At 36.7% G+C, this 72,089-nt stretch overlaps 1 protein-coding gene across 2 annotated transcripts; it reads right to left on the bottom strand.

Annotated features, from left to right (window-relative positions):
* Nucleotides 1-53,253: 53,253 nt before the first annotated feature.
* Nucleotides 53,254-54,757, bottom strand: LOC149203650 (phytosulfokines 4-like). 2 transcript variants are annotated; one of them, XM_089400219.1, is made up of 3 exons: nucleotides 54,571-54,757; nucleotides 53,648-53,712; nucleotides 53,254-53,564 (listed from the first exon to the last, which is right to left on the bottom strand). In XM_089400219.1, exons 1-3 carry the CDS (start codon nucleotides 54,665-54,667, stop codon nucleotides 53,400-53,402), a joined length of 327 nt encoding a protein of 108 aa, XP_089256345.1. In that variant the 5' UTR covers nucleotides 54,668-54,757; the 3' UTR covers nucleotides 53,254-53,399. The 2 variants fall into 2 exon arrangements, with proteins under 2 accessions (XP_089256345.1, XP_089256346.1); XM_089400220.1 differs by having other exon boundaries at nucleotides 53,654-53,712.
* Between the last annotated feature and the right edge of the window lie 17,332 nt (nucleotides 54,758-72,089).

Genomic DNA, 72,089 nt, shown 5'->3' with positions numbered 1-72,089 from the left:
TACTGCTTCGGGTGAGACTTCAGTCCGTGCTCCGCACGCTGATGCCGAAAGGGACAGGAGTGTAGAGATTTGTTTGGCTAACTAACGTTAAACCTGGGTCAGGCTCCCTCAAGCCAACAATCATGAAGTAGATTCTTCCTACCATTGTTTTTGAGATTATGAGTTTCATTGGGGCAACATAGTACCTAAGGAAATTCATAGCCTTTTGTTTAGTAATAGAAACACCACTCCACACCATAACAAAGAGTGGAAAGGTGTTCGACTTTGAAAGGGTTAGTATAGGACCTTTGAGATGTTAAAAATGAAAATCAATCAAGCGTTGATTCTAACATTACCAAGCTTGCAACAATGCTTTGAAGTGGAGAAAAATGTGAGTGGGTATCCAATGGGAGCAGTTTTGATGTAACTAATCAACTAATATATATTAAAAATAAAAAGAAGTTAATCAATTCTAGTAAAAAATATGATTTATGGTTTTTAAGATAAAATTAGGTTGTAGATGATTTAGTGAGAGAAAATTCATCCATGGAGGGGTTTACTAAGGAAAATGATTCCAAAGAGAGGTGCAATAAGGGTGCCAGAGATTAATATTATTAGTCTAAAATCTAGACAATATTATTGAGTGGTTAGTTATGTCATTTGGCCTATGCAATGCACCAACTATGTTCATGGTATTAATGAAATATATACTATGCCCTTTTTTGTAGATTCATTTGTTATTGTTTGTTTGGAGTGCATATTGGTATATAGTGTTACCTTCCAGGAGAACATATCACATTTGATTTAGATTCTAAATACATTGATGAAGCACTAGTTGCTGGAAAATATCAAGAAGTTTGATTTTGCATATTAATCTTTTGTGTATTTAGGATATATGATAGGTGAAGGAGAGATAAACATAGATCCTACCAAGATGGAGAACATCATGAAGTGGATGTTTCCTACCAATGTTTCTGAGATTAGGGGTTTCATTGGGGAAACATAGTACCTAAGGAATTTCGTAGCCTTATTTTTAGAAATAGAAACATCACTATGTACCATAACAAAGAGTGGAAAGATGTTCTAATGAGAAAGGGTGAGCAGCAGACCTTTTAGATGTTAAAAATGAATATCAATAGAGTGTCGATTATAACATTACCAAAATTGCAACAATGCTTTGAAGTGGAGAAAAGTGCGAGTGGGTATCCAAAGGGAGTAGTCTTAATGTAGGGAGGAACACTTGTATGCTCCCATTCAAAAGTATTTTATGGGTGGTTCTTAAGTACCCTACCTATGATAAGGATCTCTATGCTCTAGTTCAAGTGTGAAAATGTGGAAACATTCTCTGATAGGAAATGAGATAGTAATCCTCATCGATCACCATCCACTATAGTACTGAAAAGACAAGATTAAGTTACAAAAGACCAAGAATTAAAAGTGGATGGGTTTTCTGCAACAATTTCATTCAATGATCAAGCAGAGAAGGGTAACACAAACAAGTTGGAAGACATGATTTTGATGCCACACACATCAAATATCAAATCTTTGGGAACTATGATGAACATGGAGCCTTTTAGCCATAATGCTTGCAAAGAGGCATACACAGAAGATGACGACTTCAAGAATGTGTTTTAGTAATTGTAGAGATAAAGTTACGTACATGATGGTGAAAACACAATTGAATGTCATCTTACTCTGTAGTACAGTAAAGTTATGTGTTCTTAAGGGTGAGCAACTGGAGTTCATCAAAGATCTCACACCTCCAAGGTTGCAGGGAATGTTTGGGTACATAAGATAGTGGGAAACTTATAGAGGTATTTTTACTAGCCTAGGATTCAAGAACACATAACTAGGTTAATAAGAGCATGAATTATTTGTTGCACCAACAAGCTAAGTAATAAGAAATAGGGTCAATACCATACCCTTCCTATACTCACCCATCCTTGAGAAATAATTTCCTTAGACTTTGTGGTATTGTTACTAAAAAATAGAAGAGACATCACTACCTATTCATGTTAGGAGATAGGTTCAATAATATGTGTGTCCTCATGCCATATAAAAATACCATTAATAGGAAAGAACCAACAAATGTTTTCTTTGGACAGGTTTTGGCACACCTCGGAATCCTAAGGAGCATCATTTTAGCCAGGGGCACAAGATTTATTAGTGCATTTTGGACTAAATTGTGGGCGAATATCAACACAAAGTTGATGAGGTCTACAACATTCCATCCATAATTAGGTTAGTGAACAAAAGTAGTCAACAAGTCTTTGTTGTTGCTTTTGAGGGGTTATAATTAGAAGCAAACAAATACTTTGGATTAAAATATGGTATATATACAATAGACTTAGAATAGAGTATCCCACAATTCTACTGGCGAGTACCCATTTGAAACACATTTTGATTATTTTCGACCTTCAATTTTGGATATTACATTTGGATAGAAAGGAGGAGAAAGGGAGGATCTCATAGGGGATGCCTTAAGGGCCAAAAATGTTTGTTGAGAATATAAAGGAGATACGCTTAGAGTTACAATAAATGTCACAAAAGTCATAACAAAAATACAAGGCTTGACATGACTAACAAAAAACAAAGAATTCATTCAGAGTGGAAGACAGAGTATGGTTACAATTAAACAAGGAGAGGATACAAAGCCCTGATAATAAAATTAAGGTTATGTAATATGGTCACTTTGAGATAATTAGGAGATAATTCCTATAGACTTTTTATATCCCCATACATGCACATTTACTCAATGATGAATGTAGAAAATATGAAACTCTATGAGCCTCCATGTTGGAGCAAGAAAAGGAACAATCATACATTATGTAGATGATTTAGAACCAAATGTTCAGGAAGGCTTGATAAGGGATATATTTTTACAAAAGAAGTCCAAAACTACATGACAGGGTAATCACGACATTTGGAAAATTCGGTTGAAAGGATAGCTTCCAAGTAGGACTAAATGACATTCCAAGAAGAAGGTAGACAAAAAGATTCCTTACATCATTTGATAAAAGGTTTTAGGGACCAAAATCATCCTGAAATGGAGATATATGGTTTAAATTACATAATAAAACTAATTATCATCCATATTGATACTTTCACAATGGAAAAATTGGAGGAATCATCTCATAGGACCATTTTTACCCATAGGTCCTAGTTTAGAGAATTTGAGTCTAAAATATTCTACAAGAAGTTTTGGGAATTAAGAAATGTTTATTTTGGTATAAAACTTTGTTTCTTAAGAAAGGCACCCATAGATCTATTCTGCTCAAGAAAGGCCTAAAAAACGTTTGTATGCAAAATTTATGCCACCTGGATGTTGACCATCCTGATTTGATCACCATGATTCGAAATATTGCCACATCAACTTCTAGCATTCATGGAAAAGGGACTAGCTAGATGATCATGATGAAGAAGAATATAGAAGTGTCAATATTGTAACTCTAGTTAAGAGTTGAATGAGTCAAACTTAACCACTAGTTGGATATCAAGTTGCATTATAACTAGGCCTCAAGGAGTAAAAGGGGTTCCATTCTATTTGAATGCATTTTGTTTCATAGATAAGAAGAGTCGCTGAGAGTGTATAGATAGAGAGAAAATAAAGAGGTTTGGTTTTTTCTATAATCCTACAATCCATAGCTCTCACTCATTTATGATTGCATACATTTCTATTTAGATAAAGAGAAAGCAAAGTAGCCTCACCTTCTAGTTAGGTTTTCTCTTGTAAGATTTTCTTAGAGCATATCTTCCATCATTATGGTTTGTGAGTGTTAATTTTTTTATTGTTATCTATTTTCCATATTTCATATATTGCATGAGTAAGAAAACACAATATTTCAATAAATCCATGAATCTAAGGAACATTAACATGCATGATATACATTCCATATTTTTTATATGTTTTATTAGACATGTTTTCATGAACTATCTTGCGCAATATCCATGTGTTGAAGCCTCGGATTTATGCTGCTCCAACATGGGGGATAACCACCCGATCCAGACCTTAAGACAACTCCTTTTCCATATAAACTAGTAGTTCCGACTCGAGATGATGGGACCAGTTTTCCAGTGTGGGTTTTAAAATGAGAGTGGGTGGTTTTCAAAGGAATGTGAATAGGATAATGATAACTAAATGACCCATTCTATCATGAAAATATCTAGCTAACTTAATCTATTTAATATGTGATAATAAAGATCAATCACGCATAAAACAGAGGTGATAACATATAAAGATAATTTCTTTGACTAAGTAGTTAGTCAAAGAAATGTATAAACTATATCGCATATATCTAATGATTTATATATGAAAATAAACAATTTGAGCTAAGCATCATACAATAGTGCAATTAACGCTTAACAGAAAGAACATATCTCATACACAATTCATCAAAATAGAGTACCATTTATGATAGAAGTACCATATATGTGAAGTTTTGCTCATTTGACTAATGACATCGATTAACTTCTTTTTTTAGATCAAATTATCTTCCAAGTATACAACAGTGCATCAACAAAGGAAAGTAGTCTGATATTTAAAAGAAACGATCATGTTCCATAATTTCACCAAAGCATTCACAAACTTACAAAAGTGCATTATTTGCAAATGTTTTTGTTAAAATTTTGGACCTTTCTCTAAATGCCTGAGAAAGGTATAAATATTATTCTAACTAACGTTCAAAAATAGATTATACAAAAAATTGAAGAGGTTTCAAACAAACTTCCTCCTAACTAGTTAACTAACGCCAAAAATAAAAGTGACTTGATGAGAAGAGGATATCGTAATGATTTGATTGCTGCCAGCTTCTCTTTTAATCACATATATCAACCATTGGTTTGAATTGAGGAGGTACCCCAAACTGTGTTCTAACCTGTATTGCGAAAATTTCATCTGTGATAGGTGGCAGCATCTGCTGAGTTCAATGGAGTGAGTGGTTAAGGGTCATGATTTCGTTGTGCAGCGTGACAAGGTATTGCCAATACGCTTCCCAATCAGTCTTTGCTATCATTGCAATTCTTCCCTTTGGGTTCCCGCTCTTTCATTCCATCTTTTATGCAAGTCATTTAAATCGGGAAGTTCTTTCGGGTTGCCTTCCTTCACCAGGTTGGTGGAAAATAAAGTGTGGTTTACCACTTTTACTATGTTCTTTGACACCCCGACCACTCTTGTCACTGCTAATTCAGCTTGCTTGATCCTCACATCCCTTTAAAATATCTAAGGCCTCTTGACGACTTTTTGACCATATAAAATCTGAATCTTTGGTCAACAACCCAAATAAAGGAGAGGCCAAATTGTTGAAGTCCTTTAAGAGCCTTCAGTAGTATCCAACTAACCCCAAGAAACTCCTGACATCCATTTGCTTTTGTGGAGGTGGGACCCTTTGGATGATTTCTATTTTGTTTGGGTCCCCCTGTAGTCCTTGCTGAGATATTGAATGACCTAGCACAATCCCTTCCGTCATTAAGAATTCACATTTTTCGAGACTTAGTGACAAGTTCATTTCAATGCATTTGTGTAATACTTTGCCTAGGTTAGTCAGGGATTCTTGAAAATCATAGCCATAAGATGTAAAATCATCCATATAAATTTCCACTGCATCATGTACTAATTCAGAAAAATACTAAAGACTACTCTCTGGAAAGTGACAGGAGCATTGCATAGGCCAAAAGGAAGGACCCTATAGGCAAAACTACCCCAAGGACAGGTGAATGTGGTCTTATCCTGGTCTTCTGGGTAGATTTAGATTTGGTTGTACCCACTAAATCCATCTAGGGAAGAAAAAAAAAATTCTTTGCTTCCAGGCCATCTAGAACTTGGTCAATGAAGGGTAGCGGAAAATGATCCTTCTTTGTGGCTTGTTCAACTCCCTATAATCGACACAAATTGTCCAATTACCATTTTTCTTGGGAGCTAACACTAAAGGAGAGACCCACTCACTGCCAGAGATAGGGTAAATGAATCCTACATCTAGTAGTTTTTGCAGTTCTTCTTTGAATATATCTTTAAGAGCTGGATTCATCCTCCTTTGTTGTTGTCACACCGGCTTGCAACCTTCTTTGATGTATATGTGGTGAGTACACACTGAGGGGTATACTCCCTTCATTTCCTTGTAACTCCAAGCGAAGGCTTCTAGGTTTTCTCTCAAAATGTTGCATAACTTTTCCTCTTCAAGAGCAGAAAGAGATGGATTAATTTTCAAAGTTTTTTCTAGGCCGAATTCTATAGTTTTGACACGAAGTGGGTTGGAATCGACCAAGCATAAGTCAATTGGATGATTGTTCTGGGTTTCCCTTACTTATTCTTCTAATGGTAGTGAACTCGGAGTTGGACTATATAGCAAGTGTTCAATTAAGTCATCCTCATCTTGTTGTCCTCCTCCTATGGTTGTTTCCAAAGCATAAAGTTGGGTTGAATAAAACTCATCTTCTTCCTCCTCCTCCAACCATACAGGTAAATCATGCTCTAGAGAAGGTTGAGTAGGAGGGTGTAAGACTAATTGTTTGGACATATGCCCGTTCTTGATGGTCATATTCCCAGCTCTGCAGCTAATGTAAGCATTGGTTGTGGCCAACCATGGCCTCCCAAGGATGTGAGGGTAACCAATAAGCTTGGCCTTAAGCTGGAGAACTAGAAAATCTGCAGGGTACTCCCAGTAGTTAATGGAGACCATCACATCCTCCACAATTCCCTCAGGGGTGACTATGGAATGGTCTGCAAGTTGTAGAATTATTGTGATCTTCCTCAATGACCCTTGGAGGTTGAGCTTGAGCATGGTGTCCTTGGTCATCACATTAATGGAAGCTCCAAGATCGATCAAAGTGTGTGGAACGATGGTGCCATTGATGTGCACATCTACTACAGGGCTTCCAGGAAGCAAATATTTTGGACATATTACCTGCCCCAGCATTAAGTCGGACATCTGCCCAATGAAATTAATGGTAGGGGCATTCCTTTTTCTTCTTCCTAGATGCTTGAAGCATTTCTCCTTAATCAACTTATTATAAATGGGAACATCTTTTATTGCCTAGAGAAGGGGGACCTTTACACATAGATTTTTCAATTCTCCCAGAATTTCAGTTTCTTCTGGGGTAAGCTGGAGTGGTTGGGCTAATCTCTCAGGAAATGGTGGATTTAATTCAAAGTTGTTTTCTTCTCTTCCTTCCTCAACCTCCCTATGTGGAGAGGGAGGTTGGCTATCCAGAAAAATTCTCCTGGATCTTAGGTTGATCTCCTGGATTTCTACAACATAAGCTAGGTATGATGTCTCTCAAATGTATACTTGTTGAACATGCCTATTGTTCGGGTTCGGATTTGGCTGAGCATGCATCTCGGGTTGCTTGGGTGGAGAAGAGTGTAGGAGTTGTGGTTGGGAAGGTGGTGGAGGCAATAGAGAGGGAACATTGTTGTATTGGAGCCTCCACCCCTCAAGTGGGGTATTCCACTGAGGTTGTGGCGGAACATAAGGTTGAAATGACTAGCTGGCTGGTTGGGAATGATACTGAGATGCATGGGACCAAGGAGGGGGTGTAGAACATTAAGGATGAGTAGGAGTTCCCCAAGAAGGTATAGTTGTGGTTTGGTTGGGGTTGTAATATGCATGGAATGACCCTTGCATACCCTGCTGGTATGGTCTAGGCCCATGTGATCTCCTTTGGTTGATGTAGCAAAGCTACTCAGTGACACCTTCAGTGCCTTGATATACAACTTTGAGTCCGGGTAAAGAAAGGAACTTGTCTGTGGAGTGGTTTTCTTCACAGACCGAGCAAACCTCAATGCAGTAAAATGGACATTCGTTCCTGGGATGCTTCCTCGTGCATCTAGGACAAAATATGGCCAAAACTCTCTCTGTTTCCTCTTGCTTCCTTTTGATATTCATGGTGTACTATTGTAAGGTAAGGGTTTGCAGCATCTCACTTTTAAAATCTTCCAGCATATTTCCAATTTCACCCTTGATGGATGAGTTGGAAGATGATGCACTGGCCATAGGTTGACTACTCCTACCCTTTTTCCTCGCTGCCCTAGAATGGTTTCTAAAGACAGTCTTAATATCCTCATAGGGTAATTGGTAGATATCTCCTCCTGCTAACAAATATAAAGTATCCAGAAGATCTTCCCTTACTCCTCTGAGTGGGACCAACTTTAGTGACTTGGGGTCAAGTGTGCACCTGGCCCTTTTGTAACTAAGTTGGAATCTTTCTTCTTAGTCTTCTAAGGATTCATCCTGGCCCATGGTCATCCTAAAAATCTCTTATTTAGTATCCTTTGACCTATAGTAGTCCTGACATTTGTTGTTAAAACCCTGTTGCATCTGAGCCCAAGTTGTGATGTTATCTCTAGGTAAAGCCATGAACTGGCGTAATGTTGCATCCTTGAGGCTAGATGGAAACGATTTTAACTTTTGCTCATCATCTATATAGTCATAAGTTCGGCATATAATAGCAAACTCAAATAGGAAAGTGCCAGGGTCCTCTGTGGTCAAGCCATGGAAATGAGGTAGGGAAAAGGGGCTTATATTCTTCATCTTGGTGTCCCCATTGGTTTCCCTGATGGGGAAGGCACCCTCAACTATCTCTCTATTCCCTCTGTCATTTCGGTTTTCAGCCATTGGTTCAGTAGGAACAGGTTCTTCTTCTTCTTCTTCCCCTGTAGGTTCTTCAAATATGTCAGGTTGCTCACCTAAAGGTTCCTCCAGTTCACAGCCACCAAAGAAGAGAGAAGGTTCGCTGTTGGATGCAGTGGGGGTATTTGGCAAGAATTTCCCTAAATTTTCCCTATTCCTGCGAGGCATGAAAAGAAATATTTTTGGGTTGGTTTTTTGTAAGATTTTTTTAGCTGGAAAGTACTTTGCAAAAATGAAATTTTTGATTGAATGAAATCTACTGATAGAAAGAAAATTTACTTTCTAAATTGAAATTCTACTTGCAGAATGTAAAGGAACAAAAATAATGACAACTGAAAGAAAGGAAGCTACTAGATTACTTTTGCACAAAAACTAATGGCAGAAAATTGAAAACTAGAAATAGAAGAAAAGAAAGAAGTAATCACATTCTACTCAAACACCTCCCCCACAACGACGCCAAAAAGTGATGAGCGTCAGTATTGCAGCAAGAATGCTGCAACTCCTGGGCTACCAGCCTTACTTATCAACCCAGGGTTCGTACAAACTTGGAGGTGACAATGCTATATGCACAAGTAAAAGTGAAGGTCATGCCTGTTGTCACTGTTCATCTGGCGAGAGACCCCAAGGGTTCCAAGTCAGACTTCTATAGTCAGAAGAAGCTTAATTATTTGATGGAAGAAGAGCAAATATATTCTAATAGAGCTACTCTATTGCAGTAATAAAGAAAACAACATGTAATGCTAAATCACACCATATCCTAATTAACCATTTAAATAGCCATGCTAAGAAGAATTTCTAAATCAACGCTAACCTAATGCTGCTATCTAAGTTACATAAGTAAAGAGAATCAAACCATACTAATGTGTAAGCAAGAAAACTAAACTAAATCTGTTTTCACTTTTTTTGGTTTTTTTGGTGTTTGCGATGATCAGACGGTGTTGGAGTCTAATTGAATAACCAAATCAAAGCTTAGAAGTGGCAACGTTTAAATAATACATAGAACAAAGTTCAGGAAGGAGTCAAGTGGAAGAGAAATCGAAAATCAAAATCAGTGAAAATGAGACGTAATGAAGCAACAGTGCATAGGAACCGTTGGATCGGGTCAATCAACAAACAGGATTAACGGAATATGAGTGGCGGAGATCTTATCGCAGAGATTACGTGAATACATGGATGTATCGATCAATGAACATGATTAATGGAAGATGAGCGACGGAAATCTTATCGCAGAGATTAAGTGAATAGATGGATGGATCACATCAAGTCACATGTAACGTCAATTGGTCAGGTTTGTTGCGGATCAGACGGTAAGGAAATCTACATGTATAATCTGATTAAGGCGTGATTTATTGGCTTCCGCATATATTATGCATGAAGGAAGTGTTGAAGGAAATGAGAATATGAGTGAGATCTTATTACAAAAAGAGAGTGATGGGAAAAGATGACGATGAAATGAACCAAGTACTGAATTAAGATGACACACTCCAAAGCTCATGCAAGAACTAGAAATCTATGTTTTTGGGGTTGCTTAAGGGTCTCTTTCTCAAGTCATGGTCCCAAAGGGAGGAGGTGAGGTTGAGACACCTTTTGACAACCTTATGGTGATCTTTTTCTCCTTGCTAACCTGCTAATTGAAAAAAGGTACAAATGGAAGCAAACTAAAACACAACCAATTTACGCTACACTGTTGAAATGGAAATGCAGCAACTTAAGCAAATGAATGATTAAACCACAAATCTATGACAACATACATGTACAATAAAGAGAAGCCTTGGTTGCTAAGGTTGGTCCCTAACCCAATAGCTTTAGCCCCCTGAGTTAACTCAATGATGGCTCAAAACAAACCTCATTCTTATTATCAAAAAATGGATTACATCAAAAACTGTCACAAGTCTTGCAGCTTAAAAATAGAATAAAGTTTTACAATAAAAAATATGAATCCTCCTACAAGGTCCTAGGCCTCTCTACTTATACATCTGAAGTCTCCAACGACTTCCTTAAAATTAGGGAGGCTCGGCTCCCAAACTTGAGATAAACTAATGCTTTGATTTTCACTTGCTCGGTTGCCTTCTAGTCCTCATGATTTGGTTGTTTGCACTCTGAGCTAATGGAGGAATATTCGAATGGAGGGGTAGTAAATGAGGAGGATTTACCTCCTATAATTCCTCTCCCTTATCCCATTCGAGTTTTGACCAAGGTCTTTTGCCAAAATCCCTTGCTTTTATCCTTAAATACTCCATTAAATGCACATTAGACCACAAAGAAAAATATCCAACTCTAACTCATCTCATAAACAAAATATAATCAAAGTATGCAATAAGTTGTGAGAGTAGTTGGTTTGACTAAGCTAGGAGGTGAATTAAGGCCCATATAATTACCCAATGATGAGGCTCATCAACAAGATCCTAATCTATGAGTCTAGCAGATCCATGCGTAGCTGAAGAATATTTGCCTTAAGACGCAAAGTCTGAAGCAAGACGGGATGGTTCAGCCAGAGGTACGCGATGAAGCATGGTGCTTGAAATGCAAGAGTCGGAGTCATGACAAACACCATTGCCCAGTCTTCGCAAACTACTTTTTAGGAGGAGGACTAATGCCTTTAAGGCTGGAAGCTCAAGAAGTACCTAGCGCGGCGCCTGATTTATGGTGCGTTATCTATCAGGGCTTTAGAAAACATGCCACAGATAACTGTCACTTGGTACAGAAGTATGTACAAGCCCCGCAATAGTTGTTCTGCAATTTTTGTAGGTTGGTAAGACATGATGAGCGTACTTGCAGGAGCTATGAATTGATGATGGATAGAACTCCCGCCTATAGGGTTCAAGCCGAAACGCGGCCCCTTTACCAAAATGTAGGGATGGCGCGAACAGAATTTCAGGGGCGCAAACAAGGTCGAGGCCAAGGAGGACCTAGTAAAGGGCGAGGACAGTGGATTTTCTACAATTGTGGAGGACCAGGGCACTATAACCGCGATTGCACTAACCTGACGCGTCCTTCGTGCAAGTATTACACAATGTTTGATCATGAAACGGAAGATTTTCCTACGTTGATAGCTAGGATATGTGACAAAGGGATGTTGCCGCCTCCTCGAGTCAGAACCTGTAGACAATGATGTCTGAGCCACGAGAGGAAGATCCAAACATAAATATAATGCCCTGGAGTGGAACCACGATGGGAGATGACAAGGGGAAATAGCTAGATGATAGTACCTAGGTTCGCAAAGCCCTGATGAAAGAAGTTGAGTTCGATTTGGAGCGCGCTCGTGAAGCCTTCATGGAAGCTAAGAAGAGATTCACTGAGGCCTCCACTTCAAGAAGTAAGGATAAGCCTGAGCCGGAGATGGACCCGTCTATGCTCATAACTTTCCTAGAAACCTATATGATGTTACTGAGTGACAGTAAGGTTATAAAAGGGCTACACGAACTCATCAATAGATGTGTTGGGACCACGCCAGGTGAGCCATGCGTATTACGAAAAATTGGTAAGATTAAAACAAGGACGAGACGGGAGATGAGACAGACTGCACAAATAAGAGAGTATGAAATGGATAAGGTCATTTTGGACCTGGGGTCAAATGCGAATTTTCTGCCAATGCAGACTTGGGAGCGAATGGGGAAACCTATGTTGTAATGGTCTCTAATGTAGCTAAGGATGGCAAATCAGGAGAAAATCATACTTATGGGGCGACTGCCGGGGGTGACCGTTGATATTGAGGGAGTGAGCGCACTAGCAGATTTTGAAGTAATAGAGATAGCAGATGATATAAATCCCTACCGTGTGCTCCTGGGAATTCACTGGGCTACTGATATGAATGGGGGAATCAATCTGAAAAAGCGAAATATGATCTTTGAGAAAAAGTCACTACGCGTAATAATACCCATGGATCTTGTTGAAGGATCGCACTATACTGAACCAGTCCACGATTATGAAAGTGACAATGATCTGGACTACATCTATAAGATAACAACATGAGACCAAAACTGGGTGAATCCCACTACGGATGGATGGATTACATGGGAGTGCGAGAGTTCCTACACTTCAGGTTCCGACGAAGATATAGAATGCTGGCAAAATCAGTTACACGAGGTAACTACGCTGAATGGCAACATGATGACCCGGTCACTGCACTGTCTATCGTAAGAGAAAAGTAATATGCCTATTTATGATGGTCTAAATGAGGTAGATATCTTTTTGGATGCATTTGAAAGGGAGGTGCCAGAAAAACAACGCTTCAAGGCCTTGGACTGGGCACTACGCGCTGTGCCCGCAAGATGGTGGGGTACACACAAGGGAATCTTTAATGATTGACGCGAATGTAGGAGGATGATGCGAGCACAATTTGGGAAGCCTAAGATGCGACTGATAGACAAATACGATGGGAAAAATGATCCGCGTGTGCAGTTTTCCAAAGCAGAGAAGAACTATTTTACCACTGAATGCGAGGGACTAGCTATGGTGTATACGCTCCAAAAGTACCGACACTACTTTCTAGGAGGCCACTTCAAGATGTATATGGATCACTCCGTGCTAAAATACCTAGTTAATAAGCCTGTGTTGGGGGCGTGAATCTGCATATGGCTCTTATTGTTCCAAAATTATGATTTTGAAGTTGTTGTGAAGCATGAACGATTGAACGTGGGACCAGACCATCTATCGTGCATCGAAACAAGGGAGGAACCTACTAAAATGGAAGAAGGATTACCTGACGCGCAACTATTTTCAGTGTGTGTCACGGATTGTCATTTCAAGGATATAATACACTTCCTAACAACAGGAACTGCACTAGAAGGATACTCTATCCAACAAAATAGGGAACTAGTGGTGCGCGTGACAGATTTCTTTGTCATTGCTAGGAATGTATACAAGATGGGGACTGGCGAGATCCTGCAAAGGTATGTACCTGATTTAGAATGAAGCAGCATCCGCAATGGGGGCACCGGAGGAGGACATTATGCAGGGAGAGAAATCGCGCATAAGATTCTACGCACCGAGTTGTGGTGGCCAACCCTTCATCAGGATTCAAAAGCATATTGCAAGGCATGTGATGTATGTCAAAGAACATGCATGCCATCGTGGAGGGATGAAATGCCTTTGAATCCACAAATGACGTTGCAACCCTTCAAAAAAGGGCAATATATTGTGTAGGACCCATTCAACCACAAGGGAAGACAGGAGTGAAGTACATTATCACTGTGATAGAATATTTGACTCGTTGGGCAGAAGCGCAGTCGGTGAAGGATTACACGGGTGCGACTGTCATGAAGTTTCTATTTTCAAACATGTGGAGGTGTTCAACAAAGTGCTTGAAAATGAACTGACCAAGGTTTGCAATGCTCAATGAAGTGATTCGGACCTACGCAAACCTGCAATATTGTGGGTTTATCGAACCACATGCAAAAAGCTGACAAGACAAACCCCTTTTAGGCTTGTCTATTGTGTGGAAGTCGTAATGCCTATGGAATATATCATGCCTAGTCTGCGCATAGCAGCGCTCATAGGTATGACAGATCGCGGAGCCGTGGAAGAGAGGCTCGCACAGCTAGATGAGCTCGAAGAAGAAAGATTTTTGGCTGGATTTCATCAACTAGTTCAAAAGCAACGCAAAAAAGCGTGGCATGACCAACATATTAAGCTGCGCACCTTCAATGTGAATGACTTGGTGGTCTTGTATGATAGTAAGTTTGATAAATTTACAGCAAAATTCAGAATGCATTGGTTGGGGCCCTATGTTATTAAGAAGATTATCGACAATGGTGCGGTCCAATTGGTTAAGTTGAATGGAGAACCCTTCCCAGGATAGGTGAATGGTAGTCGCTTGAAGCCATACACTAGCAGTCCGGCCATCTGACTAAATGAAAGTAGCACAGTCTTAGTGCTCCAGGAAGCTGAAAGGAGGTGCAGGACTCTAAACTACACTGCCCGAGTTGAGGAGCTGTGCAATTTCAGGACTGCGCGAAGCAGCAAAGTGTCACAGGGTCCGCGACAGCACGAAGGAAGTTGTGCTACTCGTGGAAATAGTACGCAAGTCTGCCGGAAAGTGACCATTAAAGTCATTGTTCACGATTTGATGTTCGCATTATGGCCACATGGAGAGGGCGACAGACATTTAAGGAAAAATTTATGGATTAGATTCTTGAAAATCTGCCACCAATCTAACATTAATGGGCCGAATGTGGGGGGAATGGTCGGATTTGAATTCAAAAAGCCCTATAAATCGCAAGTGGCTATCCAGTGAAAAACACTTGGCATTTTGAAAATTCAGTTGTTGCGCTATCAAGTGTGTATGGACCTTGCAAATTTTTAGGCTTTGAGAGCAAGTTCAACGTTTGAGAGATTGTCGAAGGAAACGCAGGACCTCCTGAATAGAATGATGTCGACACCCGAAGAAGCTGCACAGGAAATTTTGGTAGTAGAAGCTGCCCCAGAGAGTGTTGGAGTGATATTCAAAGTCCCTAAATCACCCAGAACACCGAGACCAAAGAAGGATAAGCAGACTATGATACCGATGCGCGTCTCACCAAGAAACCCACAGAGGTTCAAGCTCACTTTATAGGAAAAGGGGAAGGCCATTAATCTGGAGGCAGACAAGGAAGAATCTGAAGAAATCTTGGCGGATAAGGAGGATTTGGAAATGGAAGTTGAAACCCAAGGTGTGGACCCTATTACCAGGTTACCAGAATATGTTCCTCCGCGCAAGGGCAAAGCCAAGGTTCCAAAGGACATAGACAAGAGAAAGAGCTCCCTGCAAACTCCGTTGCTCCCGGATAACATTGTTTTTGAGGGGCTGTGGTTCCTGTACTAAAGTTTGAAGATTGTGACCTCGTAGATCACGAGAAATTCCCGCATTTAGTGATTGAGTAGCTAATGCGTTGACGAATTGACGTGATTGTTGGAATGATTGAATTGGAGCCGCGGACATGGCTCAAGGGTGTAGAGAAAGCCAGGTTGTTAAACCTACTCTGGGTGCCGCATTACCACCATGCCCCAGTGACCATATTCGTCATCAGGCAACTGCTATGTTTGGTGCATGATGGGTGTTTGTGGTTGGAGGAGCCCATTCCCATGATAAACCACTTGATCCATCAGATCACACGGCTGCCTTACTCAAGGGGGGATCCAACCAATATATCAGAAGGAAAATGTGGTGAGTTGGCCCTCCTGCAAGCTATGAAGAAGAAATTCAAGTTAGAGAAGAAGAAGCAGGTATATGCCATATCCAACATTAACAAACCTACAATCAAAGTAGCAACCCAAATATTAGCAGGGAAGGTGATGCAAAAGTGTCGCGCAGATGAGGTGTCCGCGCCTGTGATTTCATTAGTAGCCCAATGCGCTGAAGGAGTCCAGTTCAACTGGGCAAATTATCTATGCAGGGATTTCCTTGCGAATTATCGTGAGGCACAGGATCAGGGCAAGACGTTCCACTACGCATGGCTCTTGCTGTTGATTGTGCTAGTGGCATTGGAGCTGCCAGAAGACAGCCAATTCCTTTCGGTCACGTCGGACCTTCTAGAGGCAGAGAAGTACGCTTCGTTGTGGGCAACCAAGGACGTGCATCGTATAAAAGAAATCAAAATCTTTTGGATCTTGATGGAGATGAGTATCTACATGGGGATTAATCGCAAGCCGCGGTTGTCGCCCACAATATACGCTAGTTTGCAAATCTTTGCAGAGTTCAAAGCAGATTTCCACCATGTCTTTATCAAGGCACGTACGAACCCTACAAAGACATGGCATAACTTACCATATATGGTGACTGATAATATTATCTTTGTAGTCCTCGAGTCTTGGCTACCGGAGTGGCGCGCTACAGCAAGCTCCGCGGTGGAAACTGACAAGTCGGCCGTGCAGTGTAAGAAGGAAGATACAAAGCTCTAAATGGCATAGCTAGCTAAGAAGCACCGAAATGAGGAAGTGGATGCTAAGGTCCAGGCAGCGCGTCATGCCACGAAATTGGCCAAACGACAGAGGACAAGAGGAGAAGAGCGCGAAGGACAGAAGTCACCTTTGCCCGGGACTGAAGCAGAAATAGAGGAGCCAAACAGCAAGGTGGCGTAGACCCACAGATGACGTCCACCCAACTCAAGTGTTAGTGCCCACAAGAGAAGGCAATGCCACAAAAGAAAACCAAGGTGTGAAAGACATCCTTCGACTCAATCACCCTCACTAAGCGGGATTTGCACGATATTGGAGAAACGGTGAGGGATGTCACCGCGGAGGCCCTCCAATAGTTCGAAGAGCAGCAGAAATTGGTATTAGGGACTCTCTGGACAGAGCTGCAGGAGTCGCAGGCTCGCACTCCACACACTGGCACAGTGTCCACCAGCCTCGCGATCGGCACTTCAGCTGTCATGGAGATGTTGCACACAAGGGTGACCAATATGATAGTGTTATCAAATGGGGCACTTACTACAGAAAATGAGGCCAACAGGCCCACGGTTAGCAATTTGAAAGGGGTGGGATTGAATATGGTCGCGCTCCATCGAGAGACGCTCTACCTCTAGCAGGATGGAGTCATCATGGAACTTAGGGCCCTGGAAAGTCGCGCTCTGCAGGTGATGAGCAAGGAGCACATCAACATTGAGCAGTTGGGCCTGCAACGCAATGAGGCAGTGGAACAAAATAAGCAGATCATGCAGGGTGTGGAGGAATCCTGCCGAATAGTCCCGGAGTTGGACATTCAAGCAGAAGAACCAGTTGAGGCATGCGTCCATAAGTTGGCCACAGGGGTGCACGACGCTCAAAAACAGATGGCCAAGATTCATCTAGAGCTGAACCTACATATTGCAAAATTGCAGTTGAGGGCTCAGCCTTCAACTTCGCCGAAAGTAAGGGAATAGCATGCCACCATTGTTACAACAAAAATAGCGGCAGTCAACAGTGCAGTAGCAGACTACATGTGACTTTTTGAACAATCATTCGAGGTCTCGAGGTCCTGACCACCCTGCAGGAGGACCCGAATGTAGAGCACCTGGAGATAGAGGCGCACAAGCTACAACCAAGATATGACGAGGTCAAAGGGGCCACGCAAATGGTCGCCCTTACATAGAGGCTTGCACGGATGCAGGAAGCAAAGGTGCTTAAGGAACAGGTGGATGCCGCTCAGCACAAAGAAGCAGTCCCAAAAGCGTGCCTATAGCCATGGATAAATGAGGCATATACGATCACAACTTCCATTGAAGGAAAGCTCGCAACACTGCAGGTGGCTCAACAAAATATTCAAGGTAGCAGTTCAGCAGCAGTCACCGACCTCTACCTACGCTACGCTGCAGACTTCTAGGCCTTTGCGCGGACCCCTACAGCTGAGTGCGCAGGGCGGGTCGAGTCTATAATCATCTGGAATTATCAATAAAGAGAAGTATTCTACACTTTCTGTGTCTTTATTTCCTGTTTATGCATCTTGTTATGTTGGGTATGAATTTCACTCATAACGCTTATATGATGCGCGAATGTATGTATATGTGTTGATTAAGTGAACGCAAGTAAGAACATATGTTTACGTGGAGCTAACTAAGATCGGTTAATAAGATAAGTAAACACTTAGTCTAGTTTGGGAGATATCGCAGTTCATTGCCTTAGCAGGGCGAAAGTCCATAAGCCGCAGGTTAGGGCTACGCAAAAACCAATTGTACCCTTTTGTGAAGATACTAAAGGGTGGAACAGAGGGCTAAGCAACCTGTGCGAAGGCAGGTATAGCCAGAATAAACCAACATCACATCCATCTTAAGGGTGCGGAAACTTTCTTCCAACATCCCCCCATATTGCTTCGGGTGAGACTTCAGTCCGTGCTCCGCACGCTGATGCCGAAAGGGACAGGAGTGTAGAGATTTGTTTGGCTAACTAACGTTAAACCTGGGTCAGGCTCCCTCAAGCCAACAATCATGAAGTGGATTCTTCCTACCATTGTTTTTGAGATTATGAGTTTCATTGGGGCAACATAGTACCTGAAGAAATTCATAGCCTTTTGTTTAGTAATAGAAACACCACTCCACACCATAACAAAGAGTGGAAAGGTGTTCAACTTTGAAAGGGTTAGTATAGGACCTTTGAGATGTTAAAAATGAAAATCAATCAAGCGTTGATTCTAACATTACCAAGCTTGCAACAATGCTTTGAAGTGGAGAAAAATGTGAGTGGGTATCCAATGGGAGCAGTTTTGATGTAACTAATCAACTAATATATATTAAAAATAAAAAGAAGCTAATCAATTCTAGTAAAAAATATGATTTATGGTTTTTAAGATAAAATTGGGTTGTAGATGATTTAGTGAGAGAAAATTCATCCATGGAGGGGTTTACTAAGGAAAATGATTCCAAAGAGAGGTGCAATAAGGGTGCCAGAGATGAATATTATTAGTCTAAAATCTAGACAATATTATTGAGTGGTTAGTTATGTCATTTGGCCTATGCAATGCACCAACTATGTTCATGGTATTAATGAAATATATACTATGCCCTTTTTTGTAGATTCATTTGTTATTGTTTGTTTGGAGTGCATATTGGTATATAGTGTTACCTTCCAGGAGAACATATCACATTTGATGTAGATTCTAAATACATTGATGAAGCACTAGTTGCTGGAAAATATCAAGAAGTTTGATTTTGCATAGTAATCTTTTGTGTATTTAGGATATATGATAGGTGAAGGAGAGATAAACATAGATCCTACCAAGATGGAGAACATCATGAAGTGGATGTTTCCTACCAATGTTTCTGAGATTATGGGTTTCATTGGGGAAACATAGTACCTAAGGAATTTCGTAGCCTTTTTTTTAGAAATAGAAACATCACTCTGTACCATAACAAAGAGTGGAAAGATGTTCTAATGAGAAAGGGTGAGCAGCGGACCTTTTAGATGTTAAAAATGAATATCAATAGAGTGTCGATTATAACATTACCAAAATTGCAACAATGCTTTGAAGTGGAGAAAAGTGTGAGTGGGTATCCAAAGGGAGTAGTCTTAATGTAGGGAGGAACACTTGTATGCTCCCATTAAAAAGTATTTTATGGGTGGTTCTTAAGTACCCTACCTATGATAAGGATCTCTATGCTCTAGTTCAAGTGTGAAAATGTGGAAACATTCTCTGATAGGAAATGAGATAGTAATCCTCATCGATCACCATCCACTATAGTACTGAAAAGACAAGATTAAGTTACAAAAGACCAAGAATTAAAAGTGGATGGGTTTTCTGCAACAATTTCATTCAATGATCAAGCAGAGAAGGGTAACACAAACAAGTTGGAAGACATGATTTTGATGCCACACACATCAAATATCAAATCTTTGGGAACTATGATGAACATGGAGCCTTTTAGCCATAATGCTTGCAAAGAGGCATACACAGAAGATGAGGACTTCAAGAAGGTGTTTTAGTAATTGTAGAGATAAAGTTACGTACATGATGGTGAAAACACAATTGAATGTCATCTTACTCTGTAGTACAGAAAAGTTATGTGTTAAGGGTGAGCAACTGGAGTTCATCAAAGATCTCACACCTCCAAGGTTGTAGGGAATTTTTGGGTACATAAGATAGTGGGAAACTTATAGAGGTATTTTTACTAGCCTAGGATTCAAGAACACATAACTAGGTTAATAAGAGCATGAATTATTTGTTGCACCAACAAGCTAAGTAATAAGAAATAGGGTCAATACCATACCCTTCCTATACTCACCCATCCTTGAGAAATAATTTCCTTAGACTTTGTGGTATTGTTACTAACAAATAGAAGAGACATCACTACCTATTCATGTTAGGAGATAGTTTCAATAATATGTGTGTCCTCATGCCATATAAAAATACCATTAATAGGAAAGAACCAACAAATGTTTTCTTTGGACAGGTTTTGGTACACCTCGGAATCCTAAGGAGCATCATTTTAGCCAAGGGCACAAGATTTATTAGTGCATTTTGGACTAAATTGTGGGCGAATATCAACACAAAGTTGACGAGTCTACAACATTCCATCCATAATTAGGTTAGTGAACAAAAGTAGTCAACAAGTCTTTGTTGTTGGTTTTGAGGGGTTATAATTAGAAGCAAACAAATACTTTGGATTAAAATATGGTATATATACAATAGACTTAGAATAGAGTATCCCACAATTCTACTGGCGAGTACCCATTTGAAACACATTTTGATTATTTTCGACCTTCAATTTTGGATATTACATTTGGATAGAAAGGAGGAGAAAGGGAGGATCTCATAGGGGATGCCTTAAGGGCCAAAAATGTTTGTTGAGAATATCAAGGAGATACGCTTAGAGTTACAATAAATGTCACAAAAGTCATAACAAAAATACAAGGCTTGACATGACTAACACAAAACAAAGAATTCATTCAGAGTGGAAGACAGAGTATGGTTACAATTAAACACGGAGAGGATACAAAGCCCTGGTAATAAAATTAAGGTTATGTAATATGGTCACTTTGAGATAATTAGGAGATAATTCCTATAGACTTTTTATATCCCCATACATGCACATTCACTCAATGATGAATGTAGAAAATATGAAACTCTATGAGCCTCCATGTTGGAGCAAGAAAAGGAACAATCATACATTATGTAGATGATTTAGAACCAAATGTTCAGGAAGGCTTGATAAGGGATATATTTTTACAGAAGAGGTCCAAAACTACATGACAGGGGAATCATGACATTTGGAAAATTCGGTTGAAAGGATAGCTTCCAAGTAGGACTAAATGACATTCCAAGAAGAAGGTAGACAAAAAGATTCCTTACATCATTTGATAAAAGGTTTTAGGGACCAAAATCATCCTGAAATGGAGATATATGGTTTAAATTACATAATAAAACTAATTATCATCCATATTGATACTTTCACAATGGAAAAATTGGAGGAATCATCTCATAGGACCATTTTTACCCATAGGTCCTAGTTTAGAGAATTTGAGTCTAAAATATTCTACAAGAAGTTTTGGGAATTAAGAAATGTTTATTTTGGTATAAAACTTTGTTTCTTAAGCAAGGCACCCATAGATCTATTCTGCTCAAGAAAGGCCTAAAAAACGTTTGTATGCAAAATTTATGCCACCTGGATGTTGACCATCCTGATTTGATCACCATGATTTGAAATATTGCCACATCAACTTGTAGCATTCATGGAAAAGGGACTAGCTAGATGATCATGATGAAGAAGAATATAGAAGTGTCAATATTGTAACTCTAGTTAAGAGTTGAATGAGTCAAACTTAACCACTAGTTGGATATCAAGTTGCATTATAACTAGGCCTCAAGGAGTAAAAGGGGTTCCATTCTATTTGAATGCATTTTGTTTCATAGATGAGAAGAGTCGCTGAGAGTGTATAGATAGAGAGAAAATAAAGAGGTTTGGTTTTTTCTATAATCCTACAATCCATAGCTCTCACTCATTTATGATTGCATACATTTCTATTTAGATAAAGAGAAAGCAAAGTAGCCTCACCTTCTAGTTAGGTTTTCTCTTGTAAGATTTTCTTAGAGCATATCTTCCATCATTATGGTTTGTGAGTGTTAATTTTTTTATTGTTATCTATTTTCCATATTTCATATATTGCATGAGTAAGAAAACACAATATTTCAATAAATCCATGAATCTAAGGAACATTAACATGCATGATATACATTCCATATTTTTTATATGTTTTATTAGACATGTTTTCATGAACTATCTTGCGCAATATCCATGTGTTGAAGCCTCGGATTTATGCTGCTCCAACATGGGGGATAACCACCCGGTCCAGACCTTAAGACAACTCCTTTTCCATTTAAACTGGTAGTTCCGACTCGAGATGATGGGACCAGTTTTCCAGTGTGGGTTTTAAAATGAGAGTGGGTGGTTTTCAAAGGAATGTGAATAGGATAATGATAACTAAATGACCCATTCTATCATGCAAATATCTAGCTAACTTAATCTATTTAATATGTGATAATAAAGATCAATCACGCATAAAACAGAGGTGATAACATATAAAGATAATTTCTTTGACTAAATAGTTAGTCAAAGAAATGTATAAACTATATCGCATATATCTAATGATTTATATATGAAAATAAACAATTTGAGCTAAGCATCATACAATAGTGCAATTAACACTTAACAGAAAGAACATATCTCATACACAATTCATCAAAATAGAGTACCATTTATGATAGAAGTACCGTATATGTGAAGTTTTGCTCATTTCACTAATGACATCGATTAACTTCTTTTTTTAGATCAAATTATCTTCCAAGTATACAACAGTGCATCAACAAAGGAAAGTAGTCTGATATTTAAAAGAAACGATCATGTTCCATAATTTCACCAAAGCATTCACAAACTTACAAAAGTGCATTATTTGCAAATGTTTTTGATAAAATTTTGGACCTTTCTCTAAATGCATGAGAAAGGTATAAATATTATTCTAACTAACGTTCAAAAATAGATTATACAAAAAATTGAAGAGGTTTCAAACAACCTTCCTCCTAACTAGTTAACTAGCGCCAAAAATAAAAGTGACTTGATGAGAAGAGGATATGGTAATGATTTGATTGCTGCCAGCTTCTCTTTTAATCGCATATATCAACCATTGGTTTGAATTGAGGAGGTACCCCAAACTGTGTTCTAACCTGTCCTGCGAAAATTTCATCTGTGATAGGTGGCAGCATCTGCTGAGTTCAATGGAGTGAGTGGTTAAGGGTCATGATTTCGCTGTGCAGCGTGACAAGGTATTGCCAATACGCTTCCCAATCAGTCTTTGCTATCATTGCAATTCTTCCCTTTGGGTTCCCGCTCTTTCGTTCCATCTTTTATGCAAGTCATTTAAATCGGGAAGTTCTTTCGGGTTGCCTTCCTTCACCAGGTTGGTGGAAAATAAAGTGTGGTTTACCGCTTTTACTATGTTCTTTGACACCCCGACCACTCTTGTCACTGCTAATTCAGCTTGCTTGATCCTCACATCCCAATCAGTGAATAGAATTTCCTTATGTGTCTCTTCGATCTCAGGTAGATTAGATTTTATTCCCTCTTATGTTTCTTGCCACTCGATGAATTATGAGATTCTTGTGTTTAGCTCAATAAATTTAGTTTTTGGTCAATCACCTTATCTGTTCACTGGTCACTGGTGATCAGATAAGGAGCGATATCTGACATCTTTTGGAAAAACTGTTCTTGTTGTTTCAATAAGAGAGAATTTAGCTCTAACACCTCTTTGATGAATTCCTCAATAGTAGGAACATCCTTATATCTTTCCATGGCTTGCTGCAAGTCTTGGAGTTCCATGTTTTTAGCTGGTATGTCTACTTCATGGCTTATCTTCAACACCTCCATGTTCTGTTGCAATTGGGTTAACTTCTCAGCGGCCTTCCTGTTCACACTTGCCATCTCTGTTTCGAGCGATTGCTCGAGCTGTGCAATCTTCTCTTCCTTTTCCTTCAACAAAATAAATATCTTGGTAGCTTTATCCATGGTCGTCATCACATATTTCCCTATAAACTATGACAATCTGGTCAAGTTTTCCGCTGGATTGGAAGGGATGTCCTTCGAGACTGTGCCCATCGGTTCATTCCTAGGTGGGATTTTGAGCGTCTCTACCCTCCTCCTTTTTCTCTGTCTTCTTGCTACAAAATTGTGCAATGGACTGTAGAACACATCTAGAGGAGGGATTTCAGTCACCTTTAAGACAATTTCCGATGTTGGAAAAGTGGGAATGATTTCAGTTCACTGAGACATTGTCACTTGCTCTCCATTGGTTCAGACTCTGTATTTTTCTAAATATGCAGAGGAGTTTGATACTCCATGGTTTCCTCGGGATCTGTCGTCTTGGGAATGTTTTCTAGTTTTTTATTGAATTAGTTCCACTCATGTTCCAAAATGCTGATTTTGATCTCAGAACTAACATATCTAGGTGGGCTGCTCATAGCCTTCTTTTCGGCAGATCTTCTGCTGGATTCGATTGCATTCTCAGTGTGTTGGGACCTCCCTGTATCCTGTGTTTTCCCTGTATCCATTTGAAACTCTATGCAAATATTAGGTCCCTCGCTGTTGACAGTCACACTGGGTGTAGACTTGTCCTCGATTTTTAACAAATGCAACAGAATTATTTCGATAATTTTGTTTCTGAACACTTGAAAGCTTTCAAAATCTTCAGGACTCAGATTTGCCCTTGCCCAGTGAAACGCTTGTTCGAAGAATTTAGCTAACTATAAAAGGTCTTCAGAATTATTAGCCTCATGATTATAAGGCTTGATCTTTACTGCAGTAGTAATGTTATCTGCTATTTTGTCTGGATCAAATTGCCTTTTTAGCGAAGTATGGAGCCTGAGGCTTTCTAAGCTTACTAACTCTTTGGTTGCATGGTTAAAATTTGCTATTGAAAAGGAACCGCACCGTGGATCATCTTGAAAGGTTCTTCGTTCTTCTTTGCAAAGTTGGCGAGGTATGAGCTATCATATATCTCTTGAGGGTCAGGTATATGGTACATTTGCTTCAGGTTCTCAGCTTTGAATGACCCATGAGTTCCATTCTCGAGTTTCTGAATTGCATGTCTTTAATAGTGAGGTTTTCCACCACCCATCTAACCATATCAATATATGGGAGTATTTTTTCTCTCGCTCCTATTATGTGAAGGAAAGAGTAGGCATCATCTTTGAATTGGACTCTCGAAGGTTTTATTGAGTCGGTTGTTTCTTTTACAACACTAACTTTGGGACGCTCATCCTCAAGCTTGTTGTATTTGACCTCCCATGTTGTTTCTCCCCCATCGGTGCTACAAACCGTATCAGAGAATATAGGAGACATTTCTGATAGCTCAGACTCCGTAATACTATGCTTTTTATGTTTTTGCATTACCTTCCGCAATGACATGTCTTTTGAAGCTTGCCTGAAATGGAAGAGATATATCAGCGCAGATGATATTGGGCAATTAAGGCTGAAAGCTCTGTGAAATGACTTTGAATCGTGGGAGGATTTCAAATGAGATATTCAGCATTAACTAGTGATAACTTGAAACATCATTACTTCTCCTTAGGCTGTTAAACATTAATTACCCTGTCAAACCATCTATTAACACAATTACTTCCCATGCTTGGTGCTTTATTCGTGCATCACAACTTTTAAACAATGTAATACAGTGTTGCCTGTTTATAATGCGAAATACGATTATCACAATATCGCATTTCACAAATCGTTAAAGGATGACACAATGGCAAGCCTTATTTATTTGTGATTTCTGTGAAGTGCAATTGTGAATTCTCAAGGGGCTTTTGATCAGTATTGCAGCAGGAGGTTTGATCGCATATCAAAATTCGGGATTACTTAAAGGTGTTTACATGAAAAAATGCGAAATGCGATTAGCGATAAGGATCCTAAACTTGGGTTGTTTTCTAAGCGTTTTCTAGGCAATTTCTTAGAATCAAGATTTATTTTTCAAAGACAAAAAATTTAAAAGGGTCCTCATTTATATGTCTAATGTTGGCTATTACTATATATATATGGGCAGATCGTTACATAGTACAAAAATTGGCAATTCACTTCAGAGAACCAGTTATCTTTGATTTTTTATTTTATTTTTTATTTTATTTTTTTTTTCTGAAATTTCTAGAACTTTCAAAATTAGAAAAGTTATAAGAATAATAATTACATGAGTTATAAACTAAACAACATTTCTATAGAATCATAATCACTTACTCAACCTATTTATTCAACTACTTTGCTCTTATAGTGATAAAAATATAAATGTTTAAATATGTCAATATTATGATTTTAAAGAGATATAACAGGTGTCTTCTACTGATTAGTTTTTATTGTTTACTCATTTATCACAGATAGAGTCTCTCCTACCAGCAGGCATTATAACTTCGACAAGGTTATCTTTTAACAAACAATGATTCATTGTCCCATCTGAAGCAATTTTCAAAATTCAAAATGATATTCACTTGCTTTCAATCTAATTTGGATCTTGTTCTTTTTTCTTTTTTATATAATCTTTCTTTTTAAGTTCCTTAAAAGACATTGTCTAAGCTTGGTAACCTAATAATGAAAATTTCATTCACTGGTTTTAACTAAACTGAACAAGATGGCTCTTGATGAGACCCCTTGTCTTTTGATTGATTAGATCATCAACTATTACCCTGTTTGGGTATGTAATTTTGGTAATATCAATTTAATTATTCCCCTATGATCATGGTAAACAAGCTCGTAATGAGACTTATTATCTTCTAGGTTTTTTACATTTTAGAATTACACTCTTAAAAAGGAAAATTTTATCAGATGGAGTGAATCATTGGCCCTTTTAAGAGTTTTGAATGATAATGATATAGTTTTGAGATACTTATTTGTAGAAAGTCTTTACGAGGTCAAAGATTCTTTTCTTAACTGATAACAAAGAATCTATACTTTATAAAGATAAGAGCTTGTTCATAGAATAAATGTTTTAGCAAGGTCAAGTTTTTCTAAAGAAATCAGGTTTATTTTGATACTCAAATGTCCTAATTATTTCTTTAACTTTTCCTACTTATAGAAGCGAAAAATCGAAAATTTATCAAAGATTTTATTTTGAGAAGCCAAAAGTAAATACTACTTAACCTTTATTTTCCTAAGAATCTTAAAGGCGATATGGTACAAAATTAGAAGAGGTTATCTTCTAGGAAAAATATTTTTTCAGAATTTGCCCATTAACGGGCAAGGAGTCCATCCTACCTGACAAGTCTTCTAAAAGAAATGTTGATTGACCAATTTTCTCAATGATTTGGAAAAGGCCAAGCCATAGTCTTTGGAATTTGGTATGTTTACCTTTTTCCTCGTGTGTTTTGTCCCATTTCAAAATCAAATCGCCTACTTCAAAAGTTTTATGACTAGCAGAGGTTGTTTGAAAAGAGGCTTTGACTAATTGTTGATGATGAAAGTGGGTTTCTTTAGCCTTCTCTCATTCTTCTTCAAGCTTAAGAATTTGGAATTTTCTTGCTTGAAGAGAAGAGGATGGATTTTCATCAATAAATTGCACTAGTATGAGAGATGGGATTGCTATGTTTGTGGGGAGAACAACTTTTTTCCATAAACTAAAGAAAAAGGAGAAAAATCGATGTAGGCCTTTTGTGTAATTCTGTCTTCCCAAAGAGAAAATGTCAATGCTTTGTGCCAATTCCCATGATTTTTTTCTATAGTCCTCTTGATGATTTTGATAAGATTTTTGTTTGTTAATTCTACTAATCCATTACCTTGTGGATAATAGTTGGCTGAATACTTTAATTTGAAACCTCACTTTAAAGCAAATTCTACCATTGTATTTCCAGAGAAATAAGATGCATTGTCAAACATTAAAGCTGTGGATAAGCCAAACCTAGTAATTATGTAATGATCAATGAACTCTGTAATATTTTCTGTATTAGCTATCTTTAGTGAAATAACTTCTACCCATTTTTGTGAAATAATTAGTAGTAGTAAGGATGTATTTGTGTTGCTTGGAAGAGTTAAGGACAATATCAAAATTTTTATATAATCCACATTGTTCAAATGGTTGTTGGATATTGACTCACTGCAAAGGGAACACTGGTTTCTTTTCTCTTCTACAGTTTGATAAGTTTTGCATTTTCTTGCATATTCATGTGCATCGTTGAATATTTTTTGCCAATAATAACGTGCATGCAGGGTTTTGTGAGTTGTTGTGTTTCCTCCAAAATGACTTCCCACTGGTCCATCATGTAATTCCTACATGACCTTTTCAGCGTCAGTTTTTTCCAAGCATCTTAATAATATTGAATCATAGCTTTTTTTACACAATAAATCATCAATTAATTGATACTTATTTGATTTTAACCTTAAAGCACACTTTTTTTTATAATTGAGATGCATAGGAGCATATCCATTCTTTAAATAAAACTTCAAATCAGCATACTGTGATTGTGAATTATTGAGGCCTACCTCTGATATTTGCACTTCATTACCTTGGTCTTCTTCTGATGATAAGTGGGAAGCTCCAGTTAGCATCCTGCAAAAACCTTGGCCCATAACAATTTTAGCTGGCCAGATTTCTACATCCTACTTTTGAAGCGCAATAACCCAATTGGCTCTTTTCTCCCCTACTTCTCTTTGAATCAATAATTGCCTTACTGCAGGGTAAGGTACTACTATCCTTGTATGGGTTTTGAGAAGAAAACCTCTGAAATGTTTCAATGTTTTAAAAGCAGAAAAAGTTTTTTTATCAATAGCTGAATAGTTTAACTCTACACCTTGCAAGTTGGAACAAAAAAAAGAGTTGGGTGCCTCTATATTTTGATCATTCAGCTGTGTTAAAATCGCTACATATGATATATCGAATGAAAGTGTATAACACAAAAGGTTTGAGAAAGTCAGGAGTTTTCAAAGAAGGAGCATTGATAATGGCTTTTTTTATCAACTCAAATGATTCACATATTTACCCCATTTGAAAATTGCGTTCTCTCTTATCATTGCTTGAAGAGGTAGGACAATCTGTGAAAAATCTAGAACAAATATTTTTACAAAATTAATTTGGCCTAGGAATGATTGCAATGTATTTTTATTATGTAGGAGATGAATCTTTGCAATTTTTTGGACTCTATCAGGATCAATATAAATCCATTTCTTGGACACTATAAATCCAAGGAGTTTGCCTTCGAGTAAAGCAAAATATGATTTTTTGGGATTTAAAGAAATGCCATATTTCTTGCATCTTTAAAAAATGTGTTTTAGGTCATTTAAATGATTGTTTCTATCCTTAGAATAGACTGTAATGTCATCTAGGTAAATAACCATTAATTTATTAATCAGACCTTTGAAAGAAGTATCCATACCACGTTGAAACGTAGCATCTACATTAACGAGTCCAAAAAGCATTTTCTGATAAGCATATGTACCCCACTTGGTTTTGAATGTCGTCTTCAATTTGTCATTTGGTTTTACAAGAATTTGATTGTATCTTGAAAATCCATCTAGAAAATACATTAATTTGGAACCTGCAACTAATTGCAATATTTTTCCGTGGTAGGCAAAGGAAAGTTGTCCTTTTGACAAGCTATATTCAAGTTTATAAAATCAATAAAAATCCTAATATAACCATTATTTTTCCTCACAATGACCATATTTGATACCCACTTTGAGTGTCTAACAGGAAATATTATTTTGGTTTTCAGACGCTTGTTCAATTCGGATTTGATTTGACTTTCAAAGTTTGGGTGAATTTTCCTAAGCTTCTGTTGAACAGGATTTTCATTAGAAGTCATTGGTATGGTATGTTGAATTATAGAGGTATCATAGGTCTTGAGATCTACGTAATCCCAAGTAGAGACACCTTTATATATTTTCAACAACTTAATGTATGATAATCTTTCTTCAGATGACAAACCAAGACTTAGGTTGACATTTTGGGGTTTTTCAGTTGAGCCTAGGTTTACTACTTCAAACCTTATAGAGTAAAACTCTAAGTTTTGGAGTTGGTAATTTTCTTAAATCTGTCCATTAATTCATAGAGATCTTCCATCTTAACTATGGACTTTGGGATCGAGTTTTGATCTTGTTTATGGTTGATTTACAGGTCATACTTATGTTCATCTATGATTTGTTCCTCATAAGATTCTTCTGATGTAAGGAAATTGATTATATCGGCATCATTATTAAACACTCTCCAATTTGTTACATTATCAGGAATGGATGGCCTAAAAACTAATTCTATAGAAAATCTATCTGGACTAAATTCTTCCGAAGGTATAAGCTTGGATGCCACATTAGCAAATAAATCAGCGCTTGTGTTTTGCAATTTGGGAACTGAAGAAATGTTAAAAGCAGTGAAATGAGAAGTATGATCCTGGGCTAGAGATTGATAATGTTTAAGGTTCCCAAACACATAATGAATTGTGTTTCTTACCCATTTAATGACTATTTCAAAATCTCCATATACTTTCAAAGACTTGACTTTAAGGCCAATGGATTTATACAGCGCTTGAATCAATGCTTCGTATTCTGTAGTATTGTTAGTGCATTGGAATTCAAGTCTGCATGCTAACATGGTTTTCTCTCCTTGCGGGTTGCTTAAAATACATCCAGCACCTGCACCATCTTCAGATTTGGAACCATCAAAATAGAGAGTCCAAAACAATGAATTATCTAAAATTTTATCGACTATATTTACACACTTGGAAGCATCAGTTTGTGAAATTTTTTCTATTTGAGACACTACATCATTATCTGGAAAAACAAATCTTTGGGCATTTAAAGATCCAAAAAATGACTTAGCTCAGTAATTTCCAATCATATTATTGGTGAAAGAAATAGGTTCATTGCTTCCCTCGAGATCAGTGACAGTGTATTTCATTAACTTCACTCGGTCTACTGTGATTTGGTTTGGTTTACCATTGTGTGGCAACCACATATGAGACCAATTGATTGCGAAATATTCGTGCAACTTTTCATACCAATCCCTAACTTAGAATTAAACCATAAAATTCAGGGATATCAACCACTAGAATATCGATTGTCTTGAAAATTTGGGATTAGAGGAAAGCCTAATTGAAACTGATGTTATTTCTCCAAGAACCTCTACTTTTGTCCTGTCCAATTGAACAATGTGTACTGCAGATTTTTTAAGAGTAATGTTCAATTTAATACACATGGTCCTTGGCATAATATTTGAAGGGGCTCTTGAATCAACAAGGAAATTATGGACATTTTTGTTGAAAATATCATAAGGAGAAATGGAAGTGTGTGAAAAATAGACCTATCACCTATTAAAACTAAATTTGTGGGATTTACCTTATTTGAAGATGAGGGAGGTTTTCTGCGAAAATTTTGGATTAGAGGAAAGCTTAATTGAAACTATGTTATTTCTCCAAAAACCTCTACTTTTGTCCTGTCCAATTGAACAATGTGTACTGCAGATTTTTTAAGAGTAATGTTCAATTTAGTACACATGGTCCTTGGCATAATATTTGAAGGGGCTCTTGAATCAACAAGGCAATTATGGACATTTTTGTTGAAAATATCATAAATAGAAATGGAAGTGTGTGAAAAATAGACCTATCACCTATTAAAACTAAATCTATGGGATTTACCTTATTTGAAGATGAGGGAGGTTTTCCCATATCGTAGGTAGCTTGAATAACTACAGCAAATGGTAGAGGGTATACAGAAACTTTTTTCAACTCTCTTAATAGAATTTTCTATTGATGTTTGAATTTAGTCAGTTCATGTAATGAAATATTTGCTCTGGTCTTTTTCATATCTTCGACTATGTTATATTCCACTATATCCGATATTACCAATGTTTTGGAAGCATTTGGGGGATCTAATGGAATAGCATTAGTTTGACTAGTCTTAGACTTCTTACTAACTGTTTTCTCCTTTACAAGAGTAGCAGTTCTTTGTTTTTGATTTGTTATAGACATATCAAGAAAGTTTTTACTTCATGTAGTCACTGTCATAGCTTGTGATTCCTCTTCAAATGGTAGAATGAAATCCCACATTCCAATTTAACTAAACTTCTTCCTCTATTTCAGCTTCCTCTTCGGCTGGTGAGTTTTCTTCTGTTTCTTGATTTGATTCAGCATTTGAAATAATACTCGGTGGTTGCGATGCAGAAGAAGGATTTCTTTTAAATGAGTGAAAAGTTTTCTTGGGAGCAGAAGACTTTACGACCTGCTTTTTCATTTCGACCATTTCATTGGACATGGTGTTTAACACTTTCTAAAGGCCTTCAAGATCGAAAGGCTCCTTTGAAGTTTTCTTTTTTGAATCATCTTTGAATGTTACCTCTTTTACTTCCTTTCCTCTGGCTGTGACCTCTTTTCTAAAGCAATAATTCTTTTTTCTACAGACGAAGCTTCTTTTATGTTTTCTACAAGGGTAGACATATTGGCTCTATCTACAAAAATTGCGATATTATAAGGGAAGATATGTAGCATTCTATTTGTACATCGACTGGAGGTTTTGAGGCCGCTGGGATTTTAGTTAGTAACTTTTTAAATATGGAGTTGAAATCTTTGATCCTTTCATCTGAGTTTGCTTTTAAGTTAGAAATATCATTGATTAAAGATGTTATGGCCCTGTCATCACCAAATTTTGCAATAAATACTTTTTGAAAAGTGTCCCAATCTCTTATTGAGCCTACTGGAAGGGAAAAATACCAAGATCCAATAGATCCTTGGAAGGTATAAAGAAACAGTCTGATTACAACGTCTTCATGTGAAACTCCATTAAGATTCATGGCTAGCATAATGTTATTAAAATGTTCTTCAGTAGGAAGACCATCATCAGGATTGTACTTAGGTAGCCATTTTTTTGGGTTTGCTGGGAGAGCATTTAGATTGGCAACTAGAACAACACCAGGATTCGTTCAAGGTTTAGTGGGTTGATTGGCCATAACTTGAGTTGGGCACTGTGAAGATAAGAACGCCGGTCAGTACGTAGTTATAGATGGCAAAGAACTTAATATTGGGTTAGTACTACTAGTAGCAGTACTAATTGGAGAAGTCGATTGTTGAGAAGAAGTGGATTGAGAAGAAGTGAATGGATGGAAGGGTGATGCGATCTCGCTAGTATCTGATTCAGATCTTGATGTAATAACTTTCCTGCGTCGTGGAGGGATGGGAAACTCAAAAGAGTTACTCCAAGCTTTTCACTTTGCAATCTAGTTAATACACCAGTTTCTCGTAATAAGGAAGTAACACTTTCTTTAGAAGCTTCAGGCCTCTCTCATTTCTCTAAAGAAATAGATATCTATTCGAATTTATGCATCAAAGAGTGAACTTTGGGATACTCAAGAGTGTAATATGGAGAATGTGGTTGTCTTACTACTTCAGGAGACGAGGGAGATGTTTCTACAACTTCATATTTCTGATCCGAAGATTTTAAGTGAGATCTATAAGGTGTAGAAGTTGTGGAGGGGTTTTAACTATTATGAATGTTTTTTAATTGATATTTAAGTTTATATGTCATTCATAGTCGAATGGCCCTCCTTCTAGCACCAAAATGTTGAAGCCTCAAATTCATGCTGCTCCAACATGGGGGATAACCACCCGGTTCGAACCTTAAGACAACTCATTTTCCATTTAAAGTGGTGGCTCCGACTGGGGATATGGGACCATTTTCCTAGTGTGGGTTTTAAAATGAGAGTTTGAAAGGACTGTGAATAGGATAATGATAACTAAATGACCTATTCTATCATGCAAATCTCTAGCTAACTTAATCTAATATAAATCCAGGGATTTCTATGTGATATGCAATCTAAAAAGATATCTGTTTAACATGTGATAATAAAGATCAATCACAATAATGTTATCACTAATTAAACAAAAACAAAACTAATCATGCGAGATAGAAGTACCATATATGTGAAGTTCTGCTCATTTGACTAATGACATAGATCAACTTCTTCTTTTCAGATCAAATTATCTTCCAAGTATACAATAGTGCATCAACAAAGGAAAGTAATCTGATATTTAAAAGAAACGATCATGTTCCATAATTTCACCAAAGCATTCACAAACTTCCAAAAGTGCATTCTTTGCAAATGTTTTTGATAAAATTCTAGGCCCTTCTCTAAATGAATGAGAAGGGTATAAATACTATTCTAACTAATGTTCAAAAATAAATTATACAAAATCTTGAAGAGGTTTCAAACAACCTTCCTCCTAACTAGTTAATTAACTCCAAAAATAAAAGCGACTTGATGAGGAGAGGCTATGGTAATGACTCACTGTCTGCCAGCTTGTCTTTTAAATCACATATATCGGCCATCGGTTTGACTTGAGGAGAAGCCCCAAACTATGTTCTGACCTGTCCTCCATAAATTGCAACTGTAAGAGGTGGAAGCGGCAGCTGAGTTGAATGGAGTGAGAAATTAGGGGTCATGATTTGGCTGTGAAGCTTGAAAAGGTATTGCCAATACACTTCTTAGTCTGTCTTTGCTATCTTTTCCATTGCTTCCCTTTGGATTTCGCTCTTTCCTTCCATATTTTATGCAAGTCATTTAAATCGGGCAATTCTTTTGGGTTGCCTTCCTTCACCAAGTTGGTGGCAAACAAAGTGTGGTTTACCACCTTTACTATGTTCTTTGACTCCCTGGCCGCTCTTGCCACTGATAATTCAGCGTGTTTGATCCTCGCATCCCAATCGGTGAATAGAATATCCTTATGTGTCTCTTCGATCTCAAGTAGATCAAATTTTCTTCCCTCCTCTGTTTCTTTCCACTCGATGAATTCTGAGATTCTTGTGTTTAGATCAGTAAATTCAATGCTTTGGTCAATTGCCTTATCCGTTAGCTGGTCACTAGTGATCATATAAGGAGCGATATGTGACATCTTTTGGCAAAATTGTTCTTGTTGTTTCAATAAGAGATAATTTAGCTCTAGCACCTCTTTGATGAATTCCTTGACAGTAGGAACATCCTTATATCTTTCCATGGCTTGCTACAAGTATTGGAGTTGCAAGTTTTTCTCTGATATGTTTTCTTCATGGCTTATCTTCAACACCTCCATGTTCTGTTGCAATTAGGCTAGCTTCTCAACGGCCTGCCTGTTCACACTTTCCTTCTCTATTTCAAGTTATTGCTCGAGCTGTGCAATCTTCTCTTCCTTTTCCTTCAACAAAATAGATATCTCAGTAGCTTTATCCAGGGTGGTTGTTGCATATGCCCCTGTAAACTATGATAGTTTGGTCAAGTTTTTCGCTGGATTGGAAGGGATTTCATTCCAGAATATCTCCATTGGTTCATTCCCAGGTGGGATTTTGAGCATCTCTACCCTCCTTTTTCTCTGACTTCTTACTATAGCCTTGTGCAGCGGGTTGTATAACACATCTAGAGGAGGGATTTCAGTCACCTTTAAGACAGTTTCCAATGTGGATAAAACAAGAATGATTTTAGTCTGCTGAGACGCTGTCGCTTGCTCATCCATCAGTTCACACTCTGTATTTTTCTGAATATGCAGAGGATTTTGATACTCCATGGTTTCCTGCGTATCTCTCATCTTGGGAGTGTTTTGTATTTTTTATTGAATTGGTCACACTCTTGTTCCAAACTGCTGATTTTGATCCCAGATCTGACATCTCTAGGTGGGTTGCTCTTACCCTGCTATTCGGCTGACCTTCTGCTGGATTCGGCTGTATTCGCGGGATCTTGGACCCTCCCTGTATCAAGTGTTTTCCCTATATCCATTTGAGACTCTATGTGAGAATTAGGTCCCTCAATGTTGACAGTCACACTGGGTGTAGGCTTGTCCTCGATTTTTAACAAATTCAGTGGAATTATTGCGAGCCTTTTGTTTCTTAACTCCTGAAAGCTTTCAAAATTTTCAGGACTTAGATTTTCCCTTGCCCACTCGAACACTTATTCGAAAGATTCAACTGACTCTAAAAGGTCTTCATAATTATTAGCCTCATGATTATAAGGCTTGATCTTTACTGCAGTAGTAATGTTATGTGCTATTTTTTCTGGATCAAATTGCCTTTTTGGCAAAGTATGGAGCCTGAGGCTTTCTAGGCTTACTAACTCTTTGGTTGCATGGTTAAAATTTGCTAATGAAAAGGAACCGCACCGAATAGGAAAAGGTGGCCATAATAACTTCTTGCTTTCTTTCAGGACTTTGGTCAAGCCTTTTCCCACAGTCTGGTGGGCTATTTCTCTTGCTAATAATTTATCAGACATACAAAGGAAGGACATGCAGGTCCATTGTACTGCCAAAAACCCTGATGTATGTAAACCATTCTTCAACAAAATACTTGCCCACTACTAGAAGGTCTGTAGCGGCTTTTTTGGAAAACCTAGGGGCTTTCTTATTAAAAATTAATTTATGTGATGGCAAAATAACGACATGGCATATTTTATAGAAATGAGGTATGTAATGGGATTCCCAAATCTATTTATCGCTGAGATGGATAGGGTAGGGGTCCTGCAAGGTCCATTTCCAACCCATGATTGGAAATTTAGCGCAAAAACAGATGGGATCCATGATGTGGGCACTGAAATAGAATGGAGGAAGGTTTTCTGTGGAGAAGGATCTCTTCTGACGATACTATGTGATGATAGTGGCTAGGTTATCAAATAGGATAGTGGCCCAATTCATAATGTCTGAATTGACACAGGCATCAATCAGAGTAATCCATTCTATGGAAAACTTAGCATTATTAGGTAATTCGTATAGCCTACATAACATAGTAGTTGCATGGTTGTAGGGGTTAGCCAAAGAGGCTGTAGGATACATACCCGTTTTATCAAATTTGAACTTGTTCTCTAGTACCCTCAAACCCGTTGATCATCTTGAAAGGTTCTTCATTCTTATTCGCAAAGTTGGCGACGTATGAGCTGTCATATATGTCCCAAGGGTCAGGTATATGGTACATTTGCTGCATGTCCTCATCTTTGAATGACCCCATGAGTTCCATTCTCAAGTTTCTGAATTGTCCATCTTCCATAGTGAGGTTTTCCACCACCCATCTAACCATATCAGTATATGAGAATATTTTTTCTCTCGCTCCTATTCTGTGAAGGAAGGAACAGGGAACATCTTTGAATCGGACTCCCGAAGGTTTTATTGAGTTAGTTGTTGCTTCTACCACAGTAAATTTGAGATGCTCATCCTCAATCCTGTTGTATATGACCTCCCATGCTGTTGCTCCCCATCGGTACTGCAGATCGTATCAGAGAATAGAGGAGACAATTCTAATAGCTCAAACTTCGTAATGCTCTTCTTTTTCTATTTTTGCATCACCTTCTGCAATGACATGTCTTTTGAAGCTCACTTAAAATGGAAGAGATATATCAGCACAGACGATATAGGGCAATTAAGGTTGAAAGCTCTGTGAAATTACTTTGAATTGTGGGAGGATTTCAAATGAGATATTCAGCGTTAACTAGCCATAACTTGAAACATCATTACTTCTCCTCGGGCTGCTAAACATTAATTACCCTGTCAAACCGTCTATTAACACAGTGACTTCCCACGCTTAGTGCTTTATTCGCACATCACAACTTTTAAACAATGTAATATAGTGTTCCCTAATTATAATGCAAATTGTGATTGCGATTATCGCAATATCGCATTTCACAAATCTTTAAAGGATGACATAATGGAAAGGCTTATTTATTTGCGATTTCTGCGAAGTGCGATTGTGAATTCTCAAGGGTCTTTTGATTGGAATATCGTAGGGGGAGGTTTGATCGCATATCAGAATTCAAGATTACTTAAAGGTGTTTACATGAAAAAATGTGAAATGCGATTTTAGATAAGGATCCTAAACATGGGTTGTTTTCTAAGAAATTTCTTAGAGTCATGATTTATTTTTCAAAGAATAAAAAATTAAAAGGGTCCCCATTTATATGTCTAATATTAGCTATTATTATATATAAATGGGGGGTTGTTACATAGTATAACACCATGGAAGTTTACACATAAAGAAAGAGCCATGATAGGTTAAAACCATAGTTGTAAAGGAGGAGATCAAGTGGGATTACAGAGGTGGAGTAACCAAGTCAACCTACTTAGATTTGTGGTTAATCAAGCTAAATATTTCCAAGCCAAAGTTGGAGGCAAAGTGTGTGGGTGTATTATGGACATATAATTTTTTAATAAGCCAAGTTTAGGTGATGGAAATATAAATTTGTAAGTATACAAGTTTGGCCCACATGATCTATTATTTCATTGGTGACAATATGCATATTGTTTATTCCAAAATTTCAAAATTGATATATTTAAAGATTTAAGATTAAAAATAAAATGATTTGGTGGGAGAATCTATGTGTAGAGAATAAATGCAAAGATGATGAATCCCAAATTTGCAGTGGATAAATTTAATGGTAAATATAATTTCAAGTGATGGAGAACTTAGAATGTAGTCTTTATTAATACAAGGGTTGCATAAGGATTTAGATGGGAAAAATAAGAAACCTACAATTATAATTGATGAAGAGTGGGAAAACCTAGATGTAAGAGCTCTTAACATAATTTGGTTATTTCCTGTAGATCATGTCATGTTTAATATTACCACAAAAGTAAAAATAGTAGGCTTGTGAAGCAATATGGAAAGCATTTACAAAGATGAACCTTTTGGCAATTCGAATATTTTTCAAGTGGTAGTCATACAGTCTAAAAATGAAAGAAGGCATGAAAATTGCAAATCATTTGAATGTTTTTAGTACTCTTATATATCATTGTGACTAGCATGGATGTAAAAATCTATGGAGGAGATAATGAAATTATAGTATTGTGTTCAATTCCTAAATTGTAAGATCATTTAGTCACTTCATTGAATTTAGTTCAAGTGATGATATTTAATATGATTATGTTGTTGGAGCCTTGTTGTCTCAGGAAGTGCAGAGGAAATCTAATGTTGAAACCTCTACACAAGTATTAATGGTTCCTAGAAATAAAGGAGAAAAGTCAAGAGGTACATATAGTTGAATGCCAAAAGGAAAGAAGGGTAAACTTCAAGGTTTTTACTTTAACAAGTTAAGGCATCTCAAGAAGAATTGTTGGAAGCAACGTGAATCCAAGGAAGACTTCAAAAAGGAGGTAGATAAAGTTTAATTATGCCAAGGTACGATTAATGAAGTTTTTTCTATTTTTAATGTACCTCAATACTAAAAATAATGAACGTTAAATTTTGGTTCTTCTCATCACATGTGTACACATAGAAGTTGGTTTTCTTCATATCAAATTATTGATTGGTGGAATTTTCCTTATGGGGAATAATGTTTCTTATAAGATTGTTGTGGTTGGAAGCATAAAAAATAAAATGTTTGATGGTAAAATAAAAGCATTAACAGAGGTTACACATGTCCATAAACTAAAGAAGAAACAATTTCTTTAAATTCTTTGGATTCTATCTAGGTTACAATTTTATAGGTCAAGGTGGAGTATTCAAGGTGTCCTAGAGCGTTTTAATCATTATGAAGGATACAATGACAAGAAACATTCAGAAGCTAAAAAGAGAGTGCATAAATAAATGAAAAAATAGTGGTATCTAAGGAGGGAAATGAATCTACTCATTAATGGCATCAACAAATAGATAATATGAGTGAGAAAGTGCCATATGTATTTCTAAAAAACAAATTGCTTCAAAATTTAAAGTCTTTGAATTTGAATTTTTTGCAAACATTGCATATTTTGAAGGTGGTGTAGACATAAATTTGAATAAAGTGGTCATATTATTAAAAGAATTATTGATTATATCTATTCATATGTTTGGAGGCCTTATACATTTTATCTGGACAATTTTATGATTTTGTAACTATAGATTATTTATCTAGAAAAGGTCAATCTATTACTTTGAAAAAGGACTAATGTCTTTAATACATTGAAAAAATTTAGAGCTATGGTAGACATAAAAAATTAGCGGAACAATCAAATGTTTAAGAGCCAATAATAGAGGCAAGTTCACTTCTTTAGAATTCAAAATATATTGCAAATAAGTTGAGAATGAGAGACACAAAATGTAATATCCCTCTATTATTATAATATCGTTTTGGTAAGATTGAATTGCATTGGGTAGAATGACCTAAAAGCCATGAAAAATATTGGAATTATGTAAATTAATATTTATTAATAAGTAAATATATGGGATGTATGTACTTGGAAATAAGACACATTTTCGGCAATAAGACATCTAGAAATGAGACTCTTCCCAAACAAAATCCTATTAATAAATGAGATTGAATAATTCTTTCATGAGAAGAATTATAGATGAAATTTTAGATAAGTTTAATGGATGGGAGAGAAAAATACATTAATTTTCTTCGCTGGAGAAAGATGTTAAGCTTGGTAAAGCATAAAAGCGTCACAGAAAAGACTTTTATGGAAAACCGATGATATTTAATATGATTATGTTGTTGGAGCCTTGTTGTCTCAGGAAGTGTAGAGGAAATCTAATGTTGAAACCTCTCCACAAATATTAATGGTTCCTAGAGATAAAGGAGAAAAGTCAAGAGGTACATATAGTTGAATGCCAAAAGGAAAGAAGGGTAAACTTCAAGGTTTTTACTTTAACAAGTTAAGGCATCTCAAGAAGAATTGTTGGAAGCAACGTGAATCCAAGGAAGACTCCAAAAAGGAGGTAGATAAAGTTTAATTATGCCAAGGTACGATTAATGAAGTTTTTTCTATTTTTAATGTACCTCAATACTAGAAATAATGAACGTTAAATTTTGGTTCTTCTCATCACATGTGTACACATAGAAGTTGGTTCTCTTCATATCAAATTATTGATTGGTGGAATTTTCCTTATGGGGAATAATGTTTCTTATAAGATTGTTGTGGTTGGAAGAATAAAAAATAATGTGTTTGATGGTAAAATAAAAGCATTAACAAAGGTTACGCATGTCCATAAACTAAAGAAGAAACAATTTCTTTAAATTCTTTGGATTCTATCTAGGTTACAATTTTATAGGTCAAGGTGGAGTATTCAAGGTGGAGTAGGGCGTTTTAGTCGTTATAAAGGATACAATGACAAGAAACATTCAGAAGCTAAAAAGAGAGTGCATAAATAAATGAAAAAATAATGGTATCTAAGGAGGGAAATGAATCTACTCATTAATGGCATCAACAAATAGATAATATGAGTGAGAAAGTGCCATATGTATTTCTAAAAAAACAAATTGCTTCAAAATTTAAAGTCTTTGAATTTGAATTTTTTGCAAACATTGCATATTTTGAAGGTGGTGTAGACATAAATTTGAAGAAAGTGGTCATATTATTAAAAGTATTATTGATTATATCTATTCATATGTTTGGGGGCCATCTTATACATTTTATTTGGACAGTTTTATGATTTTGTAACTATAGATTATTTATCTAGAAAAGGTCAATCTATTACTTTGAAAAAGGACTAATGTGTTTAATACATTTAAAAAATTTAGAGCTCTGGTAGAAATAAAAAATTAGCGGAACAATCAAATGTTTAAGAGCCAATAATAGAGGCAAGTTCACTTCTTTAGAATTCAAAATATATTGCAAACAAGTTGAGAATGAGAGACACAAAATGTAATATCCCTCTATTGTTATAATATCGTTTTGGTAAAATTAAATTGCATTGGGTAGAATGACCTAAAAGCCATGAAACATATTGGAATTATGTAAATTAATATTTATTAATAAGTAAATATATGGAATGTATGTACTTCGAAATAAGACACATTTCCGGAAATAAGACATCTAGAAATGAGACTCTTCCCAAACAAAATCTTATTAATAAATGAGATTGAATAATTCTTTCATGAGAAGAATTCTAGATGAAATTCTAGATAAGTTTAATGGATGGGAGAGAAAAATACATTAATTTTTTTCGCTGGAGAACGATGTTAAGCTTGGTCAAGCATAAAAGCGTCACAGAAAAGACTTTTATGGAAAACCCTAGGAAAGTGGATAAAAAGATCAACAAAAGATGGATGTCGCTAAAAGAAAATTTATCATGAAATAAAAGTATTAAATACCAATTGAAGGAATCCACATGGGGAGATTCATGATGGCAAGAAACTCTCATCTTAGGTGAATTGTAGGAAACAATTCTAGATTCGATGGAAAGCATGTGTGAATTTCCAAGTACCCTGATGATGATTGTGATTTTATTTATATTGACTGTGATTGATTTATTTTATCAGAAAATCCACTGCATGCATATGTTACACTTATGACTAATATGTGGTTGAAAGCAAAATTCATTAGGATAATGCATTTCATGGAAGGGATACAGTTAATTAAGGAAATTCGTGATGAGCATAATATGTCAGAATAATAGTATTACTGTAATGTTTGTATCTGGATATAAGAAGGAAAAATATTGAATGTGATTGAATTATTTTGTCAGAAAATCAACTACATGCATATGTTACATCTATGAATAATATGTGGTCTAAAGCAAAATTCATTAGGATATGCATTGCATGGCAGTGATACAATTAATTAAGATTAAGGAAATTCGTAATGAGCATAATATGTTAGAATAATATTACCGTAATGTTTGTATCTGGATATAAGAAGGAAAAATATAGTGGGAAGTATAGAATTCCATTATTACAATTCACTAGAGTTCTCATGCTATAATGCCTGGTATGTTGGCTTGAGATTAATAAGAAAGAAAAGAAGTCATAGCAATAACGGTTTGTTCGTATGGGAATTGTGTATGTTAAGGTCATAATCTAGTGCTTTGGATGAATATACTTACGGCTGGAGATATGAACTATAATCGATCTATTATGTCACTATAGTTTGGCTTATGTAGACTTTAGTAGTTGAACTCTTCCATTAGAAGACTACAGAGGAATAAATTGTAGAAACTTCTTGCACTACAAAAGATATAGAGAATATGATATTCTGAATAGTTGAATTTAATAGTTGAATTTATTCATTGATTATTAAGTTATTGAGTGAAAATCAGATTATGGGAAATTCGTTATCCTTTTAAATCATGAATATAGGAATATTGTTTTAAGTTTAATAGGTGAACTTATTAGGCATGTGAGGAAATACAATTTATCTGGTTAAGTAACAGAGGATTACTGTTTGCACTTAAAAGTATAATTGTACCCTAAGACTGCAGACTCACAGAGTAACTATTGTTGTGGGTGAAGCCATTATTGTAAATAGAATACAGAAGGGAGGATCCTAGAAATAAATGTCATCATCACCTTAATAAAGGTTTATCTGTAAAGTGTATGTAGAGCGAAAGTAAGTCAGAATTATGAAATAATAAACATACATCATCCCGAATGGATGTAGAGCGTACTCATACTCGCGAGAGTAACGTCTGTGTGGGTGAAAGTAAGTCAAAATTATGAAATACTAAACATATAACAATATAAAAACAAGGAGTAATTGCATACATACATTAATAAGGAAAGTAGATGCGACTTTTAAGCATCTAATGGACCTAACAAGAATTTAGCGTTCCTATAACCATAAAATCATCATTACAATTAAAAATTAGATAAATCACTCGCCTGTTGGAAAACGAAAGTATATATCAATGTATAAGTGTTAGGCTCCCTAGTGAGCAGTCAATACCATTACACTGGTGCCATGGATATAGTAGTGGAAATGACAGAAGTATGGAAAACACGTATACAAGAGGTACTAATAACAATATAATCATACATTAGCTCATAAATACCAACAGAGTATTTTCTGTATTAAAAATGTTTGATTTATCAGTAGCTTATAAATACTAATAGTGATGATTGTTTCCAACTGTCAAAAATTGTCCCCACCAACAGTATTGTCAATAATGTGTCACGAAAGCTACAATTTTTTCCAAGCTAAAATTTTATCAGCAAAAACAAAACATGAGAAAATGGTTGCAGGGTAAATGAAAATAAATTATTACCTGGCAACAATTTATAAACAAGAAAATAGAAATCTAGTAAATGGAAATCCCCAGTTCAATATCATGACATGGGCCGAGAAGGATTTTTCATCACTAGCATTCTATGCATGAAAGAGAGTTAACCAAGGGGTGATTCCTCGAGTTTTCCTTTCAACTACTAAGGCACAAACATAATTTACAGGAACTATTCATATATAATAATAATAATAATGAGCGTAAATATAGGAGTAACCTCATAGATGAAGTAGCACTAGACCCATGCCGACTTTGACGTTAACGTAAAGTTGGAAGAACTCCTTAAATTTCATGAGAAATAGTATTTCAAAATTAACAAGACAAAGCTTTTATTAATTCCAGGAAGTGGAATTAATAAAATAACTATATAATGGGAAGAGAGTAAACATGAAGAGTGACTGAACCATACCAAGATGGGAAGTTCTAGGCCGTAGTGCATTACGTATAATGTCATAAATAACAAAATCTATAAATCTATAGATTGTGCATGTTACAGTCAAAACATAAAGAGGTTGATGGGGAAACTCCAATCAGGACAGAACGATGTTGGATAAGTACAACAGATAAGAACCATATCCATGATCATGATGTTAGACCAATAATCACAACTACTCAAATGTGCGACTACTGTTCAGACATCAGCAAGTTTAATGTGTTTGTTGAACATCATTATTACAGCCGCTGTCTTGATCCAAAATTCAATAGATATATTAAATAGAGTTGCTAGAAACCATTGACAATGGGGGAAGCTTCATGAAGAAGCCACCGCTCCAATCTCCAAAGCTTTCTCTTGATGTGTATAAATACATGTTTAAACAGCGAATGAAATCAAGGTGTTGAGTTCTCAGTTTGTTGCGTTCTATGTTTAGCTCTGCTCTCATTGATATGGTATCAGAGCTCAGGTGAGGTGAGCTGTGATTAGTGATGGATTGTGTGCCACTTGGGAGTGTGTTTGTCCTGTTGTTGCAGCTATCATCGTGAACCAGAGGGCAAAGATCTGTGAGGCTGGAAGTAGATGTGCAGAACCGTTCAAAGCCGCGGACTTGGTGAAAGCTGTCAGTAGAAAGGAGCCTGCACAAAGTATTCACTTGGCCTGTGGATGTCCTGGCAACGCTGTTCGTAGGTTGAAGATATAGTTAGTTCGAGCACGACGAAAGAGAGGAGTAAAGCCTGTCGTGGACCAGTGTTGTGTAAACCGTGAGGAGGAAGGCGCACCCCTATCCAGAGTGGTGGAGCTGTGTGCTCATCGAGTTGGGAGCTGTGCGTGTGGCTGCGTGTGGTGGAGCTGTGTGCTTATATAGTTGGGAGCTATGTGCTCAGCCAGTTGTTGGCTCAGTGAGGTGAGCTACGAGGAGATAAAGGTTCTTCTGTGAGGGTAAGTTGCAGAGAGGGCAGAAAACCTGCGTTAAAGGCACCTATGTGTGAGTAAAGGGTGTGCTGCTGAGAAATCAGGCGAGATCCTGCATGTAAGAGCGAGTCAAGAAGCCGTGCAAAGGAGGACTCGGTGGTGAGTTGTGTGCTGTGAGCTTGGAGAACGGGGTACTGGTGGCAAGCGTTCCGAAGAAGTTTGAGCATTGTATGCTTCTCTTGTTTATCCGCTAAACGTTTCATTTTTAATAAGGCCTTCTGTGGATGCTTTTGAGGGATTCCTTGTTCCTGTTTTTTTTTGCTGCCAAGTACTATGCAAATATTTGAGCAAGAAATAAATAATGTAATGTACGAGTGCCTGTAGCCAAACTTGTTTTGAATGCAGGGGTTCGGAAGTGGTAATTTTCAGGGGAAGATGCTGAAAGCTTCTTGTGTTTGTTGGACTCTCCCGGAGTTCGTGAGGTGTACATCTTCAATCCGTGTTCTGTAGGCTGTTGCCTCAGCAATTTTAACAGTTGTTTTGGCTCTTTATAATATTATTTGGTCAAGGTGAACAGCATCGTATTGGATTATGTCAAAAACTAGTCGACATTAGCATATAGTAGGGTTTAATGCTTGCTAATTTTGTCTGAACTGTGTCGAACTAATGGTTCAATGTGCTTTTGCTGAAGCCTCTGCAAATGCAATCATTCATAATAGAAGGGTTTGATGTTTCCTTAAAAAAAAATTAATGCTGATGGAAGTATTGAATTTAGATTTATAAAGCCATTTGCATCCTATGGGGACTTTGTTTTTAGGCAATTCTGTTAATTCCCATGTGTCTTTCTTCATTATAGAGTTATATTCTTTATTCATTGCATTTCTCCATTCTTCATATTCTTTAGCTTCCTCGTAGCTTAAAGATTCTACAACATTCATAACATGAGACATTAATGCATAATCTTTATACCTTACAAATACCTGACTTTGATGTGATGACCTTCTTGGAGTTTTACTGCTTTCATCTTTCTTTTGGCTTTGCAGAGTCTCCTCTCCTCTCTTTGGAGTGTCATGATTACTTGATGCTACTTGTTCTTGAACTTGTACCTATTCCTGTGCTCTTTCCAAAGAGCACAATGACAAAAATCAATATGGTTCTGTTTATGAATCTAACATTGTTTTTGAGTGTCCAGATATTGACAATCATGAAGAAGCAACAAAACTTGAAGAAATTCCAAGCATCAAGGACAAGTATAAGTCCCAAAAACCTGAAGCAATGTTGAATACAAAGAATATTAACCTGCAATCAAGAAAGGAGAAACTATCTTATGACAAGAAAAGTGAAAAGGAGTTAAGATTTTTATGGTGCATTTGGATTTAGATTTGGTGGCATTTTGGTGACTCCTTCGCTCGTTCCTAATGGAAAATGGGGAGAACATGAATTAGATTACCTTGTTCGGGATCTTGCATTGCATCCCAATCCAGAAGCGGTTGTTGACATCAAGTACGTAAGCAAGGAGCAAAGGAATTTCATAAGGAAACTAGGAAGGTGAAAATGAAACTGTACGAGCAAATGAAGAAGCATGAAACCTTTCGCAAGAAGGCAAAAATGTAATGTTTTATTGTAAGACTAGCTGAGATTTAGACGAAGTTAAATTTTAGGTAGTTGTGATTAAGGGGAGGTGTTAGACCAGTAATCACAACTACTCAAATGTGCAACCACAAGTTTAATGTGTCTGTTGAATATCATTATTACAGTGGTTGTCTTGATCCAAAATTCAACAGATATATTAAATAGAGTTTCTAGAAACCATTGACAATGGGGGAAGCTACCTAAAAAAGCCACCGCTCCAATCTCCAAAGCTTTCTCTTGATGTGTATAAATACATGTTTAAACAGCGAATGAAATCAAGTTGTTGAGTTCTCAGTTCGTTGTTGCGTTCTGTGTTTAGCTCTGCTCTCTCTGATACATGAAAGATGCCGCGAGTAAACCTAAAATATGTTGTAACCATGAAATCATGACAATTCAACCTTGACCCTGATTCGATGGTCTAGAAAAAAAAACAGAGTATAGTCTCGGTCAAGGGGGGAAAGTCACACCAACCTGAAAGGTTGAAGTAGCATAAAAATGACAGTAGAAATATTATGGTTTAATTCGAGGCAGGACCTGCCTACAAAATCCTGTAAACCGACATTAGCCTACAGAAAGAAGATTAACATATTTGGAGGGAGAAGGTATAATTTAGGATTACAAAAGACTCCGGGAGGAATTTAAACAACACCTGGGTATGAGGACGGTTCCGGGGAAAAAAATATAAGAAGCACATTTTTCCGAGGCATTCTCTCGTAGCTTTGGCAAAGCCTGCAAATGAGAGTCGAATCTGATTAAGCCATATTTACAGAGCTATTCTTCGTTTTTAATTAGGAAGCCCTCAATTCTATAAATAAATTGGATGAACCCAACAGAAATTGCCTTGAATCAATCAATAAATACTTGTCTCGAGAACGAGACTCTGGGTCCTGAGTTCAAATCCTCTTCACAAAGTTGGGTTTGAACCAGCATTCAACCCCTCAAAGAGATTCAAACATGGACGAAGCAAAGGGATTAGAAAGTAAATACATTTCTAAATTCCTGAGAATTATTCCTTTAGGCAAGATGGAAAGGAACGCCATTTTTAAGGAACAATTAACCTGAAGAATACGCATAAATTTTCATTAAGGCGTAATTCGACTCAAGGAAAATAAAATCTATTTTGTTACCTGAGACAGTGCTCGGTTTTCCGAGCCAATGAATCGCATGAAGAACGGTGACTTAGATGCATAAAATGAAGGTGTGCATACGAATTATGTTGATGCACAGAAAAATCGGAAAATCCTGAAGGTGATATAGCACAGATAAAAAACCAAGAAAAATAGCCAACGTCACATGATGAAAACTGGGTTCCAAAAGAATTTATTACTGACCCTCTGGCTATAACGCCTAACCAGCGATTTATAGGGTATTTAATGCTCGGGGATATGCACGCAGCTTAGCTTGATAATACGCAAAAATCCAAATATTATTTAATGCCGAAACTTCCCGCTCCCACGTTAACCAACGTGCATATCCCAAGCATTAATACAATGGCTGCTTACCAGAGAGCCAAAACTTTTGAAACATGTGTCGACAACCATCGTGGAGGAATCGCTGCATATTAAGCCAAAATCAACCTATGGAGGATTTGGTTCGAAGCACCAGCTCAGCGCGAAAGGAATATCCTCAGCAAGTTACCTGGTCGACCAAATTACGTTTAACGCATGATGGAAACAGAGACGAATAGGTGTCGAAAGGTCACAAAACGAAGAGTGTCAAGCGTAAGAATGATCACAGGAAATGAAACAAGGGGAAAATTAGGGTTAGGTACACCAAATCCTAATCATCGATTGTGGAGCGCACATCCCAAGTCTCCAGTATCGTCCCGGAGGATCTATTCAGAAGGCCACATGTTGGCCATGTGAAGGAGGCATAAGTGGCGTGCGGTGAGTGGATGAGGGTTAATTCCTGTATAAGTAGCATGCCGTGTAGTAGTGCCCGCCGTATTTTGGGTAGTAAACACGCAGGGCGAATTTAGAATCATAGTGGAAAACATTTATTTTTTTTTTCTTTTTCCTCTTTTTTTTTTCTGTGGCTGACAGACATTTTGGTCATTGGGCGGAAATATCTGGGCTGGTTATTGGGTGGCCGCAATGTTTACGGAACATTTGGGCTGATGATATGTGCGCTGATCAAGGGAGGTTTTTGATGGTATGTAGACTCATAAGCGAATCAAGCCTTGCCCCTAATCCGAAGGGTTTTTGGGAGAATGACCTGTGACCTCCAGATCGGTGAGACAGTGATTTGACCGGTTGAACTAACCCTTGGGCTTGACCATTTAATATTTCATCGAGAAGAAAAATAACATAAAAATTAGAGTTGCAACACATCACTATAGAGATGCACAACTTAATTCCCAACATGTCACCAACTTAGTAACGTTAACCAAAGTCTTAGGGAACATAGTTCACTAAGGTGACAAGCATGCACTAATTTAGTAAATAAAATAGTTAGGCGCAAACTTGAGCGAGCGTGACTATAGAGCTACAGGCCTAAGCAAGGTCTATGGAAATTAAAATCTTTTTTAATACATGGTATGAGTATTAAAGTTTGTAAGATATCTCTATCATTTGGAAACATTCAACAAGTGAAGGATAGTAAAACTAAAATTATATACATCAAAGAAAGAAAAAAATTAATGTGTTAGTAAGAAATTACAGAGTTGTAATACAAAACCATTGTATATCCTTCTCAAAAAGATAACATTGTGGAACACATGAATATGACTCTTCTAGAAAGAGAAAGAAACATGCTCAACAATGGAAAATTACAACAAGAATTACAGGCATAAGTAGTCACTAGTGCTTGCTATCTTATAAACTAATCACCATCAATTGAAATAGATAAAAATATTCAATAGGTATAGACACTTCATCCTTGTGATTATTCAAAGTTTTAAAATTTTTGTTGACACTTATGCTCTTACTCCTAAAAATTAACATTCTAAGGTAGATCCTATATGAAATAAATATGTCTTTATTCATTATGATGATGTAAAAAATGAATGTATGATGTTGGATACTAATTCCCAGAAAAGCATGATTAGCAGAGATGAAATATTTGATGAATCCCCTCCTATTAAATCAAACAATGTCAAAGTTAACTTCAAATACGAGCATATACCTTTAATAAACAAATTCTATTGGAAAGTCCATCATCTATAGAAACTTAAAGTCAAGAAGAAGCCTCTAAGGAGAAAGAGTTTGTATAGGTTGAAGATATTTAAAAAAATGTGAAAATTCCACAACCAATAGTGGTAAGATATGCATGAGAAGTAAATCCTTGTAAAAGGTATATTAATTTTATTTCATATGTTTCATTTCTTACTAATATCATTAAGAAATAAATGACATCAATAATTTCAAACGGAATATGACAACCAAAAAATAAATAGATGCCTCAGAACAAAAAAAAAACTTGGGACTTGGTAGAAGTTCCTAAAGATAGAAAGATTGTCAAGTGTAAGTGAGTTTACAAATTGAAGGTATCAATATTAATGTTGAAAGGTATAAATCCATATTGTTTGCAAATCCATACTCTCAAATGGAAGATATTGATTTGTATGAAATGTTTTCACTAGTTGTGAAGTTTGTATCTGTTCGTATTGTGTTAGCACTAGTTTCTTTTCTTCATTTGGAGTTAGAGAAATTAGATGTTAAAATAACACTTTTACATAGATATTTGGATGAGAAAATATACATGGAAAAACCGAAAGGCTTTGTGTAACATCGCAAGAGAAGGTTATTTTGTGAGCTTAAGAAGTCATTGTATGGTCTAAAAACAGTTTCTGAGATAATTATATGTGAATTTGGATTCCTTCATGCTAATCCAAAATTATATTTTAAGTCAGTATGGACATTGCATTTACTTTAAAATTTTGAATGGTATATTCATTATCTCAGGGTTATATGTTGATGAAATGCTTGTTGCGAGTAAAAGCATGGATGAGATCAACATGTTGAAGACTCAAATGCTTATGATCTTTGATATGAAAGATATAGGAGCAAAAAAATAAATCTTTAGCATTGAAATACATAGAGACAAAAAAATGGCAAGATGAGATTTTCACAAGAGAAGTATGTTAAGAAAATAATTGTTAAATTCAAAGTGAATAATGTGAAGCCTATAAATATCCCTTTTTCTTCCCACTTTAAGCTTTTGTCAGTTTTATGTTCTAGTAGTGAGGAAGAAAATGATTATATGTCTCATGTACCATATTCTAAAATAGTAGGAAGTTTGATTTACATAATGGTATGTACCATACCAAATATTTCACATGTTTGTAGGTGTTTTCAATATGCACATGGCAATTTATGAAGACAATATTGGAATGCAGTGAAATATGTTCTTCAATATCTTAGAGGTACATGTTATTATTGCATTGGTTTTAACAGTTGGAATGGTTTTATATGCAATGATGTCAATTTAGATTTTGCAAGTAATTTGGGCAAGAAGAGGTCTACTGTATGTCATGTATTTACTCTTGTAGGAGGATCTATTAGTTGGATGTCAAAGCTTGAGCACATAGTTAATTTATCCACTATCGAGGCAAAATATATCATTTCCTCCCATGCCTACAAGGAGGGAATTTCATTCAAGAGTTTGGGTGAGCTTGGAAAAATATAGGACATTGTAACAATGCTTTGTGATAGTCAAAAGTGTTATTCATTTAGCTACATATCTAGCTTACATAGTAAGACTAAGAGCATTAATATTAAATAGCATTATGTAAGAAGTCATTGATGGAAGTGGAGTAGATCTTAAAAGGGTCCAAACTCAATAAAATTGTGTAGACATATTTACAAAACGAATGTTGTTAAAGAAGCTAGGATGATGTTTGACTTATTGTGGCATAAAAAAAATGTGATGAACGGGCTTGGGCAATATATCAAGTAAATTATTCTTAAGGTTGAGATTGCTATTGCTAGAATGTGACATCAATTAATTAAAAAAATGTAAAAACCCAAAATTTTCTTAAGTAAATATTCAATGGTTGGTTTAACAATGTTGATTTTCAAAACCATTAGTAATTTTTATAATGAATATAATGGTGGGGAGATAAATATGTCACAAAAAAACTTAAATATTCACCATAGTTGTAATCCTAATTAAAATTGTTCATTTTATATAATAAAATACATGCGTGTGGTGATTTGGTTTCCACAAGACTTCTCCAAGTCCATTCACAAGACTTCTCTAGATCCATTCCAATATATATATATATATATATTTAAAAAAACAAAACAAACACTTTATGTTTTTTCATGAATGTTGCTTATAAATTGTTACACCTTTACTATGTAAAAAATTATATTGTATATTATTTTTATTTTATTGTATATTGTTTTTATTCTTATTTATTGTTCAAATTATTGTATATAAGTCAAGAATTAGCAATAATTAATATTTAACAAATTTCTTGTTTTCATAATAAACTATCCAAATTTCTTGTCTTGATGATAAACCATATTGGATGATTTGAAATACATAAGCCATTTATTTTAATGTAATTATTATCAAAATATTTGTTAATATTTAAAATATAGATAAAAAAACCTAAATTCATATATAAACAAATTTCTTATTTCCTATTACTTTTAACCTTTAATATATTAAAAATAAATAAATTCCATATTCGTATTTACAAGTAAATTACCTAAAACCGTTATTTGTTTTTATGTTGTATATGGTGATGTCCATTGTATTAATTTACATATGGGTGTTTAAAAAACGTAAGCTAATATAAAATTGTATGGTTTACATGGTAATGTCATAGTAATATCCATGCCATTAATAATTTATATAAATGTTTCAAAGATGTACGCTAATGTAAAATTTTATATTGTATATGGTGATGTCCATGGTATTCATTTTTATACAGGTGTTTTAAATATTTAAGCTAATATGTAAGCTAATATATAATATATAATCACTGACATGGAAGATTGAGAAAATGGTTTACCTATGTTAAAAAATATTAATATTATTTAATAATTTATTATTTTTAAAAATATTAAATATAAACCACACAAAATTACCATTTTTGTTAGTAATAAACCCTAATATATACTTTCTAAACCATAATTATTATACCTCATTCATAAATGATACACCTGGCTTTAACTCCACTGATCAACCCTGTCGATTATTTTCGAAGTATAAAAATGCTTTTCTGAAAATTCACCTCGTAAGAAAAATATTAATGGAAAGGATCCGTGATAACGCAAAGCGAAAAAATGTTGCTATTTTTGTACATTAAGTAACAACTGCATGCCAGATGAGCAGAGGACATCCCGCTTCCCATATCGAAGCTAAGAAAGCAGTAAAGGCAGAACGCGGAACTCTTAACGCATAAATCTTTATGGAAGTCTCTGTGATATTTGTGCTCTAATATCTTATACATTCAACCTAAAGTAACGTACTTATACTTTCACTATCAAGTATTGTTTAACTGATTTACAGAAGTAGGCCAAGTAAGAAACACAGCTGAGTGTTACGGGAGCCTTATGGGTTGTGTTGCTGAGTGTAGACGTAGTCCACATGAGCAGCCAGTTTGCGTGTCATCAAGCATTCTTCCGCATCATCTACACTGTTGCACTTTTCTTCCAAATCATTCATCTCTGGCGTTCCATCTGCTGGCTTCTCCGTATTAGAGCCGCCAGTGGGTAGCTGCAAAATCATAACTCTTTTAAATAATAAATCCACCAATTGAAAGCTTATAATCATGAGTAATTCTCAGAAGTGGTCCTTACACTTACTCCGTAGTCTGTTTCCTTTTCTGTCCACATGTCTGAGTCCTTTAAAATATTATCCTTCTCTGTAAGCAGAAGACCAAACCTGCTTTAGCTTTCACATTTCTTTTTGGTGTCCTGCTATGTTGCTAATGCTCCGAGCGGACCGATGACAATGGTTTTTAATAACCTTGTGTAAATAACTTTGTCTTATAATTTTTTTGTCAAATATAGTAATAAAAAAGGAGTGAGAAAATCCCAGTTAAAAATTCAAGGGTTGTTATTAGTAGCAAATATGTTAGCATAGATTAATCCATGAAACAACCAGAGTTGAACAAAACTAATACCGTAATACAACAACAGCAATTTGAGTTCAACAAAAGCCCAATCTATAACAATGATATGATAATATCCTAGGGTTCTAACAATATGCTAACGTATATTAGCACCCTAAAACAACAAGAGCTAGTAGCGGAACAAAACTAATACCCTAATCCAAGGACACTTCTAACTAAACACTTCTAACAAAAGTTCAATCTATAATAATATTGTGATAAGACGGTGACAATGTTATGACAGTGAGAGAATTGGATATGGTATCTTTATCATGGATATAGCTTTACATAACACGTTCATATAACTTTACATAACACGAGTTTATATAACAAGTTAGTCATCCAAAAACTATGATAATAATCTACTTTGCTACACATTGTTATCTGATTATGTGAACTGAAAGAATATATATATGGCCACAATAGTGATTTCCAAATGGATTACAATGATAGCAAACCGAAAATATGGTTTTACATTCATAACAACTAATGTACTCGACGAATAAACAGCTATTTGAAAGCAAACCGGCTGGTCATAATCACTTCGTACTTGGTATTACAAACGAAAAATGAAACGCAAATATGCCCGGAAAATGCAATAAGTTAAACCTGTTGTCAAAGATCGAATGGCGTTTGCAGTGCAAAGTAGCACAAGCGCAGATACAAGCAATGGAAATGTTCTCAGGTGCCTTTTAATCCAAGCCATTTGATCCTTCTTAACGGCCTGGAAAACCTAATTTCCTTGTGTTGTTATACTTTCCCGTTCACATAAGAAATATGCGATTCCTAGTCCTAATGCATGTGGAAGAAAGCAAACGATATTTCTAAACCAAAATAATTGTGGAAAGCAAAGAGACAGGAACCGAGGAAAAATATTAGACGATAACAATAGAATGCAGATCCAGATGGGGCTGTCTACACAATGCATGCCTGTCGATATTATTATATAGCTGCAGACCCGGCTCCGAAGAGCTTCAAATATTTCAATAAAAAAATGGAATAAGAAATTTGTAGAGATGCCACACATAGGCATATTTCGCTGTCACGACGGTGAAATCTGTACTGGGTTGCAAGGCAACTGCTACGGCGTACTATCAGTCTGAATGCATGACATAATATTTATGTATATAGATACATATATTCTGTGGCACTGGATTACTTAAAAAACTTCGTGTCAATTGAAATTGCCATGAAAGAGCGCGTAAGTGTACTGACAAGATTAAAACTAGAAGAGTTGATCACATGAGTTTGCCGTGCATGGCAACCGGTGGGCCTAGTGTGTGGATGGCAGCATGGGCGGCATGGCAGCCGCCGAGGACAAAGACATCTATTTTGAGTAAAAAGGAAGAAAATGTTTGCTTAGGGAGCGCTTCAATGCACTATTCAGGACCGAATCTTTCTAACCGAATACGACCTGTTTGGCCGAACCTTGACACAAAATAAACTGTCTTTGAAAACCGCGCATTTGATCGAGATTTTAATTAGTTAATGTCAGATTTGTTAAATAGGTTATCGACTTCATTAATGGATGGTACATAATTGGGGATGGGTAAGTCCAAACAATTGATCTCCTTGTCGGTTAAATTTTGAAATATTTCAATGGATCTCCTTATTTCTGAAACTGGATGCTTATGGATGCGCATATAAGCATGGCATTGTCTACCAAGGACACAATTTAGTTGGGAAGTGAATTTCAAATTCACAGGAATTTGGTGAATTTCTTAAAGAAATTAATAGTGTTTAATTTCTGTTTTTGTAGAAATAGATTTAACATCCCAAAGAATCTTTAATACTCAAAATTTTGAAATTTGAATTAGAAAAATACCCAAAATCCTCAAACTTCAAAATTATAATCTAGATTTTAAAAAAATTTAACCAATTTTTCTCAAAATCATCAAAATATTCTATTATAAACAAAATTGTAACCTATACTATAAGTATAAACATAACAAAATTAAAATATAAATATATTCTATTAGAATTTTGATAAATACACAATGAAAAACGAAGTTAAAGTGAAATAATTTTATCACGATTTTAATATAATTGCAGTGCAATATATCCATAAATTAAAAAAGTTAAATTGTTACCAACCCATATAACTAATCTCCCACCTTGTGTTGTGGCGCATGTTCTCTTCCTCCTTGAAAGCGTCAACCTCCACAGGCTTCACCGACTGCATGCATATACAGTGCATGACTCACTGATTACTGAATGTGACACTCAGGTTTATATGTAGGTATAACATTAATTTCCAAATGTACTTTTTGAAATTCTTATTGGATGCGGCTCTAAAGGCAAGGAACAAGCGTGTTTTGATGACTCACCTCAAATGCTGAGGTGGGTGCCTTCATGGTAACTAGCTCACATGATCCCTTACCGCGCTCATATGCAAGTAGGGTTTTTGGTGAGGTTTTAATGGAGCATTAACTGTGCCATCTTTTCGAGGTTGTCTTTGTCACCATGTTATGGTTCTATGGCATGGGTTTTGGTTGTAGTTTGGTTATTGTTGCCGCTAGTTTCACTTTGCTCCTCTGTGCCCTTACCTGGTTCCTTTCTGCTGACGGTAATGACCCTCTACCTCCCACTGTCTACTAGTTCCAGCCTCGGATCTGGATCTATGTTACTGGGTAATGTTAAGCTGTCATATCGAAGAGTTTGGTGGCTGCTTCTTGTGTGGTTTTTCGAAACAATGTTGTGCTTTGTGGTCATCCTGGGTATGCGGTGATTTCTCTATAATTTTAGTTGGTTTGTTGCGCTTATGGTTTGTCTGTGCTGTGTTTTACTATGTTTATGGTGCTCTTTCTTGTCAGGTCCTCAACCTGACTTCCCTGACGACAGTTCGACTCTAACACAAGGTAACTTCTCTGCTCTGATTTTAGGCTCCCTCTTTTCTTTTCTTCTACTAACAATTCCGCTCCTTGTGAGCAGCTCGGGTTTTGTGGCTCTATGGTCGTGGCTCGAACATTGTTGGTCCTGGGTTCGACTATGGAACCTGCTCTCCACTTCAGGTCTCATCTTTACCCTTCTCTCGCTTTATTCTCCATATAACTGGTTATGTTGCATCTCTAATCATTGTCTCTTAACTGTGAAGGTGATTCGCTCTTATGTGGTGGTGGTAAGGGTTTGGTCCTTGACGCTTACTGTTTCTTTGCCCTTCCGTTCCGGTCTCCACTTGAACCAGGTAGGGTCCTTCCTGTTTATCTTCTACAGTCCTGTAGGTTGTTTTAGTAGAGACGAAGTCTCGTTTTTGTTGGTCCTCGGTTCTGTTTGTCCGTCGAAAGTTCTGGGTTGTTAGTTGGTCGTTGGTGACCGTGACTTTGCTGAGATTTTGGTTGTGAATTGAACGCAATTTTTGCACAGTTCAGCTCTAGCTGTTGAGCACAATCCCGTCTCTATTTGTTTAGTTGATCCTGGCTCACAAGAACCCTTCTTGGTTTGTAATGAAAATATTTGAGGACCGTTTGGAAATTGTATGTGTTTTTGGAAGGCACTATGCCTTATGCTTTGAACTTGTGTTGGGTTACAGGATGTTGTCTCTGAACTATAATAAATATTTATGCAATGTATGTATGTATATTTATGGAAATGATAAATCTTCTACTTGTAAGAATTTCAATGATTTTCTTTCGTGAAGTACCTGAATGAGTTCTCTTGCAGTATTTAGTTGCTTCGATGTGATGCACAGTCTCGTTAACAATCCCTAAATCATGTAGTTAATTTCATGCACAGTACCAGATTATAGTCATTCATAATAACAACTATTTGATACCTGAAATGCTTCTCTTTACTATTTTAAAATATTCTGTCAGAGTTTACATTCTCTGGTTTCTATCCTCCTCTGTTGGCAGCCACCTTTTGTTCACCTTTTGATTGTGTATTTAGTAGCCTCATTCAGTTTAGGAACTACCTGCAGTTGCAATTTGCAGCTACATTACCTTTTTATGTTATTTAATTATTAATTTATTTAAGACTATTCCCTAATCTATTTACTTTCAAAAATAAAAAGTAACTACATTGGTTGTGACAGCTTTCTTGAAAAGAAATAACAATAAAAGTAAACTGAAAATTAAATTTAAAAAATTTCTTAAAACAGAATGTCCAGCTCTCACCTCCCTAATTGGATGCTCCTGCATCAGGCTCCCAAGGTGAATGAAACTCATGGCTCTTGTCCATGAGCTCTTCAATTGAATACCCAGTGCGTTGAATCTGTCTGGCATCCAACCAGGAACTGTCCTCAATTGGACGGTCCTTCCACTTAACCAAGTACTGCAAGTACTCCTTTCGGTGTGTCTGCCTAGCTACCTGAGTGTCCAATATTTGGTCAATCTCCAAAGGCTTGGCTGGGGGCATCTATCTGATCCATGTCCCTGTCTCTTCGTCTCCCTAGGTGTCCCGTGTGTCCTGTTGAACTATCCTTCGTATTAGTAGAAATATAAGGGTATAGGTCTACTGCATTCAAAATGAGCGAGATCCCAATACCCGGGGGTAATTGCAGTTCATATGCATTGGCAGAGAATTTCCGTAGTATTCAGTAAGGACCTATCTTTCTTAGTTTGAGCTTGTTATATTCTCCTTTAGGAAACCTCTCCTTTCGTAGGTGTGCCAGTACCAGATCTCCTACATTAAATTGCACTTCTCGTCATTTTAAATCTACCTTCTGCTTATATCTTTGGTTGCTATTATGCAATTTAGTTTTCACCTGTTCGTGAAGATCGTTAATCATTTTGGTGAAATATTCTCCATCCGCACTCCTCCATTCCAACCGACCCAAATCTCTTAACTCGTGCACTCCAGGAGGGTGCATGCCATATAGGATCTGGAAAGGGATTCTGCCTGTACTCTTGTTGGGTGAATCATTATAAGTGAACTCTACCTGTGCAAGTACGCAATCCCACTATCGTGAATTCTATCCAACTAGAGTATGTAGCAGATTTCCCAGACTTTGATTTACTACAACAGTTTACCCGTCGGTCTGTGGATGATAAGCTGAGTTGAAGTTCAGTTTAGTATCCAATTTCTTCCACAAAGTCTGCCAGAAATGGCCCATAAACTTCACATCCCTATCCGAAATAATAGACTTTGGTAAGCCATGCAGTTTGACAATTTCTATGAAGAATAAACGGGCTACATGCGTGGCATCGCTGGTATTTTTACAAGGAATAAAATGTGTCATCTTAGTAAAGTGATCCACTACTACCATGATTGAATCGTATCCTTTCTGTGTCCTCGGCAAACCCAGGACAAACTCTAAACTGACTGAGTCCCATGGCATGTCTGGAACAGGTAGGGGCGTATACAGTCCCATATTTTGACTATGTCCCTTTGTGAGCTAACACATCTTACATCTAGCCACATACTGTCGTACGTCTCACTACATCTTTGGCCAATAATAGAAATGACTTACTCGGTCCAAAGTCTTGTCTATGCCAAAATGACCAGCTAGACCACCACTATGTTTCTCCTAAATTAAGTTCTCCCTCATTGAACATTCTAGAATACACAATTGTCCTCCCTTGAATAGCAATCCTTCTTGTATGTTATAATCTCACCACAAACTGTTGTCTCTCAATAGCGGATTTTGGCAAGCTTCATATGCTTCCCGAAAATATGCATCTGTCTCATACAGATCTTTGAGATGTTCAAAGCCCAACACCTGCACCTTGCTTTCTTGTAAAATCAAACTTCTTTTGCTTAACGCATCTACCACTTTATTGGCTTGGCCACTGACGTGTTTCAAAACAAACGTGAAACTCTGGAGATATTCCACCCACTTCGCATGTTTATGATTCAGCTTATGTTGTTGCATGACATATTGCAAAGCAGAATTGTCCGAAAACAGAACAAATTCATTTCCTAGCAAGTAGTGTCTCTAATGTTTTAGTGCTTGCACCACTGCATAGAATTCCTTCTCACAGGACGTATATTTTTGTCTACTCTCATTTTATTTCTCATTGAAATAGGCCACCGATTTATCCTCTTGACTCAGTACCGCTCCAACGGATGTCCCACTGGCATCGCAATGAACTTGAAAAAGTTTGTTGAAATCTGGTAACCTCAAAATGGGTCTTTCGGTGATCTTCTTTTTCAGCAGCTGAAAGCTCTTTCCAGCTGACTCCGTCCAATGAAAAGGTTGATTAGCTTTCTTGATGGTGTCCACCATGGGTGCACAAGTCCCACTAATTTTTTTTATAAACTTCCAGTAAAAACTTGCTAGCCCATGAAAACTCCATATTTCAAATAAACTTTATGGGGATGGCCAACTAACTATGGCTGCAACCTTTTCCGGATCCATCTTTAACTCATTCTCTGAGATCACGAATCCCAAATAAACCAACTCCTTCTTAAAAAATGTACATTTCTTCAAATTTAATGGCAACTCATTCTACTGTAATTTTTCCAAGACACACCTGACGTGTCGGAAATGTTCTTCCCTAGTCTTACTGAAAATAAGGATATCATCCAGATACACAATAACGAACTTCCCGATATATTCTTTCAGCATCTCATTCATTAAGCGCATGAATGTGCTGGGTGCATTGCTCAATCCAAATGGCATGACCAGCCATTCATATAGGCCCTCATTGGTTTTGAAAGTAGTCTTCCACTCGTCTCCTTCTCGAATTTGTATCTGATGATAACCACTTTTTAAATCAATCTTTGAAAAATATGCTGCTCCACTCAAGCAGTCCATCATATCATCCATTCGTGGTAAAGGAAACCTGTATCTAATGGTAATCTTATTGATTGCTCGAGAGTCGGTACACATCCACCACTCTCCTCCTTTCTTGGGAGCTAAGACTGTTGGAACTGCACATGGACTTAAACTTTCCCAAATCAACCCTTTGTCCAACAACTCCTGTACCTGTTTCCTAATCTCCTCATTGTCCTTTGGACTCATTCGGTAAGAAGCTTTGTTGGGTAAACTAGCTCCTGGGATGAAATCAATATGGTGGATGATACTCCATTTTGGGGGTAACTTATCTAGAAAATCATCTACTACTATATCACTGAATTCCTATAACATATCTTGAATTTCCTCCGGCAAATCCTTAATTTTAGTATGAATTAACACTATCCTTGGCCTCTGCACAGTTGCAAACTTTATTTCATCATCTCCAATATGTTGTAGGAACTCTTTTCCCCTAATAATAATGGCTTTGTCCCACTACTCTCTGTTGTGTCCTCTTCCTCCATGGGTACAAACGTATGCTTGATCCCATCTTTCGCGAACTTATAACAGTTTGTCTTCCCATCGTGCACTACCTTCCTGTCATACTTCCATTGTCTACCTATTAGTATATGGCACACATCCATTGACATAATGTCACATGTCACCTTATCCTTATACCTGCCAATATGAAATTCCATTTCACACTGCTCATCAACAAGTAGTTGATGCCCTTTATGTAACTAAGAAACTCGGTATGGGGTTGGGTGTTTCAGTCTGTTTAAACCCAATTTCTCTACCATCTCTATGGCTACCAGGTTATCAGTGCTTCCACTGTCAATGATCAGTTTACAACACTTCCCATGTGACTTACACACAGTCCGGAACAGGGCTTTTCGTTGTGTCTGATCAGCTAACTCTTTAGCTAGCTTCAACAAGACTTTGTTCAACACCAAGGCCTCTCCTGTTTCAGGCATGTTCTCCACTTCTTGAGGTGGGGCCTCAGCTTCCTCTGGTTGAGCAACATATGCTCCTCTTTTTCCTACTTGATCACTTTCAAGAAATTCAAAAGACCGGTGTCCCCATTTTTGACACTTGTAACACTAATAGGCATTCCCTCTGCCTCTGTCGTTACCTCTCCCTCGTTTGTAAGGCCTTCCCCCTCTAGTGTTACCTTCTTTATCAGTCGACCCTGCAATTTTTGAACTGCTGCCTTCCTCACTGCTGCTGGAAGTTCTGCCTCTGCCAAAGGACTGTCCCCTTCCGCGGCCGAATCCACATCCTCTCTTGGCATTTTGTCTCATAGTGATCTTCTCCTCTGCTTTTAAAGCACTTTGATATGCTTCTTCTATAGATTTTGGAGAAAGAATATTCATCTCATCCAGTATCTCCATCCATAATCCATTCATGAACCTTGTTGTCTTTTCTGGGGTATCTTCGACATAACCCGCTCACAGATTCACTCTATAAAATTCTTCTGTATATTCTTTCATAGTCATTGCTCTTTGTTTCAGGTTATGTACCTGTCTATATAGAGCAATCTGATAGTCTTTAGGTAAAAGCTTACCTTTCATGTTGGTGATCATTCTGGTCAACTTTTTAATTGGTGGCTTATTTGATCTCCTTTGCTTTGCCTGCACACTGTCCCACCACAATGCTGCATGCCCCTTCAGTTTTGTAGCTACAAATCTGACCCTCCTATCCTCATTGATTTCCTCACATTCGAAGTATTTATCCAACTCACTAATCCAGTCCAATACTACTTCAGTGGATAAACTACCATCATAGTTTGATAGTTTAGGCTTCCGTTTGCTGATTGCTAATAGAACAGATTTCAACAATCTTATCTGTGGCCCTTCCTCATCAGACCCATCTGTTGTAGCTGCAACTTCTTCTTCACTATCATCACCACCTTTTGTATCCCTGTGCCTCCCTACTTCTACTGCTGTTATTCTGGCACTTAGGATCTTGATTTCCTCACACAGTCCTTCATCGACTACCCTCTGAATAGCTCTACCTCTACCCATTCTTCCTACCTCCATAATTTTTTCTTCCCTAAGGAAATAACTACTCTGATACCAAAATTTGATGACTCACCCCAAAAGCTGATGTGGGTGCCTTCGTGGCAACTGGCCCACGTGATCCTTTCCCACGCTCGTATGCAACTAGGGTTTTTGGTGAGGTTTTAATGGAGCATTAACTCCGCCACCTTTTGGAGTTTGTCTTGGTCACTGTGTTATGGTTATATGGCACTGGTTTTGGTTGTAGCTTGGTTATTGTTGTTGCTGGTTTCGCTCCACTCCTCTGTGCCCTTACCGGGTTCCTTCAGCCCGATGGTAATGACTCTCTACCTCCCACTGTTTGCTGGTTCCAGCCTTAGCTCTGGTTCTATGTTACTAGGTAACGTTAAGATGTTGTATTGAAGACTTTGGTGGCTGCTTCTTGCGTGGTTTTTCAAAATAATGCTGGGCTTTGTGGCCGTCCTGGGTATGTGGTGATTTTTCTATAATTTTAGTCGGTTTGCTGCACTTCTAGTTTGTCTCTGCTCCGTTTGACTGTGTCTATGGTGTGCATTCTTATCAGGTCCTCAGCCCGACTTCCTTGGCAACAGCTTGGCTCTAACATAAGGTAACTTCTCTGCCCCGATTTCAGGCTCCCTCTTTGCATTTCTTCTGCCAACAATCCTACTCCTTGTGAGCAGCTAGGGTTTTGTGGCTCTGTGACCATGGCTCGAACATTGTTGGTCCTGGGTTCGACTATGGAACCTACTCTCCACTTTAGGTAACCTTTAGGGTACTCATCTTTACCCTTCTCTCAGTTTATTCTCCATATAACTGGTTATGTTGCCTCTCTAATCGTTGTCTCTTGATTGTACAGGTGATTCGCTCCTCTGTGGTGGTGGTAAGGGTTTGGTCCTTGACAGTTACTGTTTCTTCACCCTTCCGTTCTGCTCTCAACTTGAACCGGGTAGAGTCCTTCCTATTTATCTTCTACAGTCCTATAGGTTGTTTTAGTAGAGATGAAGTCTCGTTTTTGTTGGTCCTCAGTTCTGTCTGTTCGTCGAAAGTTCTGGGTCGTTAGTTGGTTGTTGGTGACCGTGGCTTTGCTAAGATTTTGGTTGTGAATTCAACGTAATTTTTGTACAGTTCGGCTTTGGCTATTGAGCATGGTCCCGTCTTTGTTTGTTTAGTTGATCCTGGGTCACAAGAACCCTTCTTGGTCTGTGATGAAAATATCTGAGGACTGTTTGGCAATTGTATATGTTTTTGGAAGGCACTATGCCTTATGCTCTGAACCTGTGTTGGGTTACAGGATGTTGTCTTTGAACTATAACAAATATTTATGCAATGTATGTATGTATATTTATAGAAACGATAAATCTTCTACTTGTAAGAATTTCAATGATTTTCTTTCATGAAGTACCTGAATGAGTTCTCTTGCAGTGTTTAGTTGCTTCGATGTGATGCACAGTCTCGTTAACAGTCCCTAAATCATGTAGTTAATTTCTTGCATAGTACCAGATTATAGTCATTCATAATAACAACTATTTGATACCTGAAATGCTTCTCTTTACTGTTTTAAAATATTCTGTAAGAGTTTACATTCTCTGGTTTCTATCCTCCTTTGTTGGCAGCCACCTTTTGTTCACCTTTTGATTGTGTATTTAAGCTGCTGGTAGTCTCATTCAGTTGAGGAACTACCTACAGTTGCAATTTGCAGTTACATTCCCTTTTTCTGTTATTCAAGTATTAATTTATTTAAGACTATGCCCTAATCTATTTACTTTCAAAAATAAAAAGTAACAACATTGGCCGTGACAACCTTTTTGAAAAGAAATAACAATAAAAGTAAACTGAAAAGTAAATTTAAAAAAATTCTTAAAACAACATGTCCAACTGTCGCCCCCCTAATTGGATGCTCCTGCATCATTTTTCATCAGGGGACTGACAGGGCCACGGGCTCCATTCGATCTCAGAAATTTGACCAACCAAAAGACCGCTCCAAAGTGGTCCTAGGATAAAACCTTTACGTCAAACACATTTGTCCCCCTCACCTTGGAAATTTATCAAATCGTGCCAAGAGAACGCAACCGCACCTGTTATTTAGAGATTTGTCATGTAAAAAGTTAAAATTGTGTATTAGGTCTATATACACATTGTACAATTAGGTAGAAAAAAAATACACACCTTCCATAGTCACTGATCTTAAGAGATTAGAAAAAAAAATATACACCTTCCACAATGACTAATCTTAAAAGATTAGAATGTAAACACATTAGGGGTGTAACATCTCTCCAAAATCATTGAGAGAATAGTTATAAATTATATAATATTTTTTCATTAAATATAATATATACCATTTTTTTAAAATATAATATATACAAAATGGTTCATATCAACAAAATGATTTTTAATTACAATTTTTACTTGTAGAGGTAAAACACGTCAATGATTTCTAATGTTGATTATGTTTCTCCTCCGTCAAGTAACATTGTAGTCTCTGCATTTTAAAATTTGGTTTGATACCCAAACTTGATTGGACATTGCTCATTCACTCATTGATATTATATGGAAACTTTTCTCTTTCACTAGTGGACATTATACGGAAGCTTTGCTCATTTGCTCATGGGCATTATATGGAAACTCTTCTCTTTCACTAGTGGACATTGTACGGAAGCTTTGCTCATGGACATTATATGGAACTTTGTTCATTTATTTCCTTGTTGTCTAATGTCTCCTCCTACAAATTCAAAACCACTCCATAGCCTAAAGATGAGAGTTATTGTTATTTATTTATCTTTGTGGGACCTTATGTTACCATGTTCGGTGCATAATACGTGTTATAACCTTGATGTTATATTTATATTGTCTTCCTTTGGCGGTTATATATATTTTATGATATAGGATGAATATTGTTGACCTGGTACCTTGTGCATACGTGGAGGCCTCATGGGATTCTATCCATGTGATGAAACTATGTGGAAGCGAGGGGTCCACGTAGCCTTATCAAACCCTAGGCATGTGGCTTTGATCAATGATGGTGAATACTTTGGTTTAATCGATAGTGCGGGTGAAGCCATCACTGTTAGGGTAAATACCTACCCTCAGGCTCTCCACCAGAGTGGTGCCATTTGCGTTTGAACCGGTTGAGAGCAGAGCTCCGCAATCATGAAGCTAACCTGATAAAAACAAGGGTTTTGCCTATGTTAGGTTTTTCCACCACGAATTGAATTGTTTTGCTAGTATTTGATGAAAATATATATAGCTTGTTGACTGAAGCAAAATTTACACACCGGGTGCAAATTGTACCTTGTAGATTTTAAATATTTTCTTTCTTATTGCTATGTAAATATTTTGCAACTCTTGGCAAGGATTTAGAGCAATTCTCGATTGCTAATTTTTCTTGTTGTGGGTATATTTTGCAGAACAACCCTATGCTTCTCCTCGAGGTTCTATTGTGGCACCAATTCTTTACGAGAATTCAACATTGCCACTTATTCTCAACGGATTTTTTGTTAGGTAAATTTTCAGAGCTAAGTCTAAATTAAAAACTCTAGCTCTATTCTTTTCCAGAAGGGTTTCTTCTTATGTGTTGACGACACTGAACATATTTTCTACTGAAATAGGGGGATTCAAAGAAGATTTCACTTACTGCCCTTCAAGGTGAGACACTGTTTTGCAATAAAATTCCTTTGATAATATTCTTATAAAGAATTTCAGGGTAATCTGAGACGAGACTAAGGCTTTTTTAATGAGACATTTTTGGTGTTAATTACATACAAGATTACTTATTTGTGCTTTGGTCGTTACGTGTACTCATTTACCATTACCCTTTATAGGTCCTCGAATCCATCTTCAGGCTTGAGCTTATTTGTCAACTGCATAAAATTTATTTTTATTTAGGATATATACAGGAAAGCCTTAACCGTCCAGGGTTTCCCAGTTTATTGTATAAATTTTCCGTGAGGGGTTTCATTTAATTTATAGGGCAAAAGGCTTAACCACTATAAATGGAGCCTTGCAACATTTGTTTTTATTAAAGGGTTTTTCCCTTTTTGCTAACTCGAATCTTTCATATTCTATTATTTGAATTGTGGCAGGAACCTACATTGTCGGAGATGTCGGAGATGTGACTTTTCTTCTTCATTTTAATAAAGGGAAAACTATATATATATTTTCTTTGTGCTATGGCATGCTAAAGTAATTGCAGTCATGTTTTTACGACATGGTTCATTTCCTTCTTGTTTTCCATACATTGTTTATTTCCTTGTTCTTTCCCATACTTGTGTACAAGGTATAGTTTATTTCCTTCTTCTTTCCCATACATGTACATTTCCCATACATGCGTACAAGGGGTACTCTTTATAGATATCAAAGGTGTATATTTTCTTTGTGCTATGGGATGCTAAAGCAATTTCAATCATGGTTTTACGCCATAGTTCATTTCCTTCTTGTTTCTCATACATAGTTTTTCTCCTTTTTGTTTCCCATACATGTGTACAAGGGTATTGTTTATAGATATCGAATGTGTATTATGTCTCAGATATTAATATGAACACATATATATAAGAATTATGTGGTTGTTATTTATTTTTAAAAACATAAGCCAGGACAAAAGCATGATGGACTCTTATTATGGATTTCTTTTTAAGGTGTTTCTTTAGGCCTTATTATCATATTTCCACATGTTGCATGTCTTTTGGCTAGCTGATGGGGTTTCTCTTCCTCCTATGGCATGCAACATGCTAACTTAGGCATCAAAACTTTACTTTATATACTTGGTTTCCTTATTGTCTTATAATATCTTTATTCCTCTATATTTTGCAAATGAATTCAATTTTTATACAAATGAAATGTTAAGTAAGATTTAAGACAAATTGTTTGCATATATCTAATTTTCATTCCTAATTGGGTTTACCACAACTTTATTCAATCTTTTTTTTTTTATTTTCGTATTCACCTATACAGTGAATACTTGGTTAGGGTTTCTTTTCACCAACTTTTCCAACAAAGGAATGCTTAACCTTTACTTGTCAGAAAATCTATAGTTAAATTCTTTGTCACTTATCCATCAGCCTTCACACGTCAGAAAAACATACATACATACATACACACACACACACACACACATATATATACACACAATTTATTCAAAGAGACATTAGTAAAATTTAACCATTCACTTTCTTGAACACACCCAAGGAAACACATGTCCTCATAATGAAATTCTACTTAATTCATTCATAACCCTAATCTACAGAAGCAATATGTTTCACTCATATTTTTCGATATGTTCATATACCTATATAATAATGCCTTGAAACAGATTAAAGTTTATCATGTTCCTCCCAACTGTGAACTATGTTTTCTAGTATTTACCCTAGAGCTTTAACTCCTCTCTCCCATGAAAAAACTCAATGTTTCTTCCTCAGTTCACACCTCCTTAACCCCTAGTAGCATCCTTCTAATTCTGGGTTCAGGTCCAGTCTTTCTCTCCCATTGGTGCCTTTCTTTTGTTTTGACTGCCTTTATCTCCTGCGGCCCTTTTTAGAACAACTTCCACCAATGACATTTATCTCCAATTATGTATTTCCATAGTGGTCTGCTCAGCTAACAGTTCTCTCTGTGGCAAAATGGAGGATAATATTTTTTGTTCCTTCCCCCTTCCTGGGCATAATTGATTCCAACTATTTTTCCTAGCATTTATGAGTCTAAAATCTCACATGATAGGGTTTAATACATTTCCAAGAACAATAATACCCCCAAAAAAATTCTTTTTACTAATCAAAATAAATATCTACATTGTCATAACATATTACTTGAACAACTTGAATTTTTAATCACATGTCCTATATAAAAGCTGTGAAAAGGAAAATTTCCCTGGGTTATGACATCCCCCCCTTCAAAAGGGAGCATCATCCTTGATGTTTTCATACTTCACTTTTCCTTGAAACGACATATGAAAAGCTTCTTTCATTTCATCTTCCATCTTTCTTAGGCCCAAAATGTTTCCATTACACTTTAACCTCGGTGATGGCTCAATTCTGGAGTGTAGTTTCCCTCCGGCCCAAAACTTGTAGAGGCTCAACCTGGAACTCACCTTTCAGTTGAACTTGTACAACATTCCAATTGATAATATAAGTAGGATCATGAATATACTTTTTCAAAAGAGACACATGAAATACATTATGAAACCTAATGTGGGCTAGTAGTGCTAAATGGTACGTCACAAGCCCTACCCTAGCTAGTATTTCAAATGACCCACAAAATAATGAGGTCATTTCAGTTTAGTTTCAATATTTTAAGGAACTATTTTTTTTCGTACTTTAATATATATACATGTTCCCCCACTTGGAATTCTATATGTATCATTTTTAGGTCTGCGTAACTTTTTTCCCTATCATGTGTTGATTTTATGTCCTGCTTGATTTCTTCATCATCTGCTCCATTTCCTATAGTGAATTTGGTCCTAACATAAGCCTATCCTTAAGATGATTCCAACTTAATTGGATATGGAACTTCCTTCCATACATAAATTCAAAAGGACTCATCTTGAGTGATGTGTGATAACTATTATTATAGGAAAACTCAACTAAATGCAGGTAGTACTCCCATTTTGTGGGCTTGGTCATTACGTACATGCATATCATGTCCTCTAAGACCTAGTTGACCCTTTCGATTTTCTCATTTGTTTATGGATGCTACGCAGTGCTAAAATTTAGTTTCATAACCAATCTAGTAAACAATGTCTTCCAAAAGTTGGAAGTGAATTTTGCATCCTTGTTTGATATAATAGTCTTTGGTATTCCGTGAAGTTTGAAAATTTCCTTCATGAAAAATTATTCCACCCATGCATCTCTATAATTACACTGAGCAAGAATAAAATGAGCAAACTTAGACAACTTGTCTACCACAACCATAATGGAACCAACTTTTTTCTAGTATTTGGTAACCTAGTAATATAATAAAATAAAAATACTTACCATTTCCATTTCGGTATAGGAAGGGGGTTTAATAACCCTATTGGGTGTTGATGTTCCACTTTTACTTACTGAAACTCTTGGTATCTTGCCAAGTACTCATTTACCTCCTTCTTCAAACCAAGAAAAAATAATTCCTTTCTAAGAGCTATGATGATTTTTTGATAACCCGGTGAGCTGAAAAAGGTCTTTTGTGGTGTTCACCTACTAAGAAATGTTTAATCCTGATCACATCTACAACATAGATTCTATATTTAAATTTTAACAACCCAATTTAATTAAGTGTGTAACCTGGATGTTTCCCATGTTCAGCTTTAATTTTCAATTTTTCATAAATCTGATTATAATGTTTATATTCTAATGTTGTTGTCTTAATCTATTATGTGAAGTATTTTTCAACACTACTTATTGTTACCTCAAAAAATTTCCTCAGATTTCGACTTATCATGTCCGCTACTTTGTTTTATTTTTATTTTATATAATTAATGTTGAAGTCATATTCACTCAGGACTTCCATCCATCTGGCCTTCCGGACATTCATGTCAAGTTGGTTGAAAAAATATTTTAAACTCAAATGATCAGTAATTATGGTAAGTTTGTTATCAATTAAATAACGTTTCCACATCTTAAGTGCGTGAATGACTACAACTAGTTCAATGTCATAAACTACATAGTTTCCTTCAATGATTCTTTAGTTTGTGTGACGCATAAGACACTACATGATATTTTTGAGTCCAATCAAATTTCACCCATTTCTTCTACAAAGAGGTTATTGGGTAAGCTAATTTAGAAAATCTCTGTATGAATCTGAAATGGTATCCTATGATACCCATGAATGATCTAACATCTGCCACATTCTTAGGGGTTGGCTAGTTACGAGTGACATTTACCTTTTTGAGATTCATAGTTGTTCCTTCTTTAGATATCACATGTCTAAGATATTGCACCTTATCTTAATAAAATTCACATTTGTTGAAATCACCATATAACTGATGTTCATGTAGAGTTTGAAGCCCTATATCTAGATGTTGTTTAGGCTCCTCAAGTGTCTTTGAATAAATTAATATATCATCTATAAATATTAACATGAACTTGTTACAAAAATTTGCTAAAAACACTATTCATCCAACACATAAGGGTAGTAGGTGCATTCATAAGTCTGAAGGGAAGCACTGCAAAATCATATTGCTTGTATCGGGTTCAAAATTTTGTTTTTTGAATGTCTTATTCCTTAATCCTCAACTGGTGATAAGAAAACATGAGATCTATTTTAGAAAATACAGTTGCTGCCCTTGGTCAAATAAATTGTCAATTATATGGAGGGGGTACTAATTATTAATTTTCAGTTTATTCAGCTACTAGTAATCAATGCATAACCTGAATGTTCTGTCTTTATTTTTGACAAATAATATCGGTGCACTCCACGGGGAAACACTTCTTCTGATGCACCCTTTGCTTAATAATTCTTGTAACTACATTTTTAACTCTACTAATTCTTATACACACATCTGGTAAGGTGCTTTTGATACCAATGCAACTCCTTGTATAAATTCTACAGAAAAATATATGTCTCTCTTAAGATGAAAAATATGAATCTCATTAGCAAATGCATCTTGATAGTCCTGAATAAATTCGAAATCATTTTAGGATTTAGATTGTTTATCGTGTGAGTTGTCTTCCACTTGAATGGAAAATAACTAGCATTTTTTCCTTTTATTTTTCTTTAACTATAAAGAAGAATATCTTTTGAACAAAAATGGTCATGGGTATGGATTTTACAATTTCAGTTTATACATTGTCTAGGGTGCGAGTAAAAAATTTATTGAGACAATTAACAATTGCCTTGTGCCCCTCCAATCAGTCCATCCCTACCAGAATGTCATATGAGTCTAGTGACAAAGCGTTTAGGTTCATAGTGGTTTTGTTCCCGTTTAAAATAACAGGGCATTTATTTAACCAATTAGTAACTTTTATTTTTGTGCCAGTAGCCAATTGGACCAACCATGAATTTTTGTACCTTTTAGAATTTAATTGATTTTTTTCTAAAATATGAGGACTAATGTAACTCAATCTGGCACCAAGATCTATTAAAACATAAACAAGTTGGTTAAATTTTGTACCTTTTATCTTTGTAACCACCCCTCCCACTTTTACCCAATTTCACTGGCCTACCAAGGTAAACATGAGACGAAGAGTTACTATGATATGAACGAACCTCCTAACTTTAGTTAAGAAAGTGGGGCCTACAACTGACCACCAAATGACAACTCGCAACATTCCTCGGGGCTATAAGGACACTTGGGGGCCAACAACCATCCCTAGTGACTATACCTTGAGCTGGGGTTCCTTTTCACATGACTTAACCCCCAATTGCATGCATGACAAGGCCTCCATGTGGTTGAAGGCCTCCAACCACACTCGCAAGCCTGCCTCAGTGCGGTTGTGGCCCAAATTGTCCAGTTCAGAGGGTGTGGTCCC

This window comes from Pinus tabuliformis, chromosome 2_1 (assembly GCF_031772625.1).
Source record: "Pinus tabuliformis cultivar Carrire ecotype Pingquan chromosome 2_1, CPIR1, whole genome shotgun sequence".
NCBI classification, from domain to species: domain Eukaryota; kingdom Viridiplantae; phylum Streptophyta; class Pinopsida; order Pinales; family Pinaceae; genus Pinus; species Pinus tabuliformis.
The sequence above is the reverse complement of the archived record's forward strand: the minus strand, read 5'-3'. Positions and strand labels throughout refer to the sequence as shown.

What these genes read in the sequence shown, in the direction of transcription:
- LOC149203650 (XM_089400219.1), bottom strand. Translation starts at nt 54,667, where the DNA reads ATGGCTTGGATTAAAAGGCACCTGAGAACATTTCCATTGCTTGTATCT. An exon ending in CATTCGATCTTTGACAACAG is followed by an intron (nt 53,713 to 54,570) that starts GTTTAACTTATT and finishes TTCTGCTTACAG; the next exon opens with AGAAGGATAATATTTTAAAG. An exon ending in AAACAGACTACGGAGTAAGT is followed by an intron (nt 53,565 to 53,647) that starts GTAAGGACCACT and finishes ATGATTTTGCAG; the next exon opens with CTACCCACTGGCGGCTCTAA.